This window comes from Notolepis coatsorum (assembly GCF_963971535.1).
Source record: "Notolepis coatsorum genome assembly, chromosome: 7".
NCBI lineage: Eukaryota > Metazoa > Chordata > Actinopteri > Aulopiformes > Paralepididae > Notolepis > Notolepis coatsorum.
Window position 1 is genome coordinate 79732682 of NC_140171.1, and position 72089 is coordinate 79804770.

The 72089-nt window shown below is 44.6% G+C and overlaps 1 protein-coding gene across 1 annotated transcript; it reads left to right on the top strand.

Moving 5' to 3' along the window:
* The first annotated feature begins 24396 nt into the window (after nucleotides 1-24396).
* LOC311231442 (uncharacterized protein) lies at nucleotides 24397-45687 on the top strand. Its single transcript, XM_084318022.1, has 8 exons — nucleotides 24397-24460; nucleotides 25583-25684; nucleotides 26190-26243; nucleotides 26465-26544; nucleotides 26948-27035; nucleotides 29312-29404; nucleotides 39155-39409; nucleotides 44684-45687. The coding sequence occupies exons 2-8, from the start codon at nucleotides 25645-25647 to the stop codon at nucleotides 44734-44736; spliced, it is 663 nt and encodes a 220-aa protein (XP_084174148.1). The 5' UTR covers nucleotides 24397-24460; nucleotides 25583-25644; the 3' UTR covers nucleotides 44737-45687.
* The last annotated feature ends 26402 nt before the right edge of the window (nucleotides 45688-72089 follow it).

Below are 72089 nucleotides of genomic sequence, written 5' to 3' on the forward strand. Positions count from 1 at the left end.
AGAGCGGTTTTGAATGTGGGTAGGGATTCACATTCCTTTACAGCTTTGGGTAGGGCGTTCCACATTGATGTGGCATAATTGCGAAACGTGTTTAGTCCCGTGTTTGAGCCGAATCTGGGTTTAACATGATTTGTTGAGCTTCCTCTGGTGTTGTGGTTGTAGTATTCACTGACCTTTGGGAAGTATTTTGACATGTACATGGGTACCTTAGTCGTATAGTGCATTTTGTAAACCAGGCCCATTGCAAGTTGCTGTACTCTGTCGTCTACTCTAAGCCATCCTAGGTAGTCAAAGTGGGCAGGGGTGAGGTGGGTTCTAGGAGTAAGGTCAAGTAGTAGTCTGACCAGTTTGTTTTGTGATGTTTGTAATCTTGTTTTTAGCGTCTTTGAGGTGCTTTGGTACCATGAGGTGCAAGCATAGTCATAGTACCCTTGAATGAGTGCTCCTGCCAGAGTCTTCAGGGTATTCTTGTTTACCAGAGAGGAGATCCCGTACAAGAATCTAGTTCGTTGGTTGACTTTTTTTATTACCTTGGATGCCATTTTGTCACAGGAAAGATTTGCCTCTAGGATGGAACCTAGGTATGTAATTTCATCTTTCCTTGTGACAATATTGTCACCCACTGTAACTGAGAAGCCGTCGGTCTTGCTGAGTTTGTTATTTGAACCGAAGAGAATGGACTCTGTTTTACCCAGGTGTAATGATAGTTTGTTATCAGCGAGCCAGGTGCAGATTCTGCCGAGTTCTGAGCTGAGGGTTTTTTCAACCTGTAACTTGTTCTTGTCAGAGACCAGCAGGGCTGAGTCGTCCGCGAACAAGAACAAGTTGCAGTCACAAGCTGACGAAGCTATTCATCGTCTCGTGGAGTGCGTCTACCGAAGACTGTAGGGGCTTAACTAGAGCCGTAATGTCCTCTAGGAGTGAGGCTCATTGTTTATCCAGTTCTATGACCAGTTGGAATTTTGTTGTGCGTGTTGCCATGTTTCCACATTTGCCGCCGCCATCTTAGAGACTTTGCTAGCCAGAGTTGAGACACTGCGCGTGGATTGTTGATTAGAGCTTGGCGCTTTATGTGTACTGCTCATTTTGCGACCGAATGATAAATCTCAATAATATAAACTGTCGTCTGTTACTTCGATTCAAATAAAAGTACGGTGTTTGCAGGTAAATATTAAAGTTTCGACCAGGAGACGTCCTTCATGCGACTTGCACCTACACCGTCATCACCGGAAGTCCAATGCTATAGCATTTTGAGAGTTATAGGGTCAAGAATTTAAGCACCCTAACTTTTGTGTTTTTTATAGCACTTTATTATAAATCATCCCTCAGGGCATACTTTATTTAGTCACGTTTCTAGGAATTGTGTGCCTTAATTTTATGACAAAACATGAAACAAGTATATGCTACTGTAGGCTTACTGAACAGATATTGAATAATTAATTGACAGAAGAATTAATTATTTCACATTTAATTCAAATATATTGTTTGATGTTTATCACGCATTTTTCGGAGGCGCGCTGCTGTGTATAAATGTCCATTATATATAGTGTGAACTTTCATTAATTTGATCTTGCTCCGAAAGACAGACCTTTCTGAGAGATTGAGATAATACATTATTCTATTTGTCTTGATATTTATTTTATATTTAAATAAATGACATATAGCCTACTTATGTGAGGTTTGGTACGCTCCCCGCCACACGCTCCGTTCCTTTAAGGTACTATGTTGATTAATGCATTCCCCGCCACGCGCTCCGTTCCTTTAAGGTGCCGTGTTGATTGGTGCTTTCCCCGCCACACGCTTTTGGAGCAAGTATCAATCTCATCCTGCAGCTGTCACAGCTTGTAATTAGCGCCCCTGAAGGCTTTATATACTCAGACCTCCTTACTATCGATGTTGGGTCGTTCTGAAATACACCTGCATATACCTGCCTTCCCCGTCGCTGTTCCTGTCTTTTTGCTCTCCAGGACCTTTTGTGGAGAACCGCTGCGCCTCGTTATCTGCCCGCTTTTCGCGTTGCGCTCTGGTGAGTTTTTGGAAACAGTCTTTTTGGATTATCAGTTTTTTGTGTGTTTGGTGAACACCGAAGAAATCCCGTTTTTGTTTGTACTGGACTCACCTAATTTTTGTGTTAGATTAACACTGAAGATTACCGTATTGTTTTTCTCTGGACTCAGCTAACTTGTGTGTGGTACACCGAAGATCAAGTCACTTGGATTAATACTGGACCAGTCACCTCTCTGCCTCTGTGTGTTCGTTGGGCTAACTCTGATTTCTCTCTCTCTCCGTTTCCACCGGGAGTGAAAGCTGGGAGTATCTGCAGAGCCGCTTCAACGTCACTTGCCAATTCCTCACCACTACCTACTGGGAGTATCTGCAGAGCCGCTACATCGTCTCATGCCAGATCCCCGTTTGTTCGATTGCTGTACTTCATCCATCTTGTGACTCTGTAAATAAATACGCCCTAGCTTTGGCTAACTCTGAACTTCCTCTCTGTGCCGTTGCGTTTGAGGTCGGTTACAACTTATGTCTCCCGTTGTATTGGTTTGCCCTCTTGTGGACATAATGCACAACAATAGATATTCTAATGGTTCGTACCTTTTTTTAGAAGGAATATTCTAATGTAATTTTTGGCCCATTTTGACAGCCCTAATGCCCTGTGGTTTTCTTCTTCTTCTTTTACTTTCCGGCAGACTAGACGCTGTATCATGTGGTCAACTGTCAATGGTGTCATATCCCCTTTACCTCCTTCCTAACCCACCCCGTAGTGGACGAACTGCAGTGCCTCCATTATTGCAATGTGATTGGCCGATTGGCTCTTTAGGGGTGTGATCAGGTCATGCTTTATTGACATTTTAGTGAAAGTAGCTTTTTTATTCATTAATTTCAGCTGAAGTAGCTAACATTTTTATTTTCCATTCAAAAACTCAAACGTTTTGCTATAAACTATCATATATGGTTAGAAAGATTGACTAATCCCTAATTTACAAACTAGGTTAGACAATCTGTGACGTACGTGGGTTGGTCATTATCATTATTACTGTATTTGGAAGACCATGTGAACATCAGGTTAGTATAATTAGTGTTATGTTATGTTTTGTATGTGTGTGTGTGTGTGTGAACATGAGAGCTGATGCTGTCTCTTCTTCTCTTCCTGTCAGGTGCTGCCCGTCCCTACACTGAAGAGTGCTGATTGCCTAATGAGTGACAGCTGAGGGCAATCACTTCGAGAGGGACGGGTGGACAAGTAGCTGACAGGACACACGTCGGGGCGCCTCACTGTGTCATTTTGCCAGTGACCCAGTGGAGTGAGGTTGCCTCTGTTTGCCACTATTGTGTAGTTATTATTATTGTGCTTGCTTATGCCAATTGCCACTGTGTATGGACTATTGATTATGTGCTGCCTGCGTGGACCAAACCCTGTGTGGGGTAGGTATATTGTTGGCCATTTTAGATTAATCCTACACTGTGAGCTACATGGTTAGAGTGGTGTTCCTTTGTTCCCAGATTGCCAACCACGTGGCATGTGGTTGTGTGGTTAGTGTTTGCCTTGTTTATTGTTATTCTCACCTTGTTTGTTCTCCCCTTACCCTTTCCCTTTGTGTGTGTTGTGGGTTGAAATCCCCACTGACAACATCCCTTTTCCCTTTGGGAAAAGGCAGTGGGTTGGAAGCCCCACATGCAATAAACTTAATTTACCATTTGAAAACGTCTTTGTTTACTATCTGCCTACCCGGGACTGTTTTGAAAAGCATTTTTACTGAGAGGGGCTGTTTCTGCTCATGTACAGCCTGCTCCAGTTACATTTCTGTGTGGTCGTTAGACCTCTGTACATGACATGGGGGCTCGTTAGTTTACACAATTGTATAGTTCCTTGTTGGTATGTGACATGTGGACTTGTCGATTGGAGCGTGTCAGGTAGGTTGCGTTTTTCTCATAGGTAAGGTAGTGTGTTTTCCATTGTCCGTGCTGCACAGTTTGATTGATGTAAACCGTTCTTGTATGTGATGCTCTTAAACTAATCTGTTTTTAATGCCACATAAGTAACAGGGGGATCGCCTACTTGGTTAGCGGGTGGGGGGCACGCGTTGTAATTCCGGTGGAGCGCGCAATGAAATCGGTAAGCGACTGAAGATATGTGTAGGCCTCATCCCGCCAGGGGAGTAGTTTAGCTGGGGTATGCTAGAGTGACGTAGGTGATCCTAGTTAGATGGTTAGACCAACATTTATTGTTTTCATGAATGGTAGATGTGGGCATTAAATCAGATTGGTTGAATTGTATACTACGGAATGTGGCGATTAAATGTGTTACGCACGGATATTGTGGAGTAGGTGAGTGGCTGTGATGGTACCTGTGATTCGTTTATTGTTATTATACTATATATTCGTTATTTCGGGAGCACAGGGTAATTATACGTAGGTTATTTGTGGCATAGTCATATTCTGCAAGAGCTATGGCTGGGACGGCTTTTACTTTTGATATTTTTTTGACAGATCCTACGAGGGATCAAATTGATGTCTGCACAAAGATAGATTTGTGTAGTGTCGCCAAACATTATGGCATTACTGTCCAGAGTTCGAAAAGTAAAGAGGAGTTAAAAGCGATTGTGCTGGCGGGGTTGTTGGACAAAAATGTATTTAGTTTGCCCATAGCCCAGGAGGATGGCTCTGAGAACGCCGCGCGCGACGAGGCGGCTGATAAGGCTGGTGAGGTCACTGGTGGTTTAGATCAACCTGGTGCGGTGCAGAAACGGAGAGGTGGCATTTCCAAGGGAGAGGAAAATGATAGTGATGGGTCTGTACACTCGTCGTGTGTCTCTGTTTCTTCTCCCACTCGTAAATCAAGTAGACGGTTGGCCCGTCTCCAGATGGAGGAGAGAGAGGCTATACGAGTCAGGGAGGAGAAGAGAGAGGAGAGGAAGGAAGAGAGAGAGGAGAGGAAGGCAGAGAAGGAAGAGAGGAAGGAGGAGAGAGACAGGGAAGAGAGAAGAGGGGATGAAAGAGAGAGAGAGAGGAAGGAGGAGAGAGACAGGGAAGAGAGAAGGGAAGAAAGAGAGATGCTGAGGGAGAAGGAGGAGATGGACAGAGTGCTCCAGGTGACTATAAGAAAGATGGAGCTGGAGAGTGGTGGCTCTTCCTCTTCCTCATCTGAAGTTTCCCAGGGCACTTTTAATATAGGGCAGCATATTTCTGTGGTTCCCCTCTTTCGGGAGTCTGAGGTGGAATCATATTTCTCTACTTTTGAGCAAATAGCGTGGGCTTTGCATTGGCCAAAGGACCAGTGGGCAATATTATTGCGATACAGGCTCACTGGTAGGGCTCAGGAGGCATGCCAGTCATTATCGAATGAGGACAGCGTGGTATATGAGAAAGTGAAGAGTGCTGTCTTGCGCGTATATGAACTGGTGCCGGAAGCGTATAGGCAACGATTTAGGGCACTACGTAAAGCTCCCTCTCAAACACATGTTGCATTTTCCCGTGAACAACGGACAATGTTTACTCGTTGGGGTGAAGCATGTAACGTGGATGGTGTCGAAGCGTTGAGCGAGTTAGTCCTCATTGAGCAATTTAAGAAATGCGTGCCCGAACGCATTATAGTGTACTTAGAGGAGCGCAAAGTTTCTACCCTACAGGAAGCTGCAGTTCTGGCAGACGAGTTCGCATTGATCCACAAAAATATTGCTGTGCGAAATGATGTGTATGTAGGAGGGGGCGCGTTCTCTCCTTCTGAGTCGCCGTATCAGGGAGGTGACGGGCGAACATTCCGACCTCGCTTACCGCCGTCTCGAAATACCTTGGGTGACGAGCGAGCATTCCGACCACGCTCACCGCCGTCTGAAAAGGCCACCTTGGTGTGTCATTATTGTAAGAAAGAAGGGCATTTTATGAGGGACTGTCATGCGCTAAGGGATTGACAGGAGACCAGGGAGTCAGCCCAGGAACCGAAAGGGGTGGGGTTGATTGGTACGGTGTCATGTCCTGACCAGCATAGCTCTTTTGAGCCCTTTTTGTTTGATGGTTATGTGTCCCTGTCGGGTAAAGTTGGGGACTACCAACGGGTGAGAATACTCCGTGATACAGGAGCCTCTCAATCGTTCATCCTGGCTGATGTATTACCATTGGATGTGGACTCCTGTCGGTCGAGCGAATTGGTGAGAGGTATTGACATGGGGTGTGTGCGCGTGCCGTTGCATAAGGTCTGCACTGATCACAGGTTGCTTTCCGGTCGCGGTTCGCCCATGTTTTCCCGTAAAGGGCGTGGATTTCGTCATGGGGAATGATATCGCTGGGGGTAAGGTCGTCCCTGTGTTGGAGGTTGGAGACACTCCATTTACTAACTTATTGTGTGATGCATTGATTGATAATCACCCCAATGTCCCTTCTATTTGTGCTGTCCCTAGGGCACAGGAGCGGAAGCGAGACCAAGGTCTAGCGTTGGGTGACTCTGTCTGTGGTGAGTTTTGCAAATTGGTGGTGGCGCAGCATTTTGAGGCGGGGGATGAGGTGTTTATTGTGCTGCCCACGCCTAGTACGGTGCTCACTGCCCGGTTCTCAGGACCTTATGTGGTAAAAGGAAAGGTGTCTGCCACTAAGTATATGTTGCATACGCTCGGGCGGCGGAGGAGGACACGCTGGTGTCATGTGAATAGTCTAATAAAAAGTCCTGCCCGCGTCTCGTCGGAGTTGAGATGTGACAGGACTGTTGTTTCACATGCTGTGTTGTGTTCTAATGTGCCTTACAGGACGCACGGTGTTGATGTTGGGATTGCGAACACCATTGAGCAATTCGCGTATGGTTGACTACAGTATACCGTCATGGCCTCGGTATGAGGAATGTGCCAGCCACGTCCGACGGCTGATGCATCTGGTATTGGGTGATGTGGTGGTTGACCGTGTGGGCCCAAAATAGGGGCATGTGGCCTATATGGAGGGTGATTTCTATTTATTTTTGTTCTGTTAGTGCTAATCTGATGTTGGTTAATAATAAGTGATAATGTTTTGCTAACCCTGCGGGTTCGCTCTTATGGGGGGAGGTGTGACGTACGTGGGTTGGTCATTATCATTATTACTGTATTTGGAAGACCATGTGAACATCAGGTTAGTATAATTAGTGTTATGTTATGTTTTGTATGTGTGTGTGTGTGTGTGTGTGTGAACATGAGAGCTGATGCTGTCTCTTCTTCTCTTCCTGTCAGGTGCTACCCGTCCCTACACTGAAGAGTGCTGATTGCCTAATGAGTGACAGCTGAGGGCAATCACTTCGAGAGGGACGGGTGGACAAGTAGCTGACAGGACACACACGTCGGGGCGCCTCACTGTGTCATTTTGCCAGTGACCCAGTGGAGTGAGGTTGCCTCTGTTTGCCACTATTGTGTAGTTATTATTATTGTGCTTGCTTATGCCAATTGCCACTGTGTATGGACTATTGATTATGTGCTGCCTGCGTGGACCAAACCCTGTGTGGGGTAGGTATATTGTTGGCCATTTTAGATTCATCCTACACTGTGAGCTACATGGTTAGAGTGGTGTTCCTTTGTTCCCAGATTGCCAACCACGTGGCATGTGGTTGTGTGGTTAGTGTTTGCCTTGTTTATTGTTATTCTCACCTTGTTTGTTCTCCCCTTACCCTTTCCCTTTGTGTGTGTTGTGGGTTGAAATCCCCACTGACAACATCCCTTTTCCCTTTGGGAAAAGGCCGTGGGTTGGAAGCCCCACATGCAATAAACTTAATTTACCATTTGAAAACGTCTTTGTTTACTATCTGCCTACCCGGGACTGTTTTGAAAAGCATTTTTACTGAGAGGGGCTGTTTCTGCTCATGTACAGCCTGCTCCAGTTACATTTCTGTGTGGTCGTTAGACCTCTGTACATGACACAATCCAAATGATTTAACTATATCTCCTGGAGGATGGCGCTAATGGTGCTAGCATTTTCCATTCACTTACTTGAAGTGGTTAGCATTAGCCTTGCTGTGCTAGCACTTTTGAGCTACTTATCAACTCTGAACTTTCAAACCATGTCAGGCTCATTTGAATTCTCAATCTAGCTAAAATATTTGTAATCTTTAATCAGATTAGATACTGTTATATTACAATGCATCAATATTCACACATTGTCAGAATGAAAACAATGCTCAGGCCAAAACAACAACATACATTGTAATCTGTTTCTTCCTTAAACCATCAGAAGGGGCCTTTTGTATGTGTTGATTAATAAAGAAACCAATCTAATGTTACAGGGGCAGGGGGCTATCATACATCTGTGCACTTGAGATAAGAGACTCTGTATGGGATTGTTAGTAACTGTCCAACTATACATATGACTGTTTACACTAGTAACTGTTTACTTGTGTAGACAATTGTCTCCATCAGTGATTGCCTTGGTGCATATATATCTGTCCCCACTGGAGGGCGCTCTGGGCGTAGCCACTCAGGTATTCTACCTTAGGGCGACTATAAAAGAGGTGGTGCCCGCCCCTATCGTTCTCTCCTCCAACGTCTCTCAAAGAGAGAAGAGTGTTGTACAACTACTGCTTATGTGTGAATAAAAGAAGCCACGCCAGTTCAGGCACAAGATAGAAACCATGCCTCTTGACCACATTATTGCTGCCTTGAAGTGAGTTCTGTTAACATGTTATGGGCCCAGATAACGCCGGGGCGAAATAGTGGAGGTACTGTATCAAGCTTAGCTGAAGTAATAGGCTAGGATAGCGCCGGGAGCACCGCGTGGCTAGTCGCTAGGCCGACCAGAGTAAAAAGCTAAGCATACCATTAACGAAGAGGATGGAAAACCAGAGAAGAGACAAGTGGCCGACATTCACTGGAAAAGCAGAGAACTACGAACTCTGGGAAGAGCGCATGCTATGCTGCATGCACAGGGCAGGGCTGAAGGAGACAATCCTGGGAGCCCCCACCGGAGAACTGACAGCGGAACAGCAAGCCCTGGACGACCAGCGGAATGCTAACGTGCACTGTGAGTTAGCGCAGATGCTTGACGACACCAGCCTGGGGCTGATATTCCGCGACACTAAAGACAGAGGCAGAGAAAGCCTGGCGGTACTGAGAGAACATTTCATCGGACGAGGAAGACCCAGAGTCGTGGCCCTCTACACAGCACTAACGGGCCTGAGGAAGGGGATCACCGAAACAGTGACCGAATACGTCAACAGAGCGGAGCAAATCACGACGCCATTGGCGGAGATGCAACGAGCGATGGGCTAATGATGGCGATGATGATGAGGGGACTACCGGAGAAGACTGCGCTTTCGGAGCGCGGACGGCGGACATCGCCGGACCGGCCCAGATGCAGCGGGCCCCGAGAAGGAGACTGATCGTGGACACGGGCAAAAACAGGAGTCGGTTCAAAAACTTTGACGACACTTTCCACTTGGAGAGGCACTGCATGGAACTGGCAGACGGTAGACGCATCTACGGGTTGGCACAAGAGAGGGGAGACGCACAGGTATGCCTCACGGACAGCAGGGGGCGCCGGCGTATGGTGACGATAAAGAACGCCCTATATGTACCATCGTTCCCACAAGGACTATTCTCTGTAATAGCTGCTACTGCAAGCGGCGCCAAGGTGTCCTTCGATAAAGGTAACAATTTTCTTGTAGAACCTGACGGTACCCAGTTTGACATAAAGATGTACCAGTGTAGGAGTGCGGAACAAACAGACTGCCAGACGGTTGTTTAGATGCAATACACGTAACGTCTCATGTTTACTTCCCACTTCCTTAATACAAACTAATACGTCATCACGTCAACCCGTGTGACTACATAACGTCAATGCCCTCTAACCACACCCTGTGCATAACATTGAACATGGAGGTGACAGAATATGAATGTGAATTCTATTGTCCATTATTGTCCCCCACATGCGCCCCCCAAGAATTCACAAGAACTGGCAGCATGAGCCGTTGAGGACCCCGTAAAATCCTGCCGAAGCGGCTTCGGGTGTCCAGAGTCTGTGTAACGACGGGACCAGTTACCACCAGAGGGTGGTCTGAGGACTTAACGGCCAGGGGGAAACCCTGCGTCATGGTGGAACCCGTAGACCCCGGAGGGCGGTCTGAGGTTCTGATGGCCGGAGGGCGGCCGCGCCGCGGCGGCTGAGCTACAGGAACCGGACGGTCCAGGTCCACATGAGCCGGTTTCAGATGGTCCACTGAAATGTGGTCCGGTTTCCCTCCTATTTCGACTACAAATGACTTGTCCCCTGTCTCCAGAACACGAAAAGGCCCCTCATATGGTGACCGTAGTGGCGACCGATGGGCATCATGGCGGACAAACACGTACTTTGCTGTATGGAGATCAGGTGGAATATAAGCCTGGGGCACAATGTGCTGTGACGTAGGCACCGGCCTAAATACCTTGGCATTGTCCAGGAAAACAGACCGTTGCTGGCCAGCAGACCAAGGCGTTGTGGTGTTGGGCATGAAATCCCCGGGCACTCGCAATGGCTGCCCATAAACCAGTTTGGCTGAGGAGGACTGAAGATCTTCCTTAGGGGCTGATCGGAGGCCCAGCATGACCCACGGAAGTCTGTCAACCCACCCATTGTCCCGAAGACTGGCCCTGAATGCGGCCTTCATTGACCTATGAAACCTCTCGCACAGTCCATTGGCTTAAGGGTGATAAGCCGTTGTACGGTGCAGCTTTACCCCGAGACCCTGGGCCACAGCATTCCAGAGCTCCGATGTAAACTGAGGCCCCCGGTCGGAGGTTATATCCGATGGAGCACCAAAACGGGCAACCCAGGTGCCGATGAATGCTCGTGCAATGTCGGCAGATGTAGTTGAAGATAGTGGCACGGCCTCTGGCCAACGGGTTGTCCTGTCAATCATGGTAAGGAGGTGGGTGCAACCGTGTGATGGTGGCAGTTGGCCAACCAAGTCTATGTGCACATGATCAAACCGCCTTTCAGGCACATTGAAAGGGGTTAGTGGGGCCTTGGTGTGGCGGTGTACCTTGGCCCGTTGACACTCTAGACAAGCATTAGCCCAATCCCGAACATCCTTTTTAAGACCGTGCCAGACGAACTTGGCTGCCACCAACAGCTGAGATGGTTTCCTGCCCGGGTGAGAAAGGCAGTGAAGGGCGTCGAAAACACGCCTCCTCCAAGCGGCAGGGACAACAGGGCAAGGCTGCCCAAGTGAGATGTCACACAGGAGCGTAGAACCAGTGTCATTAAAAGAGATGTCCATCAACTGAAGACCTGTATCGGTGGTCCTACATGCCTGGACGTCCTTGTCGGAAAGCTGATCGGCTGCCATCTGTGCATAATCAATCCCGAGGTGGACCGTACTGATGATAGCACGAGAGAGGCAGTTGGCGACAGGGTTGTCCTTCCCGGCCACATGTTGGATGTCTGTTGTAAACTCCGAGATGGAGGACAACTGGCGTTGCTGGCGAGCGGACCATGGCTCTGAGACCTTGGCCATAGCAAAGGTCAACGGTTTGTGATCGACAAATGCTGTGAATGGTCGGCCCTCCAACAGGAAACGGAAATGCCGTACCGCCAGATAGAGGCGGAGGAGCTCCCGGTCAAAGGTGCTGTAATTGCGCTCACTGGCTCTGAGCTGCCGACTAAAAAAGGCAAGGGGTTGCCAGTGACCATCGACTAGCTGCTCATACACTGCCCCAACAGCATAATCCGATGCGTCGGTTGTGAGAGCGATCTGCGCCTCAGGTAATGGGTGCGCCAACATGGCCGCTGTAGCCAGGGCTTGCTTAGTGTTTTTAAAAGCTCCCTCCATCTCCTCTGTCCAAGTGAGAGTGAGCTTAGCAGGTTTGCCCTTGAGTGCCTCGTAGAGGGGCTGCATGAGCTGGGCTGCGCCAGGCACAAAGCGATGATAAAAATTCACCATACCCAAAAATTCCTGTAGTGCCCGGATGGTGGAGGGCTGCGGAAACTCGCTCACAGCCTGCACTTTCGATGGCAGAGGCACTGCCCCATCCTTTGTGATGCGGTGCCCGAGGAAATCAATTATTCGCAGTCCAAACTGGCACTTGGCTGGGTTAAGAATCAAGCCATGCTGACTCAGGCGCTCAAAAAGTGTGCGGAGGTGAACCATGTGTTCAGCCCTGGAGGAGCTGGCGATGAGGATGTCATCTAAATAAATGAACAGGAAAGGCAGGTCCCTTAACACACTGTCCATGAGGCGCTGAAATGCTTGGGCAGCGTTCTTGAGCCCAAAAGGCATGCGGAGGAACTCAAAAAGCCTGAAAGGGGTGATTACCGCGGTCTTGGAAATGTCCTGTGACTGCACCGGCACCTGGTGATAACCACGAACCAGGTCCACTTTAGAAAATATGACCTTCCCCGCAAGGCGAGATGAAAAGTCCTGAATGTGTGGTATAGGATAGCGGTCAGGGGTCGTAGCATCATTCAGGCGGCGATAATCACCACACGGGCGCCAACCTCCGGCGGCCTTTGGCACCATATGGAGTGGCGAGGCCCAGGGGCTATTGGACCGGCGCACTATGCCGAGGCACTCCATCGCCTCAAACTCCGCTTTAGCAATAGCCAGTTTACCTGGATCCAGGCGCCGTGCACGGGCATGTACTGGCGGGCCTGCAGTATATAATGTTCCACACCGTGCTTAGCTGTAGCTGCTGAAAAAGTTGGCATGGTAAGAACTGGGAACTCAGCCAACATACTCGAGAACTCAGAGGCAGTAAGGGTACTGGACAGCCTTGAGGAGCTAGAACCACTGAGTTCACATGGGAATGAGCTAAAAGTCTCTGCGCTGACCAAGCGCCGGTTTTTAATGTCCACCAGCAGTGTTATGGTTTGTAACCGACCCCAATCGCACAACACAAGACAGGTATGAGAGTAAGCCAAGAACTGGGCATTTATTGAAACACACAGAAAACGGCACTGTCCCTTTAAGGGAGAACACAAATACATGAAAACATGACCTGGGAAAAATAGGCACAGTGCCTTTAAGAGGCGAGCTGGCTAAGGGGAAGGCTAAGGGAAGGCTAACGGAACAGGGCCGGGGCAAGGGACAAGGCAGGAAACAGGGAGGACTAGGAGGACAGGACAGGGAGGACTAGGAGGACTAGAAGGACTGGACAGGGAGGACTAGGAAGACTAGGAGGACTGGACAGGGAGGACTAGGAGGACTAGACAGGGAGGACTAGGATGACTAGGGTGGGGAAACAGGGACAGAGGCCCGCGGAGGCGGGCTGGGGACAGGGAGGACTAGGAGGACTAGAGTGGGGAAACAGGGACAGAGAAAAACAGACAAGGCCTGGGATAAGGCATTAGAAGAATGTTGCTGCTCTGCAGCTTCTCCCGGGAAGGTTCGTCTGAGGAATAGACGATGACCTCAGAGCCGCTCTGCAGATTCCTCTCGGCAGCTCTCCGAGGTGGAAACGGGACAGAGAGGGAGAGAGAGAGCGGGTTAGCTCAGAGAACAGTTGGGAACAGAGCAGGTGACAGGAGAAGTGACTTGTCCCAAAACAGATAATCCAGTGACAGAATCTTCGGTGTAAATACACACTGCGAGTAATGTCCCAACAAACATCCACGTGATAGAATCTTCGGTGCAAATAGACACAGTGAGCGAAGTTCCAATAAATAATCCAAGGTGATAATATCTTCGGTGCAAATACACACAGTGAGCGATGTTCCAATAATAATCCAAGGTGATAATATCTTCGGTGTGAATACACACAGTGAGCGATGTTCAAGCAAATATTATCCCAAATGAACTATCCAAAAGGCAGGCACTGGGTGAGTGACAGTCAGACAAAAAGCAGGATCTCTTCAGTGTATTAAACACACGAAAAACGAATAGGGTCAAAAACAGTTTTGCAAAACTCACCCAGGCGCTGTGCGTAAAGAGAGCGGGATCAAAACAGGGCGAGCGCGTCGCCACGGGGAACGGGTTGTCCAAGCGGAGGTCTGAGTGGTGCGCGACTGCTTGGAGTACGCGCCGGTACGGAGGGCGCATCTGGCGCGGAGGTCTGAGTGGTGCGCGACTGCTTGGAGTACGCGGCGGTACGGAGGGCGCATCTGGCGCGGAGGTCTGAGTGGTGCGCGTCTGCTTGGAGTACGCGCCGGTACGGAGGGCGCATCTGGCATGGAGGTCTGAGTGGTGCGCGTCTGCTTGGAGTACGCGCCGGTACGGAGGACACATCTGGAGTGCGTCTGGATGCGCGTCTGGAGTGAAGAGCGCGTCTGCGCGGAAGAGCGCGCCAGGCTCGGAGAGACGCATCCTCCCGTAGAGTATTAGGAAGCGATGCGCGTCTGGAGTGAAGAGCGCGTCTGCTGCGCGGAGGTCTGGATGCGCGTCTGGGCGTCTGCTGCGCGGAGGTCTGGATGCGCGTCTGGGCGTCTGCTGCGCGGAGGTCTGGATGCGCGTCTGGACGTCTGCTGCACGGAGGTCTGAAGTGGAACACTGGAATACCTCCCGTGGAAGTTTAGAGAGCGCAGTCCAGTGTCTCCTTCCAGGCAAACGGTGACAGGAGGCGAAGGCTTGAGTGCATCTGACGCCGGAGATGAAAACAGCATAACAGACAGAGAACCTCCCGAAGGAGTTAGGTGATAGAGATATGATACGGAATGATACGGGACGACCCGACAAGGGACAGAGGGGAAGAGCGAGGTACTTAAAGCCCACAGGGGAACTAATTAGAATGCACCTCAGGTGCGTGAAGGTAATTGATACTTGAAACTAAAAGGGTGTGTTCGGCACCAGACCAATCAAACACATAATGACAGGTAGTCCAAGGGTGTGGTTGCTGAAGAGCAAATGAACGCGAGGGTGGGGGCTAGTGAGGTGAGGAGAATGCAATTGATTAACAGAAAACTAAAGGAACAGAGCGAGTAGGCTTAAAGGAACAGAGCGAGTAGGCTTAAAGGAACAGAGCGAGTAGGTGAGCAATGGACAAAACCTCACAGTACCCCCCCCTCCACGGGAGCCACCCGGCGACCCAAAAATACAGACAGAGCGGCAGGGGACAAAAACAAGGCAACAAACAAAAAGTACCGGGCCATGCCAGCAGGGGAAGCCACAACAAAAGTGGGGCTAGCAAAGGGAAGGTAGCTGCCAGGGCACAGATAGCCACAGGGCCAATGCTAGCTGTACTGCTACATTAACATAGAGGCTGCGCCAGCTGCCGGAGCTAGGCTGGCAGACAGGGCTGGACCAGCATGAGAGAACAAGCCAGCTGGAAGGACAGTCCTAGCTGTGGGGAACTGACCCTGCTAGCTGAAGGGGCAGTCCTAGCAGTGAGAGAAAACTGACCCTGCTAGCTGAAGGGGCAGTCCTAGCAGTGGGAGCAAACTGACCTTGCTAGCTGAAGCGGCAGCCCTAGCAGTGTGAGAAACCCGACCTTGCTAGCTGAAAGGGCAGTCCTAGCAGTGGGAAAACTGACCTTGCTAGCTGAAAGGGCAGTCCTAGCAGTGGGAAAAAAACTGACCCTGCTAGCTGAAAGGGCAGCCTTAGCAGTGGGAGAAAACTGACCTTGCTAGCTGAAGGGGCAGTCCTAGCAGTGGGGCAAACTGACCTTGCTAGCTGAAGCGGCAGTTCTAGCAGTGGGAAAAAACTGACCTTGCTAGCTGAAAGGGCAGTCCTAGCAGTGGGAAAACTGACCTTGCAAGCTGAAAGGGCAGTCCTAGCAGTGGGAAAACTGACCTTGCTAGCTGAAAGGGCAGTCCTAGCAGTGGGAAAAAACTGACCTTGCTAGCTGAAAGGGCAGTCCTAGCAGTGGGAGAAAAACTGACCTTGCTAGCTGAAAGGGCAGTCCTAGCAGTGGGAAAAACTGACCTTGCTAGCTGAAAGGGCAGTCCTAGCAGTGGGAAAACTGACCTTGCCAGCTGAAAGGGCAGTCCTTGCAGTGGGAAGGCTACACAAAAAGTGGAGGCCATGCAGAGGGACTGAGTTAGCTGCCTGGGCATGGCTAGCTACAGGGCCTATGCCAGCAGCAAGGGCTGCATTAACATAGAGGCTGTGCTAGCAGCCGGGGCAAAGCTAGCAGACAGGGGCCATGCTGGTAGTAGAGGCCTAACAAGCTGCAGGGGAGCTAACGAGGTTAACAGGGAAGCAAACAGGGGAGTCAACAGGCTAACAGGAAAGACTAAACAGGCTAAACAGGGGAGCTAACAGGGGAGACTAACAAGCTAACAGGGGAGCTAACAGGGCTAACAAAAAAAAGGCAAACTCACATACACCGTCTGTGCTGGCTGGGGTCGTCGATTGGTCGGGTCGTACTGTTATGGTTTGTAACCGACCCCAATCGCACAACACAAGACAGGTATGAGAGTAAGCCAAGAACTGGGCATTTATTGAAACACACAGAAAACGGCACTGTCCCTTTAAGGGAGAACACAAATACATGAAAACATGACCTGGGAAAAATAGGCACAGTGCCTTTAAGAGGCGAGCTGGCTAAGGGGAAGGCTAAGGGAAGGCTAACGGAACAGGGCCGGGGCAAGGGACAAGGCAGGAAACAGGGAGGACTAGGAGGACAGGACAGGGAGGACTAGGAGGACTAGAAGGACTGGACAGGGAGGACTAGGAAGACTAGGAGGACTGGACAGGGAGGACTAGGAGGACTAGACAGGGAGGACTAGGATGACTAGGGTGGGGAAACAGGGACAGAGGCCCGCGGAGGCGGGCTGGGGACAGAGAGGACTAGGAGGACTAGAGTGGGGAAACAGGGACAGAGAAAAACAGACAAGGCCTGGGATAAGGCATTAGAAGAATGTTGCTGCTCTGCAGCTTCTCCCGGGAAGGTTCGTCTGAGGAATAGACGATGACCTCAGAGCCGCTCTGCAGATTCCTCTCTGCAGCTCTCCGAGGTGGAAACGGGACAGAGAGGGAGAGAGAGAGCGGGTTAGCTCAGAGAACAGTTGGGAACAGAGCAGGTGACAGGAGAAGTGACTTGTCCCAAAACAGATAATCCAGTGACAGAATCTTCGGTGTAAATACACACTGCGAGTAATGTCCCAACAAACATCCACGTGATAGAATCTTCGGTGCAAATAGACACAGTGAGCGAAGTTCCAAAAATCCAAGGTGATAATATCTTCGGTGCAAATACACACAGTGAGCGATGTTCCAATAATAATCCAAGGTGATAATATCTTCGGTGTGAATACACACAGTGAGCGATGTTCAAGCAAATATTATCCCAAATGAACTATCCAAAAGGCAGGCACTGGGTGAGTGACAGTCAGACAAAAAGCAGGATCTCTTCAGTGTATTAAACACACGAAAAATGAATAGGGTCAAAAACAGTTTTGCAAAACTCACCCAGGCGCTGTGCGTAAAGAGAGCGGGATCAAAACAGGGCGAGCGCGTCGCCACGGGGAACGGGTTGTCCAAGCGGAGGTCTGAGTGGTGCGCGACTGCTTGGAGTACGCGCCGGTACGGAGGGCGCATCTGGCGCGGAGGTCTGAGTGGTGCGCGACTGCTTGGAGTACGCGCCGGTACGGAGGGCGCATCTGGCGCGGAGGTCTGAGTGGTGCGCGTCTGCTTGGAGTACGCGCCGGTACGGAGGGCGCATCTGGCGCGGAGGTCTGAGTGGTGCGCGTCTGCTTGGAGTACGCGCCGGTACGGAGGACGCATCTGGAGTGCGTCTGGATGCGCGTCTGGAGTGAAGAGCGCGTCTGCGCGGAAGAGCGCGCCAGGCTCGGAGAGACGCATCCTCCCGTAGAGTATTAGGAAGCGATGCGCGTCTGGAGTGAAGAGCGTGTCTGCTGCGCGGAGGTCTGGATGCGCGTCTGGGCGTCTGCTGCGCGGAGGTCTGGATGCGCGTCTGGGCGTCTGCTGCGCGGAGGTCTGGATGCGCGTCTGGGCGTCTGCTGCGCGGAGGTCTGGATGCGCGTCTGGACGTCTGCTGCGCGGAGGTCTGAAGTGGAACACTGGAATACCTCCCGTGGAAGTTTAGAGAGAGCAGTCCAGTGTCTCCTTCCAGGCAAACGGTGACAGGAGGCGAAGGCTTGAGTGCATCTGACGCCGGAGATGAAAACAGCATAACAGACAGAGAACCTCCCGAAGGAGTTAGGTGATAGAGATATGATACGGAATGATACGGGACGACCCGACAAGGGACAGAGGGGAAGAGCGAGGTACTTAAAGCCCACAGGGGAACTAATTAGAATGCACCTCAGGTGCGTGAAGGTAATTGATACTTGAAACTAGAAGGGTGTGTTCGGCACCAGACCAATCAAACACATAATGACAGGTAGTCCAAGGGTGTGGTTGCTGAAGAGCAAACGAACGCGAGGGTGGGGGCTAGTGAGGTGAGGAGAATGCAATTGATTAACAGAAAACTAAAGGAACAGAGCGAGTAGGCTTAAAGGAACAGAGCGAGTAGGCTTAAAGGAACAGAGCGAGTAGGTGAGCAATGGACAAAACCTCACAAGCAGCCCATGGGCACACAAAAAATCTGCACCTAACAATGGGTTAGACACCTCAGCGGTAACAAACGTCCATGAGAAATGCTGTCCCTCCAAACACAATGTCACATGCCGTTCACCATAGGTCCGTATGGGACTGCCGTTGGCCGCCTCTAGTGGTGAACCCCGTACTCCGGCTTGTATATCCAAAACAGATGCGGGTAAAACGCTCACAGTGGCCCCAGTGTCGCACAAAAAACGCCGCCCAGAAAGTGTGTCTCTAATAAATAATAAACTGCCTTCATGGCCAACACTCATGGCAGCTAGCGGGTGCTGGCCCTCTCGTTTCCCGACATCTTGGCATGGGGGTAGTTACATGGGGGTAGGCATTTTCTAGCCTTAGAGCCAAACTGTGCATGGTAGAAACACATACCTGTGGGCTTTTGTCTCTGGGCCGGGGCGGGGGCTCTGGACAGGGCAGCAGCAACAGCAGGGGGCGGAGAGTCATCCACCTGGTACACAATATTGTTAGCCACCTGACACTGTTGTGTAGCAGAGAAAAACCTATCAGCCTCTTTAGCCAATGCCCGATAGTCTATAATGGGAGAGTTAGCCAAAGCCGACCGCACTTGCCATGGTAGCTGCTGCAGGAATAGCTCCTTAAAGATAAAACAAGGCTTGTGGTTGCCTGGTAGTAAAGCCAACATTCGATCCATTAGCTCCGATGGTTTAGCATCGCCCAAGCCCGGCAAAGACAGTAGCTGACGTGCACGCTCAGACTCCGTTTGACCAAAAGTTTCTAGCAGCACGTCTTTCAGTGTGTCGTACTTACTATCCTCCGGAGGATTCCCGAGCAGATGTGCTACTCTGGATGCGGTAGCCCCGCCGAGCGCCGATACCACGTAATAATACTTTGTATCATCCTCTGTTATCCTCCGTATAGCGAACTGCGCCTTCTCATGGACTGTTTGGTTCGCGAACTGCGCGAACCAAACAGCAGCCTGCTGCTCCCAGAACTCCGGTAGCTTCACTGCTACAGCGTTCACAGACATGTTTGCTTGTTCAAAAAATGTAATCCAGTCTTTGGAAGCGTCCAAAAACGATCGTCAGAGTCACCAATGTAGGAGTGCGGAACAAACAGACTGCCAGACGGTTGTTTAGATGCAATACACGTAACGTCTCATGTTTACTTCCCACTTCCTTAATACAAACTAATACGTCATCACGTCAACCCGTGTGACTACATAACGGCAATGCCCTCTAACCACACCCTGTGCATAACATTGAACATGGAGGTGACAGAATATGAATGTGAATTCTATTGTCCATTATTGTCCCCCACACCAGAGTATTTTATCTGAAAACGGAGTGTAATGACTACGACCAGTGTAACAATAATGATGATGTGTATAGTGGGATGGCCAGTCACGATATTCAGACATGGCACGAGATTATGGGTCATTGTAATTACGAGGATTTACTGAAACTACAAGTAGTATCAGAGGGTATGCACATTGAGAGGGAGAAGCGTAAACCTGACAAAAATTGTGCAATGTGCAAAACGAGGACGTTTACCCAACCGAGATACAGAAATCCCACAGACAGAGTAGGGGTACCACTTGCACTAGTTGACATGGACCTAGTCGGCCCAGTAAGCAACGAGTCCATAGGAGGTTTTGGATATGTACAGTCTTTTACAGACGTGTGTACAGGGGCAGTGTTTGTTTACTTTATCAAAGAAAAGAGTGACATACTCCAGGCCACGGAAAAATTCCTGGCAGACGTAGCTCCTTATGGTACAGTAAAATGTTTGAGGTCCGACCGCGAAACCGAGTTCACAAACAGAGAGTTCCAATCACTGTTGGGAAGGTATAAGATAAGACACGAGACGTCACGTCCAAATCCCACACACCAGAGCGGGGTGGCAGAGAGGGAATGGCACACCCTTTCCGAAATGGCTAGATGTAAACTAGCAGATAGTAACTTACCAAAAAGCCTGTGGCATTATGCGGTACAAGAAGCCGCTTACACCAGAAACAGGTGCTTTAATAAGCACTCGGGCACCACTCCATATACAGCGCTGACAGGAAAGAAGTGTAATCTAGCCAGAATGCACCGATTTGGATCAGTGTGTTATGTGTACCTGCAGTACAAGGGAAAACCCAAGTCCAAGGATGTTAAAGGATTTTTCGTAGGACACGACAGAGGAAGTCCTGCTCTCCTAGTTTATCATCCCGGTAAAGGGATAGTGCTGAAACACATGCTAGTCAAGTTTGTCACAAAGGCAACCTGTGAGGGTGAGACACAGACAGAGGAGCCAGAGCTGGACTCCAGAACAAGGTGTGTAGAAATAGAAACACAACACCCCAGTGTACTCAGTACAGTTGCGCAGACAGACAGTCAGCAACCCCCAGAGGGCGATGACGAGAAGCACCTGAGGGTGACGTCAAGCGCCTCAAGCAGTGGGAGGTATTCCACAAGGGAACACAGACCCCCAGAACGTCTGACAGGCTATGCCCGGGAAGGGAGTGACTGATTGAAAACTTTATTAACAGATTGCAGAATGGGTACAGTACAGTACAGCTCAATACATACAATTGTTAAGGGGATGCAGACCAGAGAAAGACTTTCGTCTTGTTTACATCAGGGTCCCCCATTTTCAATTCATCGTAATGAATTGACGAAGAGGACAATACACCTATCCCCGTTGAGCACTACTACAGGGTAGTCAGTGGGGTAGACCCGACCTCTAAAGAGGCCACAATGTTCCCCGAAGAGGGCATGCATACAGTGGGAGGGAAAATGGATGTATCCAACCAAGTTACTAGAGGGCAGGCAGTCAGTGGGAGGGAGATGGGGTATCCAATCCAGGAAGGTATTGAAGACCACGGTAAATACAAAGTATGGTTCATAGAAATTGATTGAATGCTGAAGAATTGAGCCATATATTTGGTCCCATGTTTAAGTACAGAGGTGGATGAGTTACCAGGTTTAAAATGCTGAAATGGATCATATGTTTAACCCCATGTTGAAGTACAAAGGTGGGTGGTTTACAATGTTAAAGTACAGAGGTGATCTATGTTTAAAAATACAGAAGTGGAGGATTTGATCATCGCCCCAGACCACAAAAGAAAGACCTAGGCAGGTTAAACCATTTTATAGGTATGGACTTCGAACAGTCTATCAACTGTGTAAAAATATCCCAGAAGAGTTATGGGGGAGAACGTCCTGAGATGTTTTTTTTTTGTTTGACTGAAGTGAGAAATGTATAGATAAACTGTGGGTAACTTCATTCTGTTGGACAGCCTGTACTCGCCCTGACCTATGTTCTGTAGTGAGTAAGGATGTCATAGTATTCTTTTTGTTGATCCCACAGAGAATCATTGAACTACGTCAAAATATGTTTTTCCGTTATCCCAGAGGCGCTACAGACGGACAGCAAGGGCTTAAAGGCTTAGAGCCTACAGGGATACTATCAACCTGTGAAGCTGAGTATATATCTCTAGCTATGACAATAAAAATGTGTTTATCTAGAGCAACTGCTCGAAGTGATGGAGATAAGGTTATGAATGCATTGTTCAAGATGTAGTAGGTAATTGAAATAATCCTCTACCAAATATGGTGTTTTTGTAGAATGGGCGTTCTGTCTAAACCGTTTAAAATGATGAACATTGTTTATATATGGAGACTGTTGTTTATAAGGACAACCAGGGGACCATTGTGATTATTAGGAACCTGAGGTGTCAATATAGATGTAAACATGTCATTATAAATAATATCATCTCATCAGGTATGCCATCAGATAAGAAAGAATGACACCGGTTTACTGTCCAACAGACAAAAGAGTAATAGATACTGTGAAGGAACCTGATGTGATTTGCAAGGGTCATGTCTAATGTGAAGGTATAGAATGGCATACCCTATGAATGCTTTTGAGTTTATATATATATTATTTCCTTTGTTAAAAATGTTTTTCCCAGAAGTCAGCCAGTGCACTAAAAAGTGGGAGTGTTGAGATAAGAGACTCTGTATGGGATTGTTAGTAACTGTCCAACTATACATATGACTGTTTACACTAGTAACTGTGTAGACAATTGTCTCCATCAGTGCTTGCCTTGGTGCATATATATCTGTCCCCACTGGATGGCGCTCTGGGCGTAGCCACTCAGGTATTCTACCTTAGGGCGACTATAAAAGAGGTGGTGCCCGCCCCTATCGTTCTCTCCTCCAACGTCTCTCAAAGAGAGAAGAGTGTTGTACAACTACTGCTTATGTGTGAATAAAAGAAGCCACGCCAGTTCAGGCACAAGATAGAAACCATGCCTCTTGACCATATTATTGCTGCCTTGAAGTGAGTTCTGTTAACACATAGGATCAGGAAGTTGGCACAAGAGTTAATAATAACTATTAGCCAAGTTAATAATAACTTTCATGAAAAGAGGATGTAACAAAAAACGAATTTGACTGTTTCAAACAATTGCTAACTCTTAATTACAGTTACTGATCTTGATAAAGTGTCTGAAGCAAATGGCCTACTGTGGTGTGTGCTGCTTCCTCTCTCTTGTGTAGCTACTGTTTGAGAAACGCTGTTCTCTCAGAGGTGTGGATCCTCTTTTGTGGTTCCTGTAATATATATGTTGAGTGAGGAACACAGTGCACATCACCATCGCAGAGTAGGCACCACCGTCCCATCTGCCACTGCCAGCTGACAGAAACTCAACATGCCGTCCATCTGTCCTTTCCTCCTCATGCTGGGTAAGGATTTTTGTGTATTTTTGTGTCTCAATAGAATGGCTTCACTGACTTGAATACTTGTGAATGAAAAGGAGGGGTATGGGAACGGTTAGTCTGGGTTGCTGAATTGAAAAAGGGTATGTGAATTAACATGCTTGATACTCTTCTGGGTGCTCTCTCCAAGGTCCCTTTTTGCACATGACACATTGTACATCTGTGTACACAGGCCTGGACTGGCCATCGAGAGCACTGGGAGTTTTCCTGGTGGCCTTCCCCCCCCCCCCAGTTAGGCCAGTGTTTCTAGTTGCGACAGAGTGATAGCGAAGATGAGTTGGCGGACCTCTCAGCAGATACTGGCCATTGGGAGTTTTATTTTGGGAGTTTTATTTTGGCAGTGCCTTGAACGCTAAGATGTTATGTTCATTTGTTTTCCTTTTTGCATCTCACACACTTACAGTGTTTTGACACCCATAGGCTACACTTTTTTCAGCACCATGCACCCGCCACTGATGAACTGAAGTTCACACCCCGCTTTACACTTCCTTATGTAGGCCTATAGTTATTTAGTTATTTATTATTTAATAAATGTTGGTTAAACGTTAGTCCTTATGTCCTCTCCCTCCTTAATGTTATACCTTTGGTTTTATTCGAGGTTTATAACAGTAGATTGTACTAAGCAGTTGTTGGCTCATTAGTTTGTGATTCACATGCACTAGAATTCACCAGAATGCAGGAAATTAAGTGTTTGTTAACATTTTCCTAGTAACATTTCCTCTAGACCCCTAGACCCCCGCTTAAAAGGTGGCCTGACTGGGGCTATATTTTGTACTATATTTCCCGACCTGAATGTCCGGCCCTGTTTGTACATCTGTGATATCACAAAGAGCACCCTCACCACACCTTTTTTTGTAGTTTATTATAAACGAATCAAATATGTATTTTAGAATGTAAACGTTTGATACATTTAATGATGTCATTTGATGACATGGTAGGGACAATATTGACATGTCTCATGTCTGTCAATAAAAAGGTCAAGCAAAGTGCAGAATTGAATTCCTGAAAATGAAATGACTAAATGCTCATATCATGGCAAATCAAGTTGGTTATATTAGACTGCCATGTGCTTCCACTAAACATCTTTATAATCCAATAATGGATAGATTTCTTGGTTTTTAAATTGTCGTTTACTTTCTCCCAGGACTTGTTATGTCCTCTGCTATAGCACCGGTCCTGTCAGTGGAGACTGGCAATGATGCTGCCATCTCACCAAACCAAACGTCCCAAACTCCATCATTCATGGACACCACCAACACCACCACCACCACAGTTCCCAACACTGAATCTCCAATAGTGCCAAAAAACTCAACAGGTGAGAAGCAGGTTTGGAGTAGTAATGAAATACACGTAATGGCATTACAAAAATCAGATACAACAACTTCACCTGTTGTTGAGGAGGACCTGTTTATCTAGGGGTTTCTGGACTATGATGACTATATCATCCAGGTCGAAAGTCAAGTGCTTTTTCTTTCCCTTTCATTCTGAACTAATCAGAGTGAAAGAAAAAGTGTATCTGTCAAAAAAGAAAGAGAAGAAAATTTGTTAGATTAGTCACAACATACACAAATTAATTTAGGTTAGGATGTCATAGATATCATTGATGCCAACATTATTATTATTCATATTATATTATATTTTAAATATGCTTGTAAATTATTATAATAAGTCTTCAAATTACGGCCTGTTGAGTGGAATACATACTTCCTATGCAATCGCTTTTGGATGTTGATTATATCACAATTCTAATTCTAATTTAAATTTGTTTTATACTGTCCTCTGTATCATGTTCAGAGAATGGGTTTATTTGATAAGATAAACAGTGAAGATCTTGACAATTCATCAACAGAAGACTCAGAAATATTGAAAAGTTTATGCGAGAAGGAGATATTTGCCTTTGTAGATTATTATCTTGGACACTAAGAAAACACATGTTGCATAAGTGAAGGTTCTGTATTATATTGGTTCCCTCAAGTCTGTATTATTATTATTATTTATTATTATTATTATTATTATTATTATTATTATTATTATTATTATTATTATTATTATTATTATTATTATTATTATTATTATTATTATTATTATTATTATCATGGCCATGAAGACAGTGTCTTAAATGTTGTTGTAATCATGTAATCCCATGTGGTATGGGCCATTTAGATGGTATGACACGAAGAAAAATAAAAAAATGTGTTCATTCTAAGCAGGTCATAATCTGTAATAGAAAACAAAGTAACCTGCCCAACTCTGGGGCCAGGTTGCCATATCAGAGCCTATACTGTATTACTGATCTGGAGAATGATTCTTGTAAGGGCAGGCTACCAGAAACCATTGCTTTCAATTGGGATGTCCCTCAAAAGAAGACATATACACGATCATGAGTCAATGTCTGATTTCTTGACTGTGACTTATTGAGTAATCTTGACTTCAAAAGATGTTCCCTCGACTGCGACCAACTCCTCCTCAGCCAGCCTCCACACTATCAGCCCTAAAACCATGACACCTCGTTCTACAGCCGTCACCACTAAAAAAGCAGGTGAGTTGAACATAATCAATTTAGCTCTTGCTAACTTTCTTAGCAAATCAGTAGGCTACATATTGGTCCCAATTTTGCACATAATCTCACACACATCCAAAACCTCTTAATCAGTTTCACACACATGTTCATTTAGTTTGACAGTTATTGAGAGTAAATGAGTTTGAATATGGCCACCAGTGATGTCATCAGGGACATTAAATCCTTGTGTTGTGTTAATTACAGCACCATGTAATGATGTAGAAAGAAAAGAAAGAATAGCAATACCTTGTCTTATAGAGACTGCTACCATATAATTTCATTGAGCTGTAATTAACACATCACAAGGATCCAATATCCCAGATGACAGCACTGGTGGCCACATTTTACTGTCAATAACTGTGAAACTAAATGAATGTGTTTTTTTTTTAATAATGATGTACATTTTACAATATTATTGTTTCACTGCGCCACTAGTAGCAGTACAGTTTGGACTACCTGATCAATGTTGTTGTGTTTCATTCAGTTCCCACGCCTACTCCTGCTAAGCCTACTGAGTCAAGTTCAGGCGGCAAAACTGGTAAGAAGCCTTTAAATGATTAAATATGACCTAGAACACCATAATCATATCTCATATATTTTTCTTGGTGTAACTTCTTAGTTTAACAAGCCACAACCTTGGGCCACGTCATGTAAATTGGTTAATAGTTTCCACCAGAGCTGTGTTGCCCAACACACTGTGACTAAAGCCCTGTCTTCATGTCTACATGTCTTCATTGCATAACTGCTGCCCTTTTCAAGCTGCTATCCTGGTCATTGTGATCCTCCTGGCCGTCCTCGTGTTGTGTGCAGCCTGTTTCTTCACACGCAAGAGGTCAAGGGTTAGTCTTTTGTGACACCCCATCACCACCACCACACGTACACATACGCACAGGCACAGGCATACGCACACACACGTGCGCACACACATACATACAGTACACACACATACATATTGATTAGTTTGATTTGATTCTTACATATGATTTTATTGGTGGATTCAAATAAAGCATTTTAAATGTGTGTGTGTGTGTGTGTGTGTGTGTGTGTGTGTGTGTGTGTGTGTGTGTGTGTGTGTGTGTGTGTGTGTGTGTGTGTGTGTGTGTGTGTGTGTGTGCGTGTGTGCGTGTGCGTGTGTGTGTGTGTGTGTGTCTGTGTGTGTGTGTGTGTGTGTGTGTGTGTGTGTGTGTGTGTGTGTGTGTGTGTGTGTGTGTGTGTGTGTGTGTGTGTGTGTGTGATACATAGAAGTTCTCTGTGGATCTCCACTCCAGGCAGGATGATACTCAGATCCCTCTCAGCACAGTGGATCCTGCCGACAACACACCTCAGAATGGTCAGTAAAACACCAGCATACATAACACACTCAGGACAGAATGGTCAGTAAAACAAGACCATACATAACGCACCGTTAGATATTGGGGTCCAGCTCGTTGATTGCCTCAAAAGTGCTTGTCTCTGCGTTGTGTTTTTTTATAAGGCCTTGTCTGCTGGTGGGAATTCTGGAATTCCACACTAAGTTTGGACAACCCAATATTTTCCTGGAGCAAAGCGTACACGGTCCAGTTCAATGTATAACAAACGAAAGTTTATTTAACTAACAGAGGATTCTTTTTTTTTTATCCTCTTTTTCTCCACCTGATTTTCTATGCTTTTCCTCCCATCCCAATTTAGTCATTATGCCAATTCCCCCCCTCCCCTACCTGGTCGTTGTGCGTATGTTCCCCCTACTGGTCGGTACAAGGGAACCCTGAAGTCTACCACATGCTTCCTCCGACACATGCAGAGACAGCCAGCGGCTCTCTTTTCACCTGGCAGCGAGGACTCTCATTGGTGAAGTGTAACGTGTGGGAGGTCACGCTGCCTTCACCACTTCCTGCCTTTCGCTGAGCAGGCGCCCAGACCTGACCTGTAGGCGTCGCTGTCCACAACGCCAGATTACCACCCATGACTTCCCTCCCGCTAACTCAGCCAAACGATGCAATGCTGACTCCGGGAGTCGAGACCGCAGCCTCTTGCATTGGTGACGAGCGCAATCTCCGCTATGCCACCCGACCGCCCAACTAACAGAGGATTCTAACAGAATGAAATGCAAATAGAAAGTATTACCTGGTAAAATAAAGGCTAAATAAGAAATGTATAAAACCACTGACCAACAAACGGGGTTTTGTAGCTATCAAGATATACAAAAAAAATTTTACTTCACCAGTTCCACATATTATTTTTACGCACAGTTATTGGATTGTTTGAAGGCTCATGGAGTCCCATTAAAGATACCAATTGAGCACCACAGATATCACAAATTCTTCTATGAAAGAGAGACATCGAGAGGCTTCGTATCTGATTTGTATCATCACTTACTAACGTCTTCGTATGGAATCCTCCCCCTAGACTCAGTCTGGAGGAGGGATATACCAGACTTGGAAATAGATTTTGATTGACAAGAAGTCTGGGCAAACGTTCGAATTGCGTCACGTAACCCGGACCACCAACTAATTAATCTTAATTATATTCATAGGACATACCTGACTCCTATAGGATTGAACAGAATGGGACTTAAACACGATCCCCTATGTTCCTTATGTACAAATGGAGATGAGGGTACATTTATGCACATGTATTGGGATTGCCCACCGGTTAAGATATTCTGGGAAGAAGTGTCCCAGCAATTATCAGAATTCTTATTTCTGAACATACCTGTACATCCCTCTGTATTGTTGTTGAATGATGTTTTTCAGTTTGCAGCCCCTATACAGCTAAAGAGACTAGTTTTATCCGGTCTCACAGCTGCTAAAAAGCTGATAGCATCACAATGGTTTCAACCGGAAAAAAATTGCCGGAAGGTATGGGTTCTTACCTATCTCGATGTGATTTATCTAGAAATATCTAGAGCAAGAATTTTAGGTGTCAGTGAAACCAACATTGCAATCTGGTTAGAAGTGGTGGAGAGAATAAAAACTAGCATATGAATTGTAGTGCCTGGTTAGAAACGAATGAAGATGATGGATTATCCAAGTGGGGGTCCGGGGGGGGGTGAGCGAGCAAGAGCATAATATGTATGTAGGGTATTAGATAGCAAGTATTAGGTATATATCGCTTAAACTACATTTATAATGATTAAAATGTGATTTCATTGAATGTTTACTGTTAATGCTTGTGTGTCTAATTTGATGTTATGTTTAAAAAATAATTAAAAAAAAAAAAAAAAAAAAAAAAAATATATATATATATATATATATATATATATATAAAAAAAAAACACTGACCACAGTGGCTGACAGTCTCCAGCCTGTACACAGTTGCTGGGAATTTATTGGAATGGTCTGGTTTCCAAAGTTCACCAGCTTACCAGCCAAATTGACTTAGAAAAACAAATGTTAGCCACCTGTCAATGTGGCTGATGGGGAGTGTACACAACATAACCACAGCTTACATCTACAAGTGTCTCACTTGGTGAAACTGGGTTGGTCGGTTGATTGCTTCACCGCCCTGGTTGTCAACGTTACTTCTATACCGTTCTGTCGTTGCTGAAATGGCTTTCACTGCTGTTGCTGTAAAATTCAAGCCTGGTCTAAATGACTTATATTTGACAACAACACACCCTTTTTTCAGGAATGCAGACTTTTGACAGTGTGGAAACTGTTGCCATTGGAACCAAAGACCCAGAGGCAGAAGCCAATGACAAGGGAGAGGAGGAAGAGAAAGGTGAGAGCCAAGTTTTTGGGGGCTATGTCACTGACATTCACTGTCTGCTCTCTGTGTATCAACATGAGAGAGAACAGTGAGACTCATTTCACTTGAGTTATTGCAGATCAAGCTGTCGAGTTTGTCCTGTGGCCCAATGTATGTGTAGTTGTGTACCATTTCACTTCCTCTTTTGCAAGATCAGTTAGATTGAATAAAAGGAAGTCAGATGTGAGAGATTGGTGCGGCACGGTGGCACAGTGGTTAGCACTGCTGCCTCACAGCACGAAGGTCCTGGGTTCGAACCCCAGCAGGGGGCCTTTCAGTGTGGAGTTTTCATGTTCTCCCTGTGTTCGCGTGGGTTTCCTCTGGATACTCTGGTTTCCTCCCACACCATAAAGACATGCATGTTAGGCAGGGGCTACAGATGAAAACTAGCTCATTAGCCAAATCTGGCACATTTACATTGATGTGGAAACTCAAGATGTTGAATAATGTGCACTGTCCCTGGGTAATAAATTAATTAATTAAATAAAACTAAAGATTGATGTCATATACTGAAATATCCTGTATGCTCAGACAGAGGCCTCAAGAGGTTTCAATAGAAGCCTTTCATGGAATGTTTAGAAGGAACATTTTCCCTCCATGTTTATGCCCCATGCATGTTTTGCTATGTGTGATATGAGAAATATCAATCAAATGTAATAAAGTCGTTTCTTATTACAGTGGAGCAGTAATATCATGTTTTACCTATACCAGGGGTGGCCAACCCGCGGCTCGCGAGCGGCATGCGGCTCTTTGCCCGTCAATGTGCGGCTCTTCCACCCATAAAAAAAAATAAAAAAAAAATATGTTTTTTTATTTATTTTTTTACTTTTTTTATTTTTTTTATTTTTATTTTTTTATGTCACTCATTCCATAAGGACGTAGAATAAACATTTACAATTTTTTTTTAAATGGTCCATTTGCATGTTCTTGGTATCTGAATCTAGGGACATATATGGATCAGTGTCAGAAATAGTGTGTCTGTTACTAGGCTTGAGTAAATTGTAATGAACCAAAGGAGAATATCAATTCTATTTAAAAAAAAATTATCTTTGACTGTAAATAACACCATGCTAAAATTTACCAGACCTGAAAAATCTAAGCAAATGAATAAAGGGAAGATGATTAAACAGAAGGTTTTGTAGATACAGTACTGAATTCTGCCATCTTTTTTATAATGTAAATTTCTCCACCATTTTTCATCATATTGCAACACCGTTTTTTGCAAGACGTTCACAGAAAGGTAGAGAAACTAACTGCGTTCTGTTTTATGGCAATAACGTTCAGGTTTGTGGGAGATAATCCCAAAAAATAAGAGAAATTAAAAAGTAAATCCAGAAGTCAGATGATTGACAGGGGCTGGTGTGAGCTGGGTAGGGTAGTTTTTCGAAATTTGAAAGCCCTGAGTCTCTTCCTTCAAAAGACTACACTCACTTTTGGCTGTGCCACTTCCTCCTGTCAATATGCGCCGGTTTCCGACTCAATGCCCTGAGATTTCTATAATCTTATATTTCACTAATAACAGTTAAAATAATTGGTAAACAAACATAATGCTGAAAATATACACTTTTACTGTATATCTCGGGCTTAAGAGGTTAACCCTGTGAGGCCCAAATTAAAAAGAAATTAGCAACTTCAGAGGCCAGAGGGTGGGACATATAAACACATTTACTATCAAATAGCATTGTGAGGCTGAACAACAGGACCAATTGACTATACATGTGCTTAAAGGGGAACTATCTTATAAATGGCTTTTTTCAGTGTTTACCATTGTTTCTTAGCTATGTGGACTTATATTAATAGGATATATGTCTCTAATTCTCATATTGGCGAATTCTTCCAATTCTCCTCTCACAATATTCACCCTCACTGAACTGAGTCATCTGAAAATGTGCATATCTGTGATGTCAGAGATTTCTCAGCTGCATAATAATGTGGCAGTTGATGTGGCAGTTGGCACCAGGCCACACAGTGGTTGGAGCCCAGCCTCAAAACGGCTTAAGATCTTGAGGTAGAAAAATGCGGTTTTTAGTACTTGATTAGAAATACAAAACAATGCATTTTTTTTAAAAAAAACCTAGGTGTTCCATAGACTCACAGGAATTGTGTAAAAGTGCCCAAATAGTGAAAGAAATAGTAAAATAGTTCCCCTTTAACATTTTTTAAATAAACATTATTTTTTTAAATGGCTAAAAGTGATTTTGTAATTTTGCAACCGTGGGTCTCACAGGGTACTTTTAACCCTGTGAGGCCCAAATAAAAAAGACATTAGCAACTTCAGAGGCCAGAGGGTGAGACCTATAAACACATGAAGGGTGCCGTGACTGAAAAAAAAGGTTGAGAAACGCTGGTATATGGTGTGGCTCTTTGTGGTACCACAGTCATTTTTTTGTGGCTCTTAGTCTCTGACTGGTTGGCCACCCCTGACCTATACTCTACTACTTCTACTACTAAATTATTACCAATGGTTCCAAGCAGCCATGTTGGAAGAAATAAATAGAACTGCACAAACATTATGTGAAAAGGCCTCTATTAGATAGAACAGAATGAAAGTAAAATAAAGTGAAGACAAATAACCTTATACAACCCTTTTTTCTCCTTAATGGCTGTCTATTATGTTTAGGATGTTTCTATTTAGAGGTTTTAGGTTTAAGCTTGAGTTTGAGAACTCAGAAGAGAAGCCATTCAACCTCTAAAATTTCAAACCATTATTTAAACTCAAAAGACAACTGAGGTTTTCCTCATTTACAGTCATGTCGAGCATATAAAATCACACATACAATCATAATAATTAGACAAGTAAGGATAACAATCAATTAAAACATGTATAACTTGATTGACAAAGGTTGGAGATCAAGGTTTTAAACTCTGCAACAGAGGGGAGAATCTCAAGCTTTAAGGACTGTTGGAGTTCATTCCATGAGCTAGGGGCATCATAGCAAAATACAGATTTTCCTTGTTCCGAGCAAACTCGAGGGACCTTACGGACCAGCCAGGTACCAAAATTCCATTCCAATAATGATGTAATATAAGGAGGTAGCTTACCAATAAGGGCCTTAAAAATGAACAAATACCAGTGTTTGTTGAGCCTCTCCATCAGCGAGGACCAGCCAACCTTCTCATAAAGGACTCAGTGATGAGTGTCGTATCTATCATTAGTGATCTGAGAGTGGTATACAGAGTCCAAGGATTTAAGGGTTGAGGCCGTGGCATGCCTATAAATTACATCACCATAGTCCAGGACTGATAAGAAAACTCTCTTCCTACTAATCAAAGGAAAGCTGTTTCTGTAGGAACCCAATTTTGAACCCAACTTGGAGGCAAGGTTGTCCACATGGAATTAAATGTTAATTTATCATCAAGCCACACATCAAGATATTTATATTCAGTGACTCTTTCAATGCTATAACCACTTACAGTAGATATGTGTAAACCATCATATTCAATGTTTCTGGCTCTACAAAACAGCATACATTTAGTTTTACCAGCATTACGAACCAATTTAAGTTTAATAAGAGCTTCCTGGAGAGTAATAAAGGAAAGTTGTAAGTTCTCAATGGCCAATTGTACAGAGTCAGAAATACATTACACAACAGTATCATCTGCATACATATGGGCATGACCAGCATTCAGCGAAGACACAATATCATTCATATAAATAGTGAAGAGGACAGGACCTAGAATTGAACCTTGTTGTGGCACACCTTTAGTTATTGATACAAATTTGTATTGGGCATAACCTGACTTTACACACTGACGTCTCTGTGATAGATAATCTTGGAACCAATCACATGCATTTCTATCCAATCCAATAGTAGCAAATATTTTTAAGAGTAAATGGTGATTGACTGTATCAAAAGATTTTGACAGATCAATAAAGAGGGCAGCACAGTGTTTGTCTGAAAGAGCTGATTGGAGTTTCTTGGTGTTCACTTTTTTGACGATAATGACAAAAAAGGCAACATGCTTTTACCAATATCCTGGGGCCCTTTTTCAAGGTGTCACTATTATGGCAAGGAAACAAACAAAAAAACAGTGTTAGATGAAAAAACAGTGTTAGATGAATGTGTTAGAATGACGTATGTGTGAAAGAACATGTTGAAGTGATATTATCAGTCCAACACATCCAGTGGCATTTTGCAATGCCTCTAACGGAAAGATTGCACCCAGATGATTACAGTAGCATAGACTATCATAGCATCATGGGGGGATGGGGGGGGGGGGTACAGGTACTGTACATGTGATAGTAGAAGACATAATACAGGTTATACAATTATAGTACAGTGGAGAAGTAAAAATACAAATAGAATAAATATAGGCAGTATAAACAATATAACAATATAATTAACTCTGAGTATGCGCATATGGGCAAGTAGGCAGTGTAAATAGGCCAAGGCTCAAGATGAAGGTATGTATGCCCTCTCAGTTATATTTGCCTTACAATAAATATAGTTTATAATATATATATATATAAAATCTAATATCTGATCTAATATATATAATAAAAAAAATGCTAAATATCTGCTCTGATTGAGTAAGTAAGTATACAATATACACATAAGGTGCAGTATGCATAAGGTAATAGGTATGTATGCCGTGATATACTTCATACGTTATATGAACGTTATATGAAGTTATATGAAGTATATAACCTGCCCACTATATACAAGGACTGGCCAAGGCGGTTAGTTCAGTGTCGGGGGGTATGAGTCTGTGACTGAACGTGCTTCTCATCTTCACTAGCTCATCGTACATGGCAATGTCAGTTTCAAAATACATCATGTAATTTCAGTGCATAATATGATAGGGACGCCTTAATACTACACTTAAAAAGCAAGACAAAAAAGATTATAAAAAGAAATATAGAAACAATATTTACAGTACAAACAAATGAGAGGCAGGGATTATGGAGAGATCCATTGTACGGTTGAGTTTTAAATCTACACTTTCCATGTATTACTTCTTTGTCACTGGAGTGCAACGGACAATACTGTAGGTCTGCTACCTTTATGTAGCATGGTCCTCTTAGATCCTACCTGTAGACCAAAATAAGAGCTTTCAATCTGCTCTACAGTGGGACCAGTAAGGATGGGAGATGTATTCACAGTTAGTAGTTTTGGTCCAGGCAGTACAGTTTTGAATGAATTGTAGATTGTTTAAGTGCACTACTGGTGCAATTAGACAAAAGTGCACTACAGAAATCTATTATGGTTATGAAAAGTAGATGACAACATCTGCATTTTGGCTATATTTGGCTATATTGAATGATAACAAGAAAGAAAAACAGCTTGGGAGATATTATTTGTTATATAGATATTTGTTTGCACTGCTTGTGTTGTTTTTACTACCTGTACCCCCCCCCCCCCCTTCCCCCATGCTGCTATGATGCCTGAATTTCCCCAAGGGGATCAATAAAGGAATATCTTATATCTTATATTTTATATCTTATATCTTATATCTTAGATGTGGTGGTATGCAGTACTTAACTCCACCACTAGGTGTGGTGGTATGCAGTACTTAGCTCCACCACTAGATGGAAACAGAGGCCAAATGTACAAGCCTATCAAACAACCCTGATCTGTTGGCACATGAAGGGGCTTATCTCCTGTGTCGATTTCAGTCAAATGAACTGAAACATTCACAAATGCTGGGTATCTGCTAACCTGCTAACATACAAATTGTTTTAACCAATACAGCGTGATGCAGGCAAAACATAACGCTCTGCTTAACCCTGTTCTTGTTGCGTTGATGTATTTTTCTCAGAGATGAAACGTTCCTCTTCTCCTCAGACTTCTTCCCAGGCTGACAAAGCTACAGACTATACAGTCATGTCTGAACCTGCCTCCCTGCCCCGGGTCACACTTTGTTTAAAATGGACAGTTTTGATGGGCTGTGTTTAAAAACGTTAGCACTTCTTCAATGGCTCTCTTCCTCCCATGGGAAACAGATAACAAAAAGCATTGTACCTTCAAAGTTTCACAGCAGTTCAGAGCAGGCAGGCAATTAACCAACCAGGTTGCTAAATGTAGGCCTAATTCTACAGCTGCACTAGGAGCCTCAGAGCTTTTTTTGATAGACTCTAATGATGACCAGACACATTAAGTTTACCAGTGTCATTACTGGTATGAAATAAATACGTTAAAAAAATCTATAAAAAGCCATGCAAATCTGACTAGCATGTCCTTTCAGATGGACAATATTGACATGTCAATATTCCTTTTTGGAGGGACCATTATCCAATATTTAGATAAATATATAAATACATCAGATACATTACACTAGAAATGTTATAAAAACTTCTTTGCAAGCTGTGGATTCCACAGTTTTAGCAACCATTGCACCTTGACAGGAAATTATTACACACACACACACACACACACACACACACACACACACACACACACACACACACACTCTGGGCCATTGTACAAGTGCAGTCACCCTTCTCAAAAAGAGCAAAATGTGTATAGAAAAATAATGTGCCTTGCGGGCGATGTGACAGTGGTGTGGACATGACAGTGGTGTGGACGTGACAGTGGTGTGGAAGAGACAGTGGTGTGGACGTGACAGTGGTGTGGAAGAGACAGTGGTGTGGACATGACAGTGGTGTGGAAGAGACAGTGGTGTGGACATGACAGTGGTGTGGACATGACAGTGGTGTGGACATGACAGTGGTGTGGAAGAGACAGTGGTGTGGACATGACAGTGGTGTGGACGTGACAGTGGTGTGGAAGAGACAGTGGTGTGGAAGAGACAGTGGTGTGGATGTGACAGTGGTGTGGACGTGACAGTGGTGTGGACATGACAGTGGTGTGGAAGAGACAGTGGTGTGGACATGACAGTGGTGTGGACATGACAGTGGTGTGGACATGACAGTGGTGTGGAAGAGACAGTGGTGTGGAAGAGACAGTGGTGTGGACATGACAGTGGTGTGGACAGGCCATCAGGCTGCTAAACGAACAATGAATGAACACTACACAACAACAACCACCAAACGCACATAGCACACACATCCACACGCACACACTCACTTTAAACAAACACACTGTAGCACCCACTCCACACACTTTATAGCACACACCCACTTTAAACAAACACACTGTAGCACCCACTCCCCACACTTTATATTTATGGATGAAGGATTGCACTACAACTCGTACACCTTACTGTAAATTGTACCTAAAATTGTACCTCATCCCATTTCTGCTTTGCACTAGATAGTACTGTACATTAGTACACTGCATAGTATTGTGTATTGTATATTATATGGTAACTCAGAACATTGTACATATGTCTATACCGAACACTGTGACCTCATTTTCTTCTTCTAAATTCATGCTATATTATGTTATTATGTTATTTGATACTATCTTGTCTAGCACAGTCTCTGGAGCGTAACAGTAAGAAGCATTTTGTATGAAAGTATTCTGTACTTCTGTATGACAACTATTAAAGAACTTGAGCTAACTTGAGCTAACATGACAGTGGTGTGGACATGACAGTGGTGTGGAAGAGACAGTGGTGTGGACGTGACAGTGGTGTGGACATGACAGTGGTGTGGATGTGACAGTGGTGTGGAAGAGACAGTGGTGTGGACATGACAGTGGTGTGGAAGAGACAGTGGTGTGGACGTGACAGTGGTGTGGAAGAGACAGTGGTGTGGACATGACAGTGGTGTGGAAGAGACAGTGGTGTGGACATGACAGTGGTGTGGACATGACAGTGGTGTGGACATGACAGTGGTGTGGACATGACATTGGTGTGGACATGACAGTGGTGTGGACATGACAGTGGTGTGGACGTGACAGTGGTGTGGAAGAGACAGTGGTGTGGACATGACAGTGGTGTGGAAGAGACAGTGGTGTGGACATGACAGTGGTGTGGACATGACAGTGGTGTGGACATGACAGTGGTGTGGACATGACATTGGTGTGGACATGACAGTGGTGTGGACATGACAGTGGTGTGGACGAGACAGTGGTGTGGACATGACAGTGGTGTGGACGTGACAGTGGTGTGGACATGACAGTGGTGTGGATGTGACAGTGGTGTGGACGTGACAGTGGTGTGGATGTGACAGTGGTGTGGAAGAGACAGTGGTGTGATAAGTGTCTCTTACCTGCTAAATGGTATAATGGTATTTTTTTTGTTTCTATACTGGTATACCCAGATCTGGATGGGAAAGTGTCTCAATCATTTGCATCAAAAGAGGGAAGTATTTTGAACAAATCAATTTCCTGTCTCTGATGAGGAAGCATCTTTTAAAACACTGATATTTCACTAACAACAAAACTCCCTTGTGTTTGAAGAAGCAAGGAACAAACACCAGAGTTAAGGAGGTCCAGACACACTAATGACTAAACTTAACTTTCACATTTACCAACTTTCACCCGCTCTTCCGTCCCGGCCTGCTAGGAATGTCCTTTCGAGAAACCTTAACCACTTACCAACAGCTCCTCACCACCTGTATACTTTACTTGTCAATTATCACAATTGGAGGCAGCAATAAGCTCCATTGTGCTAATTACAGCTCACATTTCCTGACCCCCGAGGTAAGGGGAGTGAATGAGGACGTTAGCCTGAGGGTGGGCCATGTTGGGGGTGGGGAGGTGCACTACTTCTGATGAAGGAGCCAGTGATTCTCCGGAGACCAGATGATGTCTTGAGTATGCCTGTGTCAGACTCTGACTTTTTGCTGCGGGAGCAGGGACAGCGAGGAAGAAGGCAGAAGACTGGTCTCTGAGTCATGGTGTTGATCATGTCTAAAACACCTCTCTCCCCCTCATCCGCCCTGCGCACATAACCCAGGGTCAGTTAATGATGGGGCCACCATCCTTTCCCACAGCCCCCAACAGCTGTGGTGGCTTTCAGACCTGGTCAGTAATCAACTGCCTCATCACCGACCCAGTGATTCCCCGCCAGCCCCCTCAACTGGGTCAGCCCAGGAGAAATCCAACCCCCCCCCTCTTAAGTGTCATGGTGGGCAGAACCACTTCCAGCCATGCAATGGAAGATGTTGTTATTATGTGGGAGCTAATTACAAGGCATAGAAGTGCCGATTGTAAATCTGCCATCTCCCAGACATAGGTGGATGACTGTTAACAATGTTATGCAATTGATCTTCTAATAGATAGATATGGGTTCCAGTGAAATTGTGTGAAGTCAGTGATCCCGTCCCCACTCCCCATACCATTCCTAACATATTTCTGTCTACTTTTTTCATGTAGGATTATAGTTTTTACTTACAGAGTATGTTTTGATTGACTTGATGGCTAGTGGGGATGAACACAGAATGGATGAGCAACATTAAAGGGGGGAAACCCCATTATCTACATTTGGATTACAGATTGCATCTTTAGTGTTCTTGATAACCACTCAGAAGAAGTATAAATTATACCGTACAAGTAATTTGTTTAAATTATACCGTACAAGTAATTTGTTTAAATTATACCGTACAAGTAATTTGTTTTCATACTGAATACTGAAATCAGTACTTTGCTTGACCACTTTTGATTGCTACTAATCTCCAACCTGCCATTGTATTTTATAGTGTAACCGAAACATATCATCATTTGATTATCATAAAATATAATTTGTCCTATGGCTCATTTCTTGGTATCTGTGGCCTTCATCAAACACCAAATGCAAGTATTTTAGTCTTGTATCAGAGGGATACCCAATACTGTAATATCTCTAATACTGTCATTTCCTTTCTGCTCTCCACAGTCGAGGCTGATAAATCTGCTGCTGATACCAGCGCTGACCCTCCACCGGCCCCGGCTCCATCACCAGCCAGCTCTGAGGGAGCGACAGCAGAGAAAGCCTCCCCCACTGCTGCTGCTGCCAGGGAGCTGAGCGCAGGAGAGAAGACTGACGATGAGGGCGCCGCCTCAAACAAGACCTCCGTGGAATCCCTGAAAGACCCGACCAACGAGAACAACAGCAACAACAGCGCCACCAGGACCAGAGCAGCAGCAAGTGGTTGGTGTAATAGTGTAATGATTTAATATGTTTAAATATCCCATGAGGTGACACATTATTATTATTATTTAAATGTTTTGTTTTATTATTACATTTATTTAACCCATGCTCTTGATCCTGCTTGCAATTTTTTTCTCTCTCAATTTTCTCCTGTTTTCATTTATTATATTTATATAATTATATTATTCTCTATTCCTGGAAAGTGAAAAGAAATTATTCAATTCTGCGCTCAGGAGAGTACATACGATTCTAAAAGAATCACCATCCCATCATGATAAACTTTATTACTAGTGGTCTTCAATTGTGGAGTGAGGGCTAACATCAACATCACTCTCCATGACATTATGATGGCTAATGTTCAAATCAAGTCCCCTCCAACATAAAGTCCCACCCAAAAAAAAATAATGTGAAAAAAAAAAAATAAAATATCCACTCTTACAATGAGTATAGAATTACATTTTTTAATTCAACTCAGGGGTTACAAGGTCACACACTGCGGTATAGCCTAGGCTGTTCAGGATGTTGGTCATAGCTCCCCAGGGGGTTGATGTCCTGTAGAATAGTGAGAGTGTGACAACTCTCTAGCTATGTCCGTATCTCAAGTTAGACGCTCAGGTCTCAGCACATTTTACTCTAACTGGGTGATAGAAGCTGAACAACTTCTACACTATCTCAATATAATGTGTCTAATTAAAAAACAAATGTAATCTGGATATTCATAATATAAGAAGTAGCACCCAATAAATACACAAACACAGTTTCCCATAAAGTGGAAAACTGTTCCTGGCCCCTCCAGTTCCCCTTTTCATTGCAGTAAATCAAATCAAATCAAATCAAATCAAATCAAATCAAATCAAATCAAATCAAATCAAATGTATTTGTATAGCCTGCCCTGAGATCACATGGAATAGCCCCCATGGGCTGTACAAGTCAAGAAGAAACATCACAATAGATCAAAAACTAAAAACACCATAAATCCAAATATGTGACACTCCCAGACTTTCCCCAATGAAGATAAGGAACGACTCACTCAAACAGTAGGGGGGAAAAGCACCATAGGCAGCATGGAGGAGAGAAACCTCAGATGGGTTGTTCAAAGGGGATCTCCCAACTGGATGTTGGTGATAATATAGTGTTGCAATGGATGATAGATGGATGGAGAAAAGAACAGGCGAATAATTGGTATGAATGTATATATACATGTAATGAAACACATATGCATACATGGTAGCAGTAGTATTTAAGGTACATAAGAACATTTACAAATTTTAAATAAAATAGAACAACAACACATTTCTTTTAATAAAAAGGCACAGAAAAGGGGGCGGTCAGGTGGCGTAACGGAGATTGCGTTCGTCACCAACCCCGGAGCGTTCGAATCCAGCTCACAGCTCCGCCGTTGTCACCAGCTTGGCTGGCCGTTCACACTAATACAATTGGCTGTATTAGAGGGTGGGAAAGCTGGCGGGGTGGGTCCGGGTCGTTGTAAACAGCGACTCCTACAGTTCGGTCGGGGCGCCTGCTAAGCGCGGATAGGATCTAAGTGGGATAGTGTGATCCTCCCACACGCTACACCCTCTCAGGGAGAGTCCGCGCTGCCAGGTGAAAAGAAGCGGTTGATTGGCTGGACGTGTGTCGGAGGAAGCATGTGATAGCCTCCACTCTCCCAGATGATCTGACTGTGGGGGGTAAGTGCGCAGCGACCAGGAAGGGGACTGGGAATTGGCATAACGACTAACATTGGGATGGGAGAAAATCGGAGGAAAAAGGAGGGGGGAAAAGATAATAAAAAAAAAAAAAAAAAAAAAAAGGCACAGAAAAACTGATGGGCAATGTACAATGGATCCTTCGCACCTGTAGTAGTCAGAACCGGTTTGAGAAAGAATTGCCTCTGCTGTCGCCGCTGTTAGCCACATCAAGGATGTCGCAGGGAAGATCACACCACCTTGACCATCACACCACCTTGACAGGCCAAACAGGGTGGGACCAGAGAGACAGGGAGACAGGGACAGTGGTTAGAGAGCTCCCGTGTTCGCAATGGGCAGACATAGGAGCAATAAATACATGTAATAAGCATAATATATGCATACATACTAGCAATAGAATGAAGGTATATAAGAAAATTATAAAATGACAACCAATAGAACTAAGAACAAAGAGGCATATGACTATAAGCACTGGTATACAGGTTGAGATATAAGAAGATGGCTCAGGGCCATTTGCCACAGGGGGCAGGAGAACCACTCAGAACAGGTTGAAGTAGAGTGGGCATGGTTAGACGTTGTAGGTCAGACTGAAGACGGCATGAAGCAGAACCATGGCGTCAGTGGTGGTCAGAACCAGAAAACTAAAATGGCCACTTTTGGGGGTGATGCTTAAGAGGTTAGGTAGGTAGAGCAGTCGCTGAAATCTGTATGTCAACACACTATCACTTGATACATCCACTCAGAGAGACAGGGACAGGGGTTATAAAATATCCCATGTCTGCAATAAGTACAGGTAGACATGGGAGCAAATAAACAGATATCCTAACTGAACTAACCAGATTAAACTAAGGATCTATCCCCGACCAGGTGAGATCAGGGTAGGCTGAAGGAGAGAGAGAAAAGATGGGTCTTAAGCGAAGATTTAAAAACTTCGACAGAGCAGGTGCTCCTGGCGACGGCGGGTAATTTATTCCACAGGTAGGGAGTGCGGTAGACAAAGGCTCTGTGGCCAGCGAATTTCTTTTTTACTCTAGGAATCGATAGGACCCCCGCATTTTGTGAACAAAGAGCAAGAGCGGGCGAGTATCGTATAATGAGATTGGATAGATAGAGCGGTGCGAGCCCATTTAGAATAAAGATAAAGTGAGGAGCAGCTCTTTAAAGTTAGATCTGGCCTGGATGGGAAGCCAGTGTACGGAGGACAGAATTGGTGTGATATGATCACATTTTTGTATCCATGCAGCTGCATTTTGCACGAGTTGAAGATATTTATGCTAGAGTTAGGTAGGCCTGAAAAAGCACATTTCAGTAATTTAAACGTGATGAGACAAATGCATGAATTAGGGTTTCAGCGGAGATGGAAGAAGGCAATAATATTAAATAATATATAAAAAATTACTCAAGGTTTTTTATGGTGGAGTACTGAGAGACATGACAAGTATCACATTTGAGGGAGATGTCCTCAAGCAGGCCTCTCTGATTTGGGGGGCCAACTACTAGCAACTCAGTTTTATCTGTGTTAAGGAGAAGAACATTTTGCGACATCCAGTTTAAGTTTAACAAACCTCAAGATGTTGTAATTGGGAGGAATCATTCGGCTTAATAGGTAGGTATAATTGGGTGTCATCTGCATAACAATAAAAGTGAATAACAAATGTGCGTATGATATTGCTGAGGGGTACCATATAAATGATATGAATGATCAACAGTGTCAAAGGCTGCACTGAGGTCAAGCAATAAGAGCACAGAGGTTAAGTTAGTTAGTCAGTAGGATTTCTAAACACAAGAAAGTCATGAAATTTACCTAACGTTATGTCAAACGCTGCTCTCTTTTCTTGATCCTCCAATCACAACTGTTGCTTCCCTCAGACAAACTTAAAGCAACAGATTGGATGATCAAGAAAAGAGGCTGTGAAAGGACAATTACCATGTCAGTATTCACGTTAGAAAGATGCACCAGTAATCTTGTTTTTTTTTGGCCCGATGTCATTGCCAATGATACGCTATGTTATTGTAGGACATATGGATAGGAATATTGCTCTCTCCTACAAGTATTAACTTTGAAGAATACTCAGAGCTCATATTGAAAGGGAGAACCCCAGTTGGCCTCTAAGTCTTTCAACAATTCAGAAATATATTGAATATGGTAATTATAGCCCCAGCCATGGCGCCTAGTTATAGTTGAAAGTGGGGGTGCAAGATATTTTTTAATATTTTATTTTTTGTAATTCTTTTTAATCTTTTTTTTTTGTATTTTTGACAGGCAAGGGGTGGGTTGGAGGGGATCCGGCACGACCCCCTCCATGGCAGTTTTTTTTTTATTTAATGAACCTGTACGTGCAATTTCCTGCAATATAGAGCCTTCAATCTTGACCAATAAAGCTGCTCTTTTCACTATAAAACTCAGTTTATATTGCAGTATGATAGCCAATTACTATAATAATAATATATTAATATATATATATATACTGTATATACACTGTATATTGATTTTTCGCTCATTTATTTTTATTAAATCAATCTCCTTTCAAATAGGCCAAGTTTTTAATAAGAAAGAGAAAAAATATATATTTCCATTACCTGTAACTCTTGTGTCTCTTTCTCTCCTTCTCTGCCTCCTCCCTGAGTCTGCAGTGCACAGTTGGAGGTCCCTCGTCACTAAAGGCCCATGGGCCGCGGCCGTCGTTAATCCGGCCCTGCTCGTCTGCCATATAGATAGCGTTAACGTTTGCAAACAAAGTCAACGTCATCCAGCTGACACCACATATCTAGATAACGTTAGCTAGCGGCTAGCACTAAAGCTAACGCCAACCAGAGGGAAACGTTATTATTATTTATTAGAGGATTTACGGTATGACCAGATCGCATTTCGGGACCGTGAAACACTTTTATTGTATTGCGTGGTAGAACCGTAGAAGTTCTACCACTCAATAGTAAAGACATAGTCTAACATAATCCTTTTATTTGAACAATTTACTGGAAAAGCCTGCCTGCCTGCTTCGACTGCTCCATTATGTAGGCGTCTAGCCCCCAGCAACACTAAAGGGTGTGATAGGTATTATTTTACATTTAAGGTCATAAGCTATTTGATTTGTTTGAAACGACAACCATGCAGACTCAAACCCAGTTAAATTCTGTGACATAGGCACATCATTTAATGGTTGAGTCAAAACAGTCCTCACTGTTATCCGACCATAATGTGATGACAGACTCAACCATAAAAAAAGGTCCTCACTGAATTCCATAAAACTTAACTTGGATTTAGTCTATGGTTCTCATTCCAAGCAATCAAATATCTTACTGATGTGACATATAAACGTTGCATGACCGAAATTATTTCATTTTCTCATTTGTATTATTTTATTTTCCATCTCTTATTTTGTTCCATATCAGCTGTTATCAAGGTGACTGCTAGTCATCCTTGGGGTCTGAGATTTGTTCACATTATTCAACCAAGTCAAACTAAATGTTTTATAATTTAAAGAATGTATCTAATAACTGGATTCTAAATATTCTGGGAATTCCATTTCCAATCATTAACTCTTTCCTTGTCTTGTCTTTTTATCAGGCTTGAATCTAAAAACCTACTTCTTCGACTTTCCTCCGAACAGCCCAGTTTGAGATGGACCAGCCTCTTCCCCCCACTTCCTTGGCTCAGAAGCCACATCCCAGAAATTCATATAAAATTATTTGAGATTTTCAGTTAAGTCGCATAACAACAGCAGACGCTTATCACGCTCTACCAAATATCATTGGCTGTAGGAGGCTTCATGGCTTCACAAATCTATCATCCAGTGACTGAACAAGCTGACGGGATTCTACGAGTAGAATTATATGAGAAACAAACACTGTTTGTCTTTATCACTTGAGTTTAAATTTAATTAGTTAATTAGATAAGTTAGGACAGACAGAATGCACGATTAGCAAGCTAGCAGAAAAGCATAGCGGTGGGTTGAAAGCAAGGTTCAGTGCTGGGTCCTGTCCATTTGACTATTTATATTAATGATATTGTTTCTTTTTGAATGCCCATTTGTATGCAGATGATACTATTGTGTACTGTATCACTGACACTGTTCAGTTGGCCACTGAGAACATGCAGCTTTCTTTTAATGTTCTTCAGGAAGATTTTATCAATCTTAAATTAGTCCTCAATGGTCCTCATTCTCTAACGTGTTCGTAAGTGCCTTGGTAAATATCTTGGTAAAAATGTCGTACCAACAGATTTACGGAAATCCTCCTCCGGATTCCTGAACGTGTGAAACAGCCTACGTAAGTGGGGGGAAATGTTCGCAGCTGTGCTCCGCTGAATGAAATACATCATTCATTCTTAAACTGAATGCACGTTCTCGTTAATTTCATTTGCATACAGACACACCCCACCAGCTCCTTATAAGGCGAATGAGGGGTGTGCAAAACAACAGAGGTTTGGCATTGCCATCCACCATGCTGATCCATTCTACAGGTAGCGCAGAAGCGATTGCGACTGATTTCAAAATGAGATTAGATTAAAATGTATTGTTATTATACAGCACAAGTACAATACACCATCCAACCAGATTGGATAAATAAATGCTCCATTGTGTAGCATCCACTGAGGCAGCCTCAGATTGCGAGCACACACACACACACACACACACACACACACACACACACACACACACACACACACACACACACACACACACACACACACACACACACACACACACACACACACACACACACACACACACACACACACACACACACACACACACACACACAACACACACTGTACACACGCAAAATTTATCGCCCCAGCAAAGCAGGCCTCTACCACTCCAATCACCTGTTTCACTAGGTATTATAGCAGCAAGTCCCACCGCAGAACATGCTATATCAGCATCACTTGGTAATGTCAATAATGAATGACTGCACAATTGGCTCTTGACAAGCGTATGTAGGTACAGTATCTTCACTAATCTGCCTGCCTCACCTGCTACATCTTAATAACCCAATTGCGCGATATACTGGAATAGACTAAGAATAGATTAACGAATTCCATATAAATATATAGTTCATTAATGATGACGCAGCTGATACTGTACACACACACATGCTCGCGCTAGCAGCAATTTGCGACTCCAAATGATAATGTTTTCTATAATCTCCTAAAATGAGATTAGATTAGATTCAAATGTATTGTCATAATACAGCACAAGTACAATACAACGAAAATAAGTTTGGCATCCAACCAGAGTGCAAATGTAAGTACAATAGTAACATACAACCAAGCCGTTTCTACACTGGCTCTTAGATGTGCGCAAGAAATGTAATAAATAAATAAAACCAACAATAAATAATATCATAATAACAAGACGGTATATAGTCTATTCTACTATACCTATATCCGTGCGATCGGTTTAGTTCTTATTTATTTATTTATTTATTTTCTGACATGGTTGTTGAGTCATGACTATAAATATAAAACATAATTTTTAATGATACAAATAGTGTCGTATTTATTATCATTATAATAATTTTATTCCACGGATGTCTGTCATATCGAAGTGATATTGGCATGACATTAGCATGACATCTCATTGTAATGTCAATACTGAACGACTGCGCGGACATGCTAATATGACATGTTCTAGAGTAGGACATACTACTATAATACCTAATAAAACAAGTCATTAGAATAATAGAAGCTTACTGCTGGAACGATTCATTTTGTACGTATACACAGTATGTGTGTGTGTGCTTGTGCACTGAGGCTGCCTCACTAACGCATTTATTTCGTTTAGCAATAGAAATACATCAAACCAACAATAAATAATATCATAGAGAAGAATATATGGCATATTAATACAGTATATTCCACTATACAGTAGCTATATCTCTGGCGATCGGTTTAGTTCTTATTTATTTAGTTTGCAGTGTGTGTGTGTGTAATGCTCACGATGCCTCATTGAGTCAGGACTATAAATGCAAAGCGTAATTATTAATGATAATGAAATATTGTCGTATTAATTATCATTATAATTATTTAATTCCACGGATGTCTGTAGTATCGGCAATCCCCAATGACTTGTCCCAGAGAAAGCTGTTGAAACCACGGCCGCACACCGGTCTGTCCGATTTACGACTGCCTTTTCGAGTACGTAAATCCTACAAAGAATTTACAATACGAAGCCGTTCGAGTATGCTGAATAAGTACGTAAATCAAGTTACGAAGAAATCCTTGGTAAGTTTTACGTATACTGTATGTCCGTTCGAGAATGAGGACCAATGTTAGTAAAACTAACTATCCAGAGCCATAAATGTTGATTATGATGAAGTACAGTAGAGTATGAATATCTTTGTGGCTTGATAAGAAAATTGGCTTCCTGTACCAAAATAGATCCATCTTTCCCGTGATTAGTAGAAAGACGATTGTTGAAGCTGTTTTCTTATACATTTTGGTCTATGGTGATGTGATTTATAGGCTTCAAATCTTAAACCGCTGGACTCTCTGAATCATTCTGCCCTCATATTTACTGTATTACTGGTGACAGATACGATACCCACCACTGTGTCCTTTATGAAAAGGTTAAATGGTCTTCTCTGGTTGAAAGGCGTAACTGTCATTGGTATTTGTTTCAGTTAAAATTTTTGCAGCCTCCCGTAGGTGCTCTTTGAGAGCGGTTTTGAAGGTGGGTAGGGATTCACATTTTTTTACGGCTGTGGGTAGGGCGTTCCACATTGATGTGGCATAATTGCGAAACGTGTTTAGTCCCTTGTTTGAGCCGAATCTGGGTTGAACATGATTTGTGGAACTCCCTCTGGTGTTGTGGTCATTACCTTTGGGAAGTATTTCGACATGTACTACATGGGTACCTTAGTGGTGTAGTGTGAATGAATGAATGAATGAATGAATGAATGAATGAATGAATGAATGAATGAATGAATGAATGAATGAATGAATGAATGAATGAATGAATGAATGAATCTTGTAGATCAGGCCCATTGCAAGTTGCTGTACTCGTCTGTACTCGTCTACTCTAAGCCATCCTAGGTTGTCAAAATGGGCAGGGGTAAGGTGGGTTTTAGGAGTAAGGTCAAGCAGTAGTCTGACCAGTTTGTTTTGTGATGTTTGTAATCTTGTTTTTAGAGCCTTTGAGGTGCTTTGATACCATGAGGTGCAAGCATAGTCGTAGTACCCTTGAATGAGTGCTCCTGTTAGAGTGTTCAGGGTATTCTTGTTTACCAGAGAGGAGATCCGGTACAAGAATCTTGTTCGTTGGTTGACTTTTTTTATGACATTGGTTGCCATTTTGTCACAGGAAAGATTTGCCTCTAGGATGGAACCCAGGTAGGTATATCTTCCCCAATGCCATACAGCTGCTCAACTCCTCCTAATCTTCACCCCATGCTTGTTATGTTCTCTGGTTTTTTGTTACGTTGCACCTGATGTTTGTATTTTTTCGTACTGTACTGTTCCGTTGTGTATTTTTTAGGTGGTGTATTTCTGTACTGTACTGTTCCGTTGTGTCTTTTATGTGGTGTATTGTCGCAGCTACCACCTGCACCGTGTATGAATTCCACCGGCCTGGCCGTGTGGCAATAAAAGGAACTTGAACTTGAACATGAATGTAATTTCATCTTTCCTTGTGACAATATTGTCACCCACTGTAACAGAGAAGCCGTTGGTCTTGCTGAGTTTGTTATTTGATCTGAAAAGAATGGACTCTGTTTTACCCAGGTGTAATGATAGTTTGTTATTAGCGAGCCATGTGCAGATTCGGCCGAGTTCTGAGCTGAGGGTTTTTTCAACCTGTAACTTGTTCTTGTCAGAGACCAGCAGGGCTGAGTCGTCCGCGAACAGGAACAAGTTGCAGTCACAAGCTGATGACATGTCATTTGCATAAATTAGGACCAGTAACAGTCCGCAAGGTACTTTTCGACCTGTTCGTAGAGTATTTTTTCAATGACTTTCGAGATGGAGGTAAGAATAGAAACAGGGCAGTAGTTGCCTGGGTCTAATTTGCTCCCTTCTCTGTGCAGGGGGGCCACTCTCGAAAGTGCGGATAAACTTACCAATTTTATTTCTGCCTTTAATAATATTATCCCAGTAAGTTGGTTCCCCCCAGGGATGTGTTCTGTCTTCTCTTTTGTACTTGTTGTATACCAACGACTGTATCTCTCACTCTGACAGTGTTCTGTCTTCTCTTTTGTACTCGTTGTATACCAATGACTGTATCTCTCACTCTGACAGTGTTCTGTCTTCTCCTTTGTACTCGTTGTATACCAACAACTGTATCTCTCACTCTGACACAGTGTTCTGTCTTCTCTTTTGTACTTCTTGTATACCAACAACTGTATCTCTCACTCTGACACAGTTAAAATCTTCAGATTTGCTGATGACACCACTGATGGATCTGATCTCCTGTAATGATGAAACTGTTTACAGAGCAGAAGTCCAAGGAGACGGTTGTGGACTTCCTCAAAAACAGAGTGGAGCTACAGCCATTGGTTATCAATGAGCACACATAGTGTCAACCACATAGTGAAGAAAACTCACCAATTACCTTTTTTTCCCTCTGCAACAACTCAGGAAGTTTGGGGTTTCTTAGAGCTGTGATAGAGTGTTCTCACATTCTCTGACTGTCACAGTGTGGTACAGTATGTTGGCTGCTCATATGACAACAGGAAGTTAACAGGGTAGTTAAGGTAGCTTAAAGAAATCATTGGTTAAGATCAGTGATATATACAATTCCCGCTTGTTAACACTTTCAGTGCCAGGCCATCCACGGCCAATGTTAACGTTAATATTGCCTAATCTATTTTTAAATTATGGCTATGTGTCTAATCTGCCCGTCGCTTATCAAAGACTCATTTTCCAGTCAACATTGGCAAGGCAGATTGTATTTTTATCGCTTCATTTCTGTTTAATAGCATTTTGAAAATCACCCGTTTTCCGGGGAAAAACAACCCATGCCTATGATAATCGCCTTTTACTGGAATATTCCAGAACGTTGTCATTTGTCGGCCTATTTATGAACCGTTTTCAAATAAACGCTAGATGATCGATAGTATATGTGAGCGCATGCACGCTCGTGCCGTGCGCTGATAATCGCTGGTCCTTATTTCCTCATGGCTTTTACAGTCAAAACAGCCATATCATCATCATTAGGTGGCTTCTTCGTTCCGAAGGTTGCCTATCACTCTCCAACCCATTCTGTCCCCACTTCTTCTCTCCAACTCAGTGACTCCGCCTCTCACTCCGCTCCAATCACAGACGTCGTCTACCCAGCCATATCACATATCACATAAACGCTTATATATCAGTGAAAACGAGTCTGATTATCCTAACACTGATAACATAGATTCCTTACCTGAGGTCAGATGGTATCCAAATGGTTTATTCCAATTTCCAATCGCCATTCGAAAAAATCGATAAATGTATTGATCCATCGTGTGTACAGTACAGTATAACCCATATTCGCCGTGGCTCAGAGGCTCCAGAATGAACTCTGGTAGACCCCGGCTGCATCAGTGAGAAGTAAATAATCCGAGTCAGAAATCCGTTCTCCCATTCACTTTCATTGAGTCCATTCCAAAAGGGTGATTTACCATCTGGGAGACGATAGGGGGCGCTTTTTTCACATCTGAGCGCCGGCGGTCCCTGGATCTCCAACGGTAGGCTCGCGTGATGCAATATGATTTCAGATCGCAAATAAAAAAAAATAAAAAATACCCGAGAATACTCTGGGCGTGGCATTCAACGGTCGGGTCGTAAACCCGAGAAAAGTCGTGAGTGGCACTCAAAGTGTTAAAGATGAGTCTGAAAATAATCAGAGACCCCTCTCATCCATGTAATGCACTTTTTGTCCCCCTCCCTTCTAAAAGGTTTAAGAACAGTTCGTATTCGAAGGCAGTGAGGGCCCTTAATAAACTGTAAGGTCCCCATATAAGGGGACCCTGCTTTTATTTATCATAAATTGATCAATATAGACCGTATTAGATCCCCATGTGGGGTATCATTGGAAAGCCACACTCATTGGCTACAACTTTGTCCAAGAATTCTCGAGATCGCCAAATGATTGACGGAGCTAGAGCCCCGGGAGTCGTTTACGTGTTGTATCGACATGTAACTCGAGAACCGCTGAATGGATTTTGTCGCCTGAAATGGCAATCAACAGGCAACAAATAGGGCTTTAATTATATATATATATATATATATATATATATATATATATATATATATATATATATATATATATATATATATATATATATTGTACTAAAATGAATGCACACCCGAGCCACTAGAGGTTGGCAGGTGGGCCCTTGGATGTTATTAATGTTGTGTTTCTTTTTCAAATGTAGCCAAGAGTAAAGACCTTAACACTATCAAAACAGCATTCAAAGTGTATATTTATCTTTTTACCGATGTTTTTAAGATTGAATGTGTCATGTACAAAGGTCTGATGACCATATAGAATATAGCTGGAGCGGGCTGTACATGAAACCAGCTTGTCCAGTGGGTGCATTAAGCACAGGTCCCGGCAGGCAAGAAACAACACAAAGCGTTTTCCAAATGGTAAATGATATTTATTGAAGCGGGGATTTAAACCCACAACAATATCCAAGAAGGGAAAAGGGTAGGGGAGAACAAACAAGGTATACATACAGACAAACGTAAGGTTATGTATATAACCTAGTTATATGAGTACTGGCTAAGCGTCCCGCTCTTAAGCCTATCGAGATATACCTCATCTCATGTACCTATTGTACTCCATCAATGAAAAAAACACCTACACCTGCCGGGTCCCGCCCCTATGGAGGCGTAGCCTATAAGACAGTAGGCATGGTCACCAAACACTCTTCCTCGCCAAAAATCCTGTTTCCAGTAAACGATCCCTCAAAAGGGAACTCAGGGCCGCTTAAGAGCGGGACGCTTAGCCAGTACTCATATAACTAGGTTATATACATAACCTTACGTTATATTATCGTACTTGGCCATCGCGTCCCGCTCTTAAGCCTATCGAGATATGGGTTAGAGCGGACGCGAGGCCCGACAGATGCACCCCCTGAGGACCCGTAAGCCCACATCAAGGGGTTTGGGGAGCCCCGTCACCCCATCCTTCCTAATGAAGGGGGGGGCACAGTCAACTCCACCTGAGTGCGAGCAAGAGGGAACTAGAACCCCTTGAACACACAGCACAGGCGGAACCACGTGTGACCTAACACACTGTGGCCCATACCTGCACACACTCCTGCTACCCTACCAAAGGACGGGAAGCAGGAAAGGCCACAGACCCCAGAACCGCCTGGGAGACAGAACCCCCGGTCATGTCCATGAGGTAAAAACCTTACAAAGGGGCCCGGGGAGGACCATGAAGCTGCAGCACAGATGTCCTCCACCGAGGCCCCACCCAGGAGAGGCAGCCACCCCACGAGTGGAGTGCGCCCTGACGCCCCCAGGGGGATCCTGCCCAGCCAACGTGTAGCAGAGGGCAATGCCCTCGCACAACCAATGGGACAGGCGCTGTTTCGACAGTGCCTTACCGGCACGAGAACCACCGTGACAGACAAAAAGCTGATCGGTGACCCTGAGGTCCTGAGTACGGCTGAGGTAAATTCCCAAAGCAGAGAAGCGTGAGGAGGCGGATGAAAACGCCTGAACCACAATATCCCTGGAGCGGAAGAACTCCAGATATTTTTAGGCACGAAGGCAGGATTAGGCCGCAGAGTGACACTGCAATCGGAATGAAAGACAGGCACTCTGGTCGTACCGAGAGAGCACAAAGCACACCCACGCGTTCAGCGGAGGTGACGGCCAGCAAGAACGCGGCCTTGAACGACAGCTGTTCCAACGGCGCTTGCTCAAGAGGCTCAAACGGGGCCAAGGACAACCGACCGAGGACCAATTGAAGATCCCAACTCGGAGCCAAAGAGTGTAGCACCGGCTTAACGCGTCGAACGCCAAGCAGGAAACGCTTCACAAGAGGGTGGCTGAACAAGACATCCCCCTCAAATCCCTCATGATAGGAGGATATAGCTGCTGCATATACCCTCACCGTCGAAGCCGACAGTCTATCAAGGAGAGACTGGAGGTAACTAAGGACAGCATCCAGGGGGCAGGAGACTGGGTCCCGGCCCCCCGCCTTACACCACACTTGGAACATACGCCATCTGCCCGCGTAAAGCGCGACAGCGGAGGGAGCATGCGCATTCCGGATGGTATCACCATCAGGATCAAGAACCTGCGCCCCTCAACGTACCCGTCCCAACAACTGACCTAACAGATGTATGGGGAAGAATCCCAGGCGGCACGGCATCGGTCCCAGACCTGCCTGGCTATGTCCGGACGTAATCCCCACCCGTCAGGATGAGGACCGCCCCGCGACAGTACACCTGTACCCACATTCACCCTGCCGGGGATGTGGGGAGCCCTCAGGCCACGCAGATGGAGGACGCCCATAGCCAGCCGCCCGCCGCCTGGTGCAGACGGGGGGAGCGTACTCCTCCCTGTCTGTCGATATACGACACTGACGTCGTATTGTCCGTCCTGATCAACACCGTTTGAGGACCAGAAGGACCGCTTTCAATACCAACACATTGAACGTAGTGCAGACCGGGCAGCATGGTTTGCCAGCTGCCCCCTACTGCGTTGGCCCGACGCGTCACCAGCGAGGGAGGCGTCGGTGAAAAACGTGACGTGAGACAGCGCTGTAACCATCCTAGGACGGAACCTCCCGAGCGTGTCGACAACACGCTCTGAGAGGGATGCCCATAGCACTCCAACCGTTGACTGGGAAGAGGAGTACTCTACTTCCAGTCTACAGCAAACCCCAGGCTGGTAGGGACCTGCCTGGTACGAGACCCGACGATACACCTTGACCGCGAAGGACCAGAACGTCGTCAGGGCAGAATACACTTCGTAACCCCTGATGACGCAGAGGCCCCAGTGCGGCCTCCACGCACTTGGTGAAGATGCGGGGAGCCAGAGAAAACCAAATGGCAGCCTCTGGTACTCATACGCTAACCCTGCAAAGGAAGCGTAGGTAAGCCCTAGGATGGAAGATCGGAGATGCGAAAACGCATCCTACAGGTCTATGGAGGAGAACCAGACCCCCACCTGACAGTGTTCAACAGGTAGGAGACGATCCAAAAAATGCTGAACCTTCCCATGGGACAGGTCCAGCATGGGTCTGACACCCCCCCCTCCCGATTTCTCAGGCACCAGAGAACACCGGGAGGAGAACGCCACAACGATGGCTTGCTTCGTCCACAGAGATTGGATCTCGTTGACCAGAGCTGTCACTGCTGGTGACCCTGACAATAGGGTCTGTACCAAACCCGAAAACGGGTGGGGTTGTGTAAACACAAGTCCCCGCCTCAGCGTTCTCTCCATCCACCTCGACATATGGTACTGCCGTAGTCATATGTGATGACACTCCCAACGCACCCGCCGCCATGTGGCGCAGGTCCGCCAGGAACTGTAGATAGTTGGCCCGGTCCCACCCGCTGTGCGTAGCCAACCCTTGCGAGCAGAGCGTTCCGTGGAGTCGGGTCGGAACCTGACACTACCCACGAGGCAATCGCACCCAAGGGGGGACCCCGACAGAAAGGGCCGGTTTGATACGGGGGAAGCTGACATCAATCTAGGTGACAAAAGCCCCCCCACTGAACACCAATCCAGAACATGCTGATGAGTTGTTCTGCAGCCGGACATGCAAGGCGTGAGGACCCCATGGGTTCCTACACACCGTAGCCCTACAGTGATATTACTACCACCTAAATCACGCGCACCTCTTCATTTCAGACCACTGCCGATCTCGCGGGAGTGGGAGGTACCAACATGATACCTGGCCTGGCGAAGGCGAGGCCGGGGAAGCCTGCACTGTGTGCCTCAAAAGGTTTCGAGCCCCCCTGCTGACAACACTTATAGTTCACAGACGTAACACCAGGCTCAACCAACACAGCTTATGGTGTGGGAGCCGCTTGACAGCACAACATTCTCACGGACAGACCCAGGCTCAGCCATCAACTGGGTGTCAGCCCCTGTCCCCATGAGAAGCGAAAAGTGGGGCCGCCCGCGCTTCAACGAAGGCACGCGGCCCGCAGCCAAAGGAAACAATCAGAGCCCCCTTTTTCCGCTGGTGTTGGGGGAGGGAGTGATCGGAGAGCGGGCTGCTCGCGGCAGGACGGCGACGGCTTGTTGTTCAAGCCGAGCCCATCCAACATGGCCGATCTGTCGATTCAACGCCCAGGATACCTCTGGCGGGGGAAACATGACCGCCTGTCGAGGGCCTCGTCATCACCGCTGACGAGGCCGTGCTCTCTCTTCTTCTGGCTGCGCGGTGTGAGGCAGTGTGGGGCCTAGGACAATACCGCCCGCGCTCCAGCAGAAGACCAAAATCCCCTGCGGAGAGGGGAACCCTGAACGGTTATAGCTTACGGCTAGGTCAAAGCTAATAACGCCAACAACCTCTGATGTGTCGACGTTCGGCTGGCCCTCAAGGCCCCGCCACCAGACACCATTTTTTTGATAGAAAAAACAGCAATTCGAACACAGTTACTAATCGCTGCCAATTCCATACCATGGCGGTACAGGCTTTAGCAGCCCACCAGCCACTCGCCAGGCCGACCCACCTCATGGCGTTGGCCGGGCGGGGCACTGTTTCAATATGTCAAAAGCAAAGGACTGATGTTAACACGGAGCACCATTGGTGGTTGCAAACAGCAACCTCCACTGTGGTGTGCACCATGAAGGGGTTAAATGAATAAAATAACTAACACCACAAATACTGTAGAATGAGAAGTAGTAGAATTACTTGTTTTTTTCGTTGATGGAGTACAATAGGTACATGAGATGAGGTATATCTCGATAGGCTTAAGAGCGGGACGCGATGGCCAAGTACGATAATATAACAAACATTAAGCAAAAATAGCAATGTGTCATAGGACACAAAAACCATTAAATGGATTAATCCACACCAAGTGGTAAATGGCACAAGGCCACACGATATCGCTCCACAGATACAGCTAGGCAAGAAGGGCAACCTCCCCACTCCACTCTGGAACATGGCAGTGATTCAATGAGGCGCCCCGATGTGTGTCATCTTCCAGGTTAATAACCACTCGTCTCAGACTGACTGCCTGCAGGTGCAATCAGCAGGTGCAATCAGCCCAATCAGTGAGACGAGTGGCATCTGGGAAGGAGAGAAAGAGAAAAGGGTATAGAAGATGACACACATCACATACAAACAAAATAACACATATTACATATACTAACCTGATGTTTACATGGTGTTAAAAATATGGCAATAATGATAATGAACAACCCACGTACGTGACAGAATGAAAATATGAATTTATCTGGAAAATGGTAATTATATCTCTTTTATCGTAAAACCAAGAGGAAAGGACTAAATCCAGATTTAACACTGCCATTGGAAAGAGGAGCCTTTTCCCTATCCATAGATGTATGATTTGGCCATAATAAGGTCAAGGTCAAGTTCAAGGTCAAATATGAATTTATAATTAAAATGTATTATAATTTATTACTGTATCTACAAATCCTTCTGTTTAATCATCTTCCCTTTATTCATTTGCTTTTGTGTACACTTGACCAAGCCTAGTAACAGACACAATATTTCTGACACTGGGAATACATACATGCAGGTCCCTAGATGTTCCTAGATACCAAGAACATGCAAATTGACCTTGTAGAAGTGGAGCAATCTTCTATTTACCTGGGCATGTACCTTTAGGCAGAATTTCTGAAAATAGGGATACAGCTTAACAGGTTAACTCCTCACCATCTGTTCAGGCTATGATCGCCCAGATCAACCGTGTCCCTTAAGGACCTCTTTCAAATGCTAAAACATACTCCAGACACTCTTACTGTACATGCACCAGACACTTTATTATTATTTTAGTATTTTGTTTATTTGCTTACTTTGTGTATTATTTCCATGTCTATGCTGATGAGTATTATACTGTACTGTTATGTGTATGATTGCTGTTTACCTGTGCACTCAACAAGACAACTTCCAATAAATGTTTCATTGAAATGGTAATATTTCATCTTGAATCTTTATTTTTTAAAGCACTTATTGGTAAACGTCCCTCTTACATCACAGCACTGTTGGAATGGAATCTTGGAACATATTCTACACATTCAAATGACTGGTTGGTTCTTAGGGTTCCTCGAGTTTGCTCTGAACTATGAGCAACTATTTGCTCTGAAAGCATACTTTCCTTTGACGCTTCCAACACCTGGAATGCCCTCCAACTGACTCTGAAGCTGAGATTTAAACGTATGATCTCTGACCACTGTGTATCGACTTATAACTGTCTTAGCTGATTTTGTATTGTTTATTCTCATTTATTGTGCCTATATGTAAAACTGTTAAACTGTTTTGTAATCTTGTTGCTGTAAATGAGGGTAACCTCAGTGTCTTACAAGTTGAAATAAAGGTTTGAAATGAAATGAAGTCAGCAGGCCACAAACGACCTCTAGGAGGGCTGGGTTACACTCCCCCCCCAAATCCTGAATTAACATATTATAAATAGAGAGCCATATGCAACAGATCTACAGATGGCACCAGGAAATTAACACATGTCTTTATGCATGCGCTGGTTCCCAACTTTGTAAATCACTTTGATAAGATTGACAGACGTTGGCATATAAATACACACTCTAGAAGCAACGGATGTTTGTGGTTGTTTATGCTTCCGAAATCAAGCCTCATTGCCGGTTGCAAGGTACAATATCACACCATAAGTAATTTAGTTTAGTTTCTTTAAGATAGTATTTATTTTCAGGTGGTGATCATTAATCATGTGGAGTACATACTTTGAAATAGGTTATTCCTTGATGCTCATCTTTGAGCCTGTTGTAAGTGGTTTCTCTGTGCTGATGGAGGTGGAAACAAAGCAGTAAAACTAGAACCACCAGTTGTCTGTAAAGATCAGTGCTAACTTTTGCATCATTCATGTCCTCATTAACTGTTTCCACCCTCACTCTGACTGTAGCTGTGCTACACCTGGACCTCATGCGTTCCTACATTTTATTCCAACTGTATGCTCCCTCCTATAGTATTCTTCACCTCCATGGATGATGTTCTATAGGCTTCAAAAGTAGGTCCATTTACATTTAGCAGATGTTTTAACCTCAATCCTATTGTGAGGAGGATGTGATAATCGGACATACCCCCCCCCCCCCCCCCCCTGAACCTGGGGGCAGCAAGGGTTATTTTTTTATGCCTAGAGGACGCTGTTTAAAAACATTACAGATTCTACCGTTAAAGCATGGACACTCTTAATCACTGAAATATGTGAATGCATAACTCTGCTTTTGATTCCTACGTACATTCACTTGACAATAGTTCTTCACTTCAACATGGGTAGGATATTTTGAATTAAGACAAGAAGTTAACTGCATTGAAAGGAGAACTTGCACTTATAGCAGAGTATTACTATTTCTACCAGTATATTTTACTTTGTAGGATTTGTGTATTTTCTCCCACCACTTGGAGATTCCAGGGCCCTCATTCATCAATGTGTGCGTAGAACATGTTCTATTTCCACACGTAAGCACGGAATGTAGAACTAGTGTACGCACAGGGAAGTCGGGATTCATCACACGTGCGTACGCAGGCTCTACGCACACCTGTCATGATGAATCCCACCTTGGCTCTGCGCCGCGGCTCGTGCACGCTTTCACGTATTTGCATACCAGAAACGCCCCGATTAACCATATACGGTAATGGAATACACCCATGAAATGTGGAAAAATGGACTAAGCCGAGGGAAGCGTGTCATGAGACAGGCTGACAGACGTGTACACTTACGGTGATGTCGGATATGATATCTATTAACCATTGCTGCCTGGGCAGCGCAAACACTAATAAATACCGCGCTGGAATATGACTGCCTTTTCCCGTGTTGTTTGATTAATACCCAGGGATTAAAATTCTCCTCAATTTTATTCCAAATCGCGATGGATCTCCCGTCAATTTTCTACCTGCTGCATATGATTTCTAGAGGCATACTACAATCTATTTTGATGTCAGTATTGGGTAGCAATGAATCTCACTGCATGTATGATGTAGCCTGCCTTTCAATACATGAACTTGAATTCCATCATGTTTGTGTGCGGGACTCACAAGGCTGTTGTCACAATGGGTGGTACCAGGGGCGGTTAGGTGGTCGAGCGGAGATTGCGTTCATCACCAGCCCCGGAGCTGTGAGCTTGGTTCGCCTGTTCGAATCCAGCTCACAGCTCCGGGGTTGTCACCAGCTTGGCTGGCCGTCTGCACTGATACAATTGGCTGTATCAGAGGGTGGGAGAAGCTGGCGGGGTGGGTCCGGGTCGTTGTAAACAGCGACTCCTACAGTTCGGTCGGGGCGCCTGCTAAGCGCGGATTGGACGTGAGGGGGATAGTGTGGTCCTCCCACACGCTACGCCCTCTCAATGAGAATCCGCGCTGCCAGGTGAAAAGAAGCGGTGATTGGCTGGACGTGTGTCGGAGGAAGCACGTGGTAGCCTCCACTCTCCCAAATGATCTGACTGTGGGGGGTAAAGCGCAGCGACCAGGAAGGGACTGGGAATTGGCATACGACTAACATTGGGATGGGAGAAAAATCGGAGGAAAATGGAGGGGGAAAAAGACCAAAAAAAAAAAAAAAACAATGGGTGGTACCGGTACAGACAGTAATAATAACAGTCCACACAATATCACGATCCATGCCATAGCCTATGTTCTATTAGGACATGATCTGTGACGACAAATGTTCTGATATCATACTCTGACAGCATGCCTATGATCAACAAAAACGCGAACTTGAATCCCATCATATACATAGTCTGTCCACTATCTGGTGTCATTGCAATGCGTTTTCTATTCTTTCTTATACAGTAAAAAGGGGGAAGAACACTATATTCATATGACTTGTATTCTGCTTACAGCTTCGAAATTCCACTTGTTTCGTTTAACGTAAAGCCTTTTAAATATAATCAAAACGTTCCCGTGTTTCTGCGGTCTGCGAAAAATAATAACGAGTTGAGCTTTATGATTTATGATGAATTGAAAATGGGGGACCCTGATGTAAACAAGACGAAAGTTGGTCTGCATCCCCAATTAACAATTGTATGTACTGAGCTGTACTGTACTGTACCCATTCTGCAATCTGTTAATAAACTTTTCAATCAATCAATCAATCAAGCTACGCGGAGCGCAGTCAGTCAGTAGCCTACACCCCGTATATTCCGATAACGCTATATAAACCATGCTGCATTCATTCTGAGAGAAAGATCTATTATTCCAAATGCTATTTATAGGGTTTTGACCATAATTACACTACTGTTGCTATTTTACAATGAACTATAATGAACTACGGTTCGTACAGAACATGCCAGTGTTATTATGCACAGAAGCTCATTTCCTTGTTGTAATAATATATTCTACCACTGGGCGCCAGGTACGCCTGGTCTGACCTGTGCGTAGATGTAAGCACAGAGTCAAGTTCAAATCGAAATTGATGAATCCCACTCTTTGCTTAGAAATGATCGTACGCACAGGGTAAGCACAGATCTGTGCGTAGAACACGTTGATGAATGAGGGCCCTGGTATCTGAAGCAGCATCTTGGACCCTCTCAGTCTAGTCGTCATGTGTGTTAGGATGTATGCCCCCACTTCTGCACCTGTGCCCTCTGGCTGCTCAGAAGGTATCCGTGCTGCGCCCCGGAGCCGAGGGGCCTGAGGCCGGAGGAATTCACACCGCTCTTAACAGCCGATGATAGGTCCAGATCTGAGGTCCCGCTCAGCAGCAGTGTATGTTAGCAGTCACAGGGCGGTCACGCTTTTCACAAAAAAAGAAAGAAAAGCCACCCTTAGAAATCCTCAGCATCTCCCTCCCATCCTGGGCTGTCAGTCCACACTCTCTCAGAACGACCCAGTTCCCTGTGCTGGCCTGTCTCGCGAGGGCCTCTTTGCAGTCCGCATTGTTGCTGTTTGCATTGTTTTTGAAAAGATCAAAGAGACATACCATAGAATTGACATATTATTTCCCTCAGCAGTGGAACCCTAGAAAGTGGACAGATTCAATAGGCCTACTGTATGTCAATGTCAAATCAGTATCTACTGTTTGATTGAATTGGTGAATTTGGTCATGAGCACAGAGACGAGAGTAAAAGTTGTAGGTGTGCGGATGACAGAGTGACATCATATAAAACTATTTAACGTTCAGATAAAATCCTCTTTATTTTAAAGGAAAACACCAACATTATGGGAACTGCGCTTACCATCTTCTCCAGAGTCAGACAAGACGATAGATACCAATTTCCTCTCTATGTGTTAGAAAGCTATCCGGCTGCAAGCTAGCCCAGCCGAGTGCTTAAAACTCCGGGAGAGGTGTTTTTGGTCTGAAAAATATCTGCTTATATTCATTTGCGCTAAAATAGGCTAGCTTGCAGCTGGATAGCTTTTTGGTATCTATCTTCTTGTCTGACTCTGGACAAGACAGTAAGTGCATTTCCCATAATGTTGGTGTGTTCCTTTAATCAAATGACAAGGATGTCATTACACATGCATACTGTCTGAAGGGGATCAAGTGGGACCAACAATCTCAACAATCTCTTGATTGATTGATTGATTGGTTGATTGATTGATTGATTGATTGATTGGTTGATTGATTGATTGATTGATTGATTGATTGATTGATTGATTGATTGATTGATTGATTGATTGAAAATTGTATTAACAGATTGCAGAATGGGTACAATACAGTACAGCTCAATACACACAATTGTTAAGGGGATGCAGACCAGAGAAAGACTTTCTTCTTGTTTACACCAGGGTCCCCCATTTTCAATTCATCATAACATATTATGACATACATGACATACAGGTAGACAGTACTGTTGCATCTAGACATTTATGACATACCAGATCTACAAATATACAGTACTGTTTATGAGTCTAAAAAGAGAGTATATACATTTGAGTCCCTTAAGTCCCTTTACAACATAATTATTTTACTATTCCCTATTTTACTATTCACTTCATTTTGCTGCTTTTGAGGCTGTGATGGATTTCTATTTCCGCTTCAGTCTCCAGGCAGGAGGTCATTCTAGATTAATTGGACCATATTGGAAACAGCTTAAGTTTTGTGCTCTAGTGGGTTACAGTATGTAGTGGTGAGGGGGAAGAAAGTGGTTAAACTGTGAAATCTATTCAATGAAGAGATGACGATAAAGACATCAACTACAATATAGAAAAGTGATAATGAGTCTAAAATAATGAGATTTTTCACAATACTAGAATCCAATATCTAGAGTCATGTATATCTGTCAGAAGTCCAAGTAAAGCCACTTGGTTTATTGCAATCTCGGTACGTACTGCAAAAGCATAATCTCTCTAACAGGGAAAAAGGTCTACTGTAAGTATCTGTGCTGTTGCTGTTCAGTAAAAGTAATGAATTGAAACCAGAATTCACCAAAACGTGTGACATAGCAGTGACATACAGTAAGGTAGCCTACTGGTACATCCCTAGTATTATTTCATGTTTTATTTTCTCAAAAGAAATTTCATGTAATCAGTCAATGATGGGTCAGGGCTATGAATGTGAATATTTTGGATTTATTCTGGCCAAAAAAAAGGCAAACGCAATTTCACACAAAAAAGGTTTCTTTAAGTGAGTTTAGATGGGTTTACTCTACCACTCTCCCATCAATACTCACCTGTGCCATCTCCCTAACCAGCCTCACTCCCTCACTCCTAGCCCCCTTATCCCCAGCCCGGGGCAGCCCCCCTCCCCTGACATTAGATTGTGGATCAGGTTGGAAGGGGTAGAGGGATTTGTCAGCGAGCCCCTGGTGCCATCCCTGTGTGAGGAATGGTCGGGTTCTGTCCAGAGTGGATTGTGTAGGGGAAGGGATTAGCTTTGTGATGATGGGTTTGGAGGGATCAAGAGAGAAGGGGTGTAACAGCTTTAAAGACGTATAGCTAATGAACATTGTATTTAACGATGTAGCAGACAGGAAAACATCAGAGAAAGTATTCTGACAAGGTGTGTTGGTGGTAATTACGGTAATAGTCAACAAAACCACTGTTATTTGTTCACTGTTTGGGACGCTACACTCTAGGTTCAGATGGCTGCACTCTCTAGGTTCAGACGGCTACACTCTCTAGGTTCAGACGGCTACACTCTCTAGGTTCAGTCGGCTACACTCTCTAGGTTTAGACGGCTACACTCTCTAGGTTCAGACGGCTACACTCTCTAGGTTCTGACGGCTACACTCTCTAGGTTCAGACGGCTACACTCTCTAGGTTCAGATGGCTACACTCTCTAGTACCAGATGGTTCCACAAGAAGAATGAATACATTTGACTGTAAAAGCCTCACTTAGTACTGCATACACTTGGATAATATTTTATTCCTCTTAAGCTGCGACAGCCCATATCAGGGCAGATTTTCAGACTTTTTGTGACCGGCACTTTGGCGACCCCTAGTGGCTCGGGTGTGCATATTTTGTAATACAATAATATTGTTATATTATATATATCGAATTGAAGGCTTATTTGTTGCCTGTCAATAAATCCGACAAAATCCGTTCAGCGGTTCTCGAGTTACATGCCGGTATTTGAGGCTTGTGCAAAGTACACGGTATTGCGCAAAATACCACTCCCGACTCAGGCTGGAGTAGTTCCGTCAATCTAGATCCGATCTCGAAAATGATTGTGGATCGTTGTAGCCAATGAGTGTGGCTTCCAATGATACCCCATGTGGGGATGTGTGAATCAGGGATCTAGGTGAACAACTAAATTCTTTAACAGGAAGCCAAATTAATTGAAGTCTATGAGAAAACTGAGTTTTTCTTTGTACACAGTTTACCAAAATCACTCCTAATCACTCATTTCTGAATGGATCTTTATGAAATGTGGATATGTACTACATAAGGCTTCAGGCTATGGCTCCGTCTGGATTTGTAAGCCATACCACCTTCTGGGGAAATACTACCTCTGGACTACAGTCCTCAAGTTCAAGTAAAAAAAAAATTGCCACTTTTCTGCCCCAAGTTTGAGCAATAAATAATGTATGGCACATAGCTACATGTGGTATATGGCATATGGTGGAAAAATGTGTACAAACATATTTTGGATGTAATCTCTGTTTGCGCTTGTCACAGTGATTTGTGGCTTCTTATATACAGTGCATCCATGTAACATTATAGTCAACCAGTCAGCCCTCCTATATATTATGGTGTATATGATGGTTTAGATATACTGAGCCATAATGGTGTTGTAGTATAGCTTAGTGTATAGATCAAACTGTGAAAACAAGTTGTTGAACACAGCTGCTTGATGATTGATATTGGTTTTTGAATTCTCTTTCTTTTTTTCTTAAAATTTTTTATCCCAATGTTTAGTCGTTATGCCAATTCCCAATCCCCTTCCTGGTCATTGCACACTCTACCCCCTACCGTCGGTCCGGGAGGGCGGAGACTATCACATGCTTCCTCCAACACATGTGTACCCAGCCCACCGCTTCTTTTCACCTGGCAGCGCGGACTCTCAGTGGGAGAGTGTAATGTGTGGAAGGTCACACTACAGTACCTCTCCCAGATCCTTCCCTTGCTGTGCAGGCGCCAGGAAATATTAATGAAAATATAATATCATTAATTTAGCTGGAGACCCCATCCCCTGTCCTCCCTGAAAGATTTTACCCACAGTAGATGATGAGAATACTTTTTTTCTCGCAACATTATAAGACTGTCTTCCTCGAGACACAGAGTGAACGCACCTTGTAAAACAAGGAAGGAAAGCAGTTGTTGAAAAAGGAAAGAACAGTTGAAAAAAGAAAAGTGAACCATTCATTCCCACCTGGTTTGGGTTGTGATGAGCTGCTGGAAACTGAAGTTGAAAGGCCTCTTTCACTCTATCCCATGGTGGTGGATAATGGAGATGACCTGACGGCTCATAAAGCAGTGCAATTACAGCTGGGACTTTTCTGTTATTTTCCAGTCAGGGGGCTGAGTCATTCTACGAAACAGGTGCCATTTCCATTTAATCCACAACATGAAAGACATGTTAATTCTCCAAGAAAACATATTTCCCCACCTCAGGAATAAAATCCTTATTATTACCTTATTATCACAATATAACATGTAATGGTGGTACATTTCATCCTAAAATGGCCACAGTTCTCCAGGTGGTCAAGTTCCTGACCTTATGCATTCAATTTGAAATATATATTTTTTGCATTAATAGTGTAAATATTTTTATAAAAAACTGTTTTCCCTATCTATTTTGCGTGACAGGGTGGGTTGAGCTTGACAGACCTCATCTAACACGACAAAGCGACAAATCAACAATGTAAAAGAATGTCTGCTTTTGAACCTAGGTCCTCCAAAGGCATAAACAATGTAACTTCTGCTTTGTGATGTCACTTAAAGCAACAGTACATTATTTATAGACGAAACAAGTTAGTGTGACGGGGTGGTAAGTCAAACTGAGGGATTGGTTGTGAAAATGGCCATCTACTAATGAAAAATTATAAAAAATAGTATGTTACTCTTTAAGAATAGTATTTTCTAATAATATAATGTTAACAAGAACACTGGAATGCATAGCTTTAAGCTTTGGAAACGCACATTTCTTTGCCTTATGCACCTCATCAAGAGAAGAATCAAGAATCAAGAGGTTTATTTGTCATATACATACCAGGGCATACAGTGAAATGCGGGTGGTCATGCCTGCATCGATTGTGCAAAATACAATAATAAAATTGGCAAACAAAATAAAAATAAAAAATAGGTAAGACACAAGATGTGCATGATAAAATAAATACATGCTAAGTTCCTGAGAAACTGGTTCCTATGTACACTACTATACAATATACAATATACAATTTACAATATTTTATACTTAATGTATCTAAACTATACTATACAATACCTCCTTCCTTTAAAGTGACTTTTCCATTTTTAAAGTGACATTTTGTTTAAAGTGATTGTTTTAGCGGTTACATGAGTGAGTGAGTGAGTGTGTGTGTGTGTGTGTGTGTGTGTGTGTGTGTGTGTGTGTGTGTGTGTGTGTGTGTGTGTGTGTGTGTGTGTGTGTGTGTGTGTGTGTGTGTGTGTGTGTGTGTGTGTGTGTGTGTGTGTGTGTGTGTGTGTGTGTCAGGTGATAGAGGCGCTGTTTCACCTTTTTCACCACAGAATCTATGTGTTGACCATGTCAGGTCCTCTGTGATGTGGACTCCCAGGTACTTGAAACTGCTCACCCTGTCCACTGTATTCTCCTAAAATCCACAATAAAATCTTTGGTTTGACCAATGTTCAGGAGTAGGCACCAGCGTGCCAGTTCATCAACCTCCTCCAGATAGGCCTTCTCGTCAACATCTCATCAAATGTTGCAGACCCAAATGGCACCTTTATCGTTGAATGACTTGGCTATAGGCTAGAAACTGTAGTCTCTATTACAGTAATGGAGAAAATCAGAGAAAGACAGAAAATATGTCAGAGACAAGTACACAGAGATTCAAACTGGTGATCACAAACAGACCAACTGGATCTTGCCAGGCTGTTAGTGGACAATTTAAAAATAAATAATGATCATCCTTTGCTCTTGTTAACCAGTTGACATAGTTGCTTCCTGTACGAATAACAGACCATATTTTCCTGGGCCACCAATTTTAGTCGTAAACACAGATTTAGGGCAGGATGACAGTGGTGTATTTGTCGGATGTGGGGGTCCCGTTCTCAGGAAAAACTGTGAGACGAAGCTTCCTGCTGAGTTTTGATGTGGTTCAGATTGGCGGGTTATTGCCTTTTCACCTGGGCAGCTTTTACAGGAGGGAGTGACTGATGGAGCAGCAGACGAACACGCCCTACACACACACACACACACACACACACACACACACACACACACACACACACACACACACACACACACACACACACACACACACACACACACACACACACACACACACACACACACACACACACACACACACACACACACACACACACACACACACACACACACACAGACACACACACACACACACACACACACACACACACACACACACTCACACACACACACACACACACACACGCACCTATAGAGTAAACAGCTGGTGGAGGTCGGTCCCTGCCAGGTCTGTCTCTGTCCCACCCTCCCCAGACCTCTAAACAGAAACGGTCATGTTTTGGCCAAGAAATGGGAACCTGAAACTTTGAAATTGTTGTGTGGTTTGAATCCTGATATCCCTGGCTCATGCAAGCATGTCTACACACCAGATATTAGGCAGGTTCGATACAGATACAAAATTTATATACTGCACTGTCTGCTTACAGTACAGTAATTGCACAAGTAGTAATAGTAGTAATTGATTAGAAATCCATAAAGGATACCTTTATCACCAATTGAAACACCACAAGACACAGAGAGCAGAACACAATCAAGACATAGAGACAGAAAATAATACGGGCTTATATTATTATCAGTATCAGTAACATATATTACATAATACACTGTTATCATTTTAATCAAATCACAGTGTATGTTTGAATCTATAATCTACATTTAACACCAGCTCCTTGTGTATCGGGGTCCAAAGTTTCAAATGTAACGTTACTCTCATAGGCATAGTTTATTGCACAGTGAAAACGGTAGTTTTAGTATAATTCACAACATCACAGTTTTATTAATTATTGCACATGTAAAGGGCCTCAGTGTTGTCCTGCTCTGTCCCTTCCTGTAAAGGGCCTTGTTAAAGTTAGAGGTTATATGTAGGATTGCGAGTAACTGTCTAACTGTACATAACTGTTTCCACTAGAGGGCGCTATAGGCGGAGCCGCTAATGCTATTGCCAGGTGGAGTGTATTTAAGGAGATGTCTCCTTCCCCTCTATCTCTTCCCCATCTACCTCTCACGGAGAGGAGACCTCATGTGCTGCTGTACTATGAACCAATGTAAATAATAAACCACGCCGATTAAGGGCTCAAGGTAGAAACCATGCCTCAAGAGTATATTATTGTCGCCCCATAGCCAATTCTGTCAACAGGTTATGGGCCCAGATCACGCAGGGGCGAAATAATAAGGGTAGCAAGTTTAGCTGAAGTATAGGCTATAGCGCCGGGAGCACCACGTGGCTAAAGGCTATACCAACAACAGAGCTAAAGCTACGGCCACCATCAAAAGAGCAACATGGAATCCAACACGACGATCCTGCGCGTCAAGAGGAAGCGGGGCACCGACCCCACCGACGCGCTGCTGCTGGCGGGCAAGCGGACCCGCCCGGAGAGCAGAGCGCAGAGCCCCGGGGAGGCGGCACCGGGGGAGACGGAGCCTGCTGAGCACAACCGAGGCGAGGGGGAGAACCCCGTCTTCGAACTCGTGGCGACCAAGGGAAGGAGCAAATGGCCCTCATTCAATGGAAAGGCAGAGGACTATGAGCTCTGGGAAGAGCGCATGTTATGCTGCATGCACGGTTCAGCGGACCTGACGCTGGGAAAGTTCAAGGCCAAGTTACGAAATTTCAAGGCCTCAGAGGATATCCACCCAGCCGCCGCGGAGGCGGGAGAAAGGGTGCTGAAGGCCCGAGCGACGCCGAGGGAGAAGACCAGGCCCACGACGGAGCTGGCGTGTTGGCGATGCGGAGAGAAAGGCCATCGGAGAGGTAACTGCACAAGGACTGTCTGGTGTGGCTTCTGCAAATCCACGGGGCACACAGACAGAGCGTGCATGAAGAAACACGACCAGAGCGCGCAATACGCACATGGACAAGATGGCGGCCATGGACAAGATAGCGGCGATGGTCGACGTGACACGAATCGAGGCGACGCCCGGAGAGTAGCGGGACAAGAGGGCTTCATCCCCGGGGCGCGGACAGCGTACGTCACCAGGCCAACGCAGCTGCAGCAGGCCCAAAGGAAGGGACTGATTGTGGACACAGGTGCGTCGTCCCACGTCATCAACGACAGGAGTCGGTTCAAGAACTTTGACAACACTTTCCACCCGGAGAGACACAGCATGGAGCTGGCAGACGGGAAGCGCACCTATGGGTTGGCGCAAGAGAGAGGAGACGCACAGGTATGCCTCACAGACAGTGAGGGGCGCCGGTGTACAGTGACGTTAAAGACCGCTCTCTACGTACCATCGTTCCCACAAGGACTATTCTCTGTAATAGCTGCTACTGCGAACGGTGCCAAAGTGTTCTTCAATGAAGGTAAAAATGTTCTTGTAGAGCCTAACGGTACGCGATTTAACATAGAGGTGTACCAGAGAATGTATTATCTACAAACAGAGTGTAATGACAACGACAAGTGTAATAATACTGATATGTGTAACGTGACTGTCAGTCACGATATTCAGACATGGCATGAGATTATGGGTCATTGTAATTACGAGGATTTACTGAAACTGCAAGCAGTGACAGAAGGCATGCACATTGAAGGTGAAAAGCGTAGACCTGACAGAGAATGTGTAGTGTGTGCATAAAGGGGAAGTTTACTCAATCGAGAAACAGAAGTCCCACAGAAAAAGTAAAGGTACCACTTGCGCTAGTTAACACAGATCTAGCCGGTTCAGTAAGAAACGAGTCCATAGGAGGCTTTAGATATGTACAGTATTTTACAGATGTGTGCACAGGGGCAGTGTTTGTTTACTTTCTCAAAGCAAAGAGTGACACACTCCAGGCCACGGAGAAATTCCTGGCAGACGTAGCCCCTTATGGTAACATAAGATGCTTGAGGTCCGACAACGGAACCGAGTTCACAAACAAAGAGTTCCAATCACTGTTGAGAAGGAACAAGATAAGACACGAGACGTCATGTCCATATTCCCCACACCAGAACGGAGTGGCAGAGAGGGAATGGCGCACTCTTTTCGAAATGGCTAGGTGTAAGCTAGACAGCAACTTACCTAAGAGTCTATGGCATTATGCGGTGCAAGAAGCCGCTTACACCAGAAACAGGTGCTTTAATAAGCACACAGGCACCACCCTGTATACAGCACTGACAGGAAAGAAGTATAATCTAGCTAGAATGCACCAATTTGGATCAGTGTGTTATGCTTACCTGCAGGACAGAAGAAAGCTGGAGTCCAGATGTGAAAAAGGACTCTTTGTAGGGCACGACAAAGGAAGCCCCGCTTTCCTAGTTTATTATCCCGGTAAAGGGGGAGTGCAGAAACACAGGCTAGTCAAGTTTGTCACAAAGACAACATGTGAGAACGAGACACAGACAGAGGAGCCAGAGCTGGACTCCAGAGTAAGGTGTAAAGAAACAGAGACACCTCAGCCTAGTGTACTTAGCACGGTCGTGCAGACAGACAGTCAGCAACCCCCAGAGGGCGATGACGAGGAGCACCCGAGGGTGACGTCACGTGCCCCAAGCAGTGGGAGGTATCCCCCAAGGGAACACAAACCCCCAAAGTATCTGACAGACTATGCCCGGAGAGGAAGTGACGAGGATGACAGTACACTTACACCATTGATTACTGCTACAGAGTAGTCAGTGGGGTACCTCAGACCTTTAAAGAGGCCATATTGTCCCCTGAATCAAGTAAATGGGAGAGAGCAATGGATGAGGAGATGAGGTCCCTAGAGGACAACCACACCTTTACTCTAACCAAGTTACCAGAGGGCAGACAGTAGGGGTGGGACGGTTCACAAAATGGACGGTTCGGTTCGTATCACGGTTTTGGGGTCACGGTTTTCGTGACTGTGACCGGTTTTCGGTTCGATATACGTTAATTTGTATTAAAAAAAGAAATTTAACACTCAAAAATCTAAACATGCTTCATTTATATAAAAAAATTAAAATAAAGGTTTACAGTGTTACAGTGTTTACAGCCTTAAATAATGTTTGGCACACAAAGACCGAACTGACTGAAAAATATAGGCTACATTTGTCAAAGTATTAACTGGCAGCATACATCAAACTAACACACACACACTACTGTTTAAAAACAACACTGCTCTGTTCATTCTATTTTTAAAATACGTACATTATCTGTCTACATTTATTTAGACTAACATTATTTAAATATTGAGTGCAACTGTGGTGGATTACGTAATTCGGTGAGTTGGAACTATCTATGGGTTGGCGGGTCCCCATGGACATTTTAGCATGTGGCACCTTCAGCTCCGGTAACGTTAGGATGAGTTCATAACATCAACAAGCAGCACAAAAGCGGCAATAGTCCCGGTTGGAGTTAGTAAAACACAGTTGTATGTTAGCCTTCTTGGATGTTGAATAAACGCCTATCATGGTCTTTAAACACCCCGCTTCTCAGACTCTCATTTTCTCCTCTGCTAGCTAGTAGCTATGGTAACATTTCGTTGACTGTATTAGCTGGGGCTAGTGCTACCATAGTTAAAACGTGCGTTGTGTTGTACAAACTGCTAACGCTATGGCAAGATGTGTGTAGGCCTATGTAATGTTAATGGCTATGTTTAAGTCGTAATGAAGATTGATTTATATTGTGCTTGCCATTTTTACACAAACTGACTAGCACCTGGCTGCAGTGCTGCTGCTGCTGCTGCCTGCAGCCAGTGCTCACCTCTCCTGGCTCCGTCAAATAATTTTTTTATTTGCGCGTCATCGGAACCGTACGATACACAGATGCCCCGAACCGTGGGGGTCGTACCGTACGGTACACGGTTCGAATGCGTACCGTCCCACCCCTAGCAGACAGACAGTGGGAGGGAAATGGGTGTACTCAATCAAGGAGGGTATTGAAGGCCACGACAAGTACAAAGCGAGATTTGTAGCTAAAGGTTACAGTCAGAGGGAGGGGATAGACTACGGTGAAACATTCTCCCCCACAGCCAATCTGACCAGTGTAAGGGTAGTGATGCAGAAAGCAGCTGAGGACAATTTGATTCTACATCAGATGGATGTGAAGACAGCCTATCTGCACACACCCATAGATAGGGAGATATATATGGAACAACCTGAAGGTTACGAAAAGAAAGGAG

Coding starts and splice junctions, on each gene's coding strand:
- LOC311231442 (XM_084318022.1), top strand. CDS start 25,645: ATGACACCTCGTTCTACAGCCGTCACCACTAAAAAAGCAG. Junction 26,244..26,464: donor AAGTTCAGGCGGCAAAACTG/GTAAGAAGCCTT, acceptor GCCCTTTTCAAG/CTGCTATCCTGGTCATTGTG. Junction 39,410..44,683: donor GACCAGAGCAGCAGCAAGTG/GTTGGTGTAATA, acceptor TCTTTTTATCAG/GCTTGAATCTAAAAACCTAC.